The sequence below is a fragment of the Phascolarctos cinereus genome, unplaced genomic scaffold (genome assembly GCF_003287225.1).
Source record: "Phascolarctos cinereus isolate Bilbo 61053 unplaced genomic scaffold, phaCin_HiC Scaffold_3;HRSCAF=262, whole genome shotgun sequence".
In the NCBI taxonomy this organism is placed as follows: domain Eukaryota; kingdom Metazoa; phylum Chordata; class Mammalia; order Diprotodontia; family Phascolarctidae; genus Phascolarctos; species Phascolarctos cinereus.
Window position 1 is genome coordinate 79,294,833 of NW_027555736.1, and position 72,089 is coordinate 79,366,921.

Below are 72,089 nucleotides of genomic sequence, written 5' to 3' on the forward strand. Positions count from 1 at the left end.
TAGCAAAGGTGTTACTAAGATCATCATTGAGTTCCTATTCCCCTTTAGGATCTGAGTCTTATTAGCCAAAGCTAATTAATTAAGGAACATGTTTGGTTCAAATCCTAATTCTGCTGATTCCTACTTGCATGAGATAGGCAAACCACTTGAAACCTATCTGAGCTAGTTTTCTCATCTTACATATGAGGATGTTTGGACATAATGATCTCTAAAGTACCTACCAGCTCTACACTCTCTGATCCTCCCTTCAGATAAATCAGATATTCTTCTCCCAAGATCAGTAATTCTTTCCCTTCTGCTCCTCCAATGGTAGAACACATAAGCAAAGGGCTGGAAGGAGGAAGAGACAATGTCAATGCTAAAGAAATTGTAGCTATATTTTCTTTTTCTTTCTGGGAAGGTATAGTATATGCATCCTAAATTCTCTTGGTTCTGTGCTATATGGTTGTAGCTTCTGTTGTTCTAATGGATTTAGTTTAATGTTGATGGCATCCATTTGGCTAATGTTAGGTGCATAAGGTATATGCATTCATTTTAAAATTGGTATGTGGCTGTGCTAAGTCCTCTTAAGCTGACAAAGTTTCACATATGGGCCTGTGATGGACCGTATATTTATTGTCTGATAATCATGTGGGATAAGTTCAGAGAGGATCATCACCTTGTCTCAAAGACTGTTTAATAAATTGCAAACTGATTGTAATCTATGATCAAAAATTCACAGATCTTTGAAGCAAATGGAATTGACCTTGGTCTCCAAATTGATTGGTCTCCCTTAGCATTCACAAAGGATGTTCTCTATAAGGTACTATATAAAAGAATTTTGTACTAATGGAATCTCAAGAATTGTTATGGGGCACTTAAAATGAAGGAGGAAGCTACTCTCTTTTCCCCAATTTCCATCAATATTACTGTTGGGCTGAATTGTCATTTAGCATTAGCCTAGTCTTTAATGGCATACAGAAAAACCCTTTCCCCTGCAACTCTACCACTTCTACCCATCAAGGTTTGGGCAGTGATTTTATCTTTTCTGCATGTGAACTAGAAACAGGAATGTGGATCAGGGAAAGAAGCCAATAGCTCTGCCACCTGTGCCAAACCTTTCATTATTGCCTCTTGGTTGATTTATATGTTAAACAGAGAATATCATTGTGGTTGAGGTATCCTGGTCCCCACACAGGTCCAATGGGTTTTTTTAAGTGGTAGAGTCCCCAAAATTGATTTATGGAATGTAAGTGACAATCATTAATTTAGTAGGAATAAAAAGAATTTTCTTTTTTAAAAACTTTATTTATTTATTAATTTTTAGTTTTCAACATTCCCTTTTATAGGATTTTGAGTTCCAAAATTTTCTCCCTTCCTCCTCTCCCCCCTCCCCAAAATGGCATGCAATCTGATGTAGGCTATACATCTATGATCATATTAAACATATTTCCACATTAATCATGTTGTGAAAGAAGAATCAGGACAAAAGGGAAAAACCGCGAGAAAGAAAAAATGAACAAACAAGAAAATAGTTTGCTTTGATCTGCTTTCAGAGTCCATAGTTCTTCCTCTGGATGTGGATAGCATTTTCCATCATGAGTCTTTTCGAATTCTCTTAGGTCATTGAATTGCTGAGAAGAGGTAAGTCTATCTAAGTTGGTCATCACACAAAATTGCTGTTATGGTGTACAATGTTTTTCTGGTTCTGCTCTTTTCACTCAGCATCAGTTCACACAAGTCTTTCCAGTTTTTTCTGAAATTTCTTATCATTTCTTATAGCACAATAGTATGCTATTACATTCATATAACACAACTTGTTCAGCTATTCCCCAGTTGATAGGCATCCCCTCAATTTCCAATTCTTTGCCACCACAAAAAGAGCTGCTATAAATATGTTTGTACATGTGGGTCCTTTTCCCTTTTTTATGATCTCTTTTAGATACAGACCTAGTAGTGGTATTGCTGGATCAAAGGGTATGCACAGTTTTATAGTCCTTTGGGCATAGTTCTAAATTGCTCTCCAGAATGATTGGATCAGTTCACAACTCCATCAACAATGCATTAGTGTTACAATTTTCCCACACTTTCTCCAATATTTATCATTTTTTTGGTTAGCCAGTCTGATAGGTGTGATGTGGTACCTCAGAGTTATTTTAATTTGCATTTCTCTAATCAATTGTGATTTAGATCATTTTTTTCATATGACTATAGATAGCTTTAATTTCATCTGAAAACTGCCTGTTCATCTCCTTTGACTATTTATCAGTTGGGAAATGACTTGTATTCTTAAAAAGAATTTTCTAATTCCAAGTCAGAACACTGCCTGGAGCCAGGAACTTCATTGGGAAAAGAAACTATCTCATATAGTTCACATTTTTCCATGGTTTTCTAACCTCTCATAACAATGTTTGGTACAAGCAGAAAGGCAGTCAAAAAATAGGCTTAATATTAGCTTCAGCAGAGTGTGCTATATAGTTCTAATAGGCCTCCAGTCTATACTAATGAGATCCCCTGGACAGGCACAAAACATTAAGAGGAAAGAAGATCTCCTGTTCACCACCTGGAGAATCCTCAACTCTACCTTGAGAAGTACTTGTCCATTTGGATGACTCTCCAACTTTTTACTGTCTCCCATAGTTCACATGTCTCCAAGGTCAATAACTTCTCATAATGAGACTTGGCACTAATATAATCAAGAAAAACTTAATCTGATCCTGGTGGCTTCTGTTGGCTTTTGCTTATTGCCTGGCTAACAACAGCCCTAGACTATACAATTAAAAAAAAACAACTTTAGCCAGCCTTTATCAAAGAAAGGCTTCCCAGCCATTGCATCCCAGCAAACGGTAGCAGAGAGTAGCTCATCAGTTATGATACCAGTGGAGGCATTCAACAGACATTTCAGCAGAAAGCAATGTGATGACATTTCCTGAAGACTTTAGAAATTCTGAAGCTTCATGGGTATGGGTTGAGCCAGCCATACATGTATACCTGTATGCATACACTGCATGCTTGTGTCCTAGCCACACAGATTACAGAAATAAATATCCTACAAAAGCTCCCTGACTACACATGTTCTCTATGTGTGTGTCTTCCAGGAATAGACCATGCTCTCTATGAGTATGCCCTCTACCTATGCAAAAGTGTATCTCATGTGTGCTTGCAAGGATCTTTTCTCCTTGCTCAATTTGCTATGATATTTGATTAAAAACATTTTGCTTGTAAATACTGTGTTCCTTAGTTGACTGGTAAAAATAAAATACAGTAGGGGGAACTCTATGTTCCTCTAGGAACATAAGAACCATAGGAAAACCTAGGGTTTTAAGTGAGTTCTGAACTAGAGAGTGGTTTGAGCCTGGCGTAGCTTTCTGGGGACTCATGTGTGAAAGGGATCCCAAGTGCTACAATTGATAGCCTTCACTCAATAACCTAATGTTAACTGATATCTCAGTCTGCCAGTGACAGGGAATATAGGAAGCCTGAAGGGAGCTGCATGGATACTTTCTCTCCTCTGCTGATTCAACAGAAAAAGGAAGTCTCTGTTATAGTTTGAGGACACAAAGGATATCCTACTTTGTCCTGTCCACAAAGAGTGAACTACTACTCTAGAAATACCAAAGCAACAGCAGACACATCAGAATCCTAAGCCTGCTGCTTATTGTCTCTCTTTTACCACCTCAAAAGTGATAGGGGATGAAGATGGTCTGCTTGGGGCCTGGGCATGCCCAAATGGAGCAGCACTCCTATAGACCTCAGTCTGTCTAAAGTCTTAGTTCTAAAGTTCCCCTTGAGAAAGAAAAGTCTCACTGTTGCTATACTGTACCATGATAATAATAAAGGGGACTTTTCCACACACAGAGGAAAAAACTCTCAGAAGTACAGACATGTGTTTCTGCCCATGCTAACCAAGTATTGGAGACCTCAGGGCCCTACTTGAGTCTTCTGTTGGGTAAGGGTCTCAGTCTCACGAAGACAGTACTGTTGAGTCCTTCACTTGAAAGCTGATCCAGCCTGAGACCAATTCTTTGCAGCTTCTGAAATCCCTTGTCAAGAGCCACAGGGCCATGGTGATGCAGGAGCAGCTTGGTGCTTCCCCAGAATTCCATTGGGCTACATTGTGGCTCTCCTTCCAGAATACCTTGCCTTCCTTACTTTCGTTGCTACCACTCCAAGATTTCATATGAGACCTCTATTTTAAGCAAGAGCCTTGAGACTGAAATTCTTGGCCCTTGGTTCTCTTTTATCTGCTGATTCAGTAGTGAATCATCCCCAAGAGCAGACTCAGGCCAACTACTTAGAATGCAAGAAACCTTTTCATCCCTGCCTGGGGTGTGGGGTAGGGTGTCCAAACTGCACATAGATAGGCAAATTATAGATAGTAGCATTGTAGCAGAGTCCAGAGTTAACTGGCTTACGAGAAAATTTTATTCAAGGATTTACTTGCTTCTGTTCTTTATCAATAAGCTCTGCTTTTCTTATCCCAGGTCTTTCTCTGGCTACCCTGAGGAATCTGGCTATGTGGGAGTTCTTAAGCTGTCAGACATTTAAGCTAACATATTTGTGTCTTGTATCTATATAACCCTGGTCTACTCTTAATCTATTTACATATGTCCTTTTGTCCCAAAGATATAGTATCTTCTAGGTGGTTCTTCCAGTATGAACCTAGGGCTCAGGCCAGGCTCCTCCCTAACTTCCTGGTTATTCTTTCCTTGGTCCCCACACAGAGAAAACCCCTCCTTTTATTTTCCAACTGTTCTCCTCTTAACCATTTATTCTTCTTTAGCCCAAAAGTAGGCTTTCAATAAATGCTTTTTAGCTGACTGATGGAACAGAGAGTCTAGACTTTATTCACTCTCCTACAAACCATTAAGAAGGATATCACCAACTCCCTGTTCTATCTCTTACCTCAAGAGATGCTGAGCTCTGTCTATACATAGCAAGTCAACCATAAACACAGCTGTAAATTCTGGTCAGCTCAACTCATCAGGCTACAGAAGCTGAGAGTTCAGAATTTCTTGGTTCTGCCACATGGATCCATTGGTAAAATAGAACACGCTTCACTGGCCCAGAGATCTTTTATAGCACCAACCTTATTCTCCCATCACTTTTTGAAATGGTCTCTTCCCCTCTAGATCTTTTGGCTTGCTTGGTAGGAGATTTAAATTATTTAAGTCCTCCGTCAAAAGGTACTGAATACGGAGACAGAGGACCTGGATTTGAATCCATACTCTGCCATGTAGAACCACGGGCAAGACATTTCCTATCTTGGGTCCTCAGTTTCCTTATATGTAAAATTGAGGGGTAGAAAAGAGAATCGCTTCTAATGTTCCTTCTAGTTCCAAATCTGTGATCTTACGATCCCTGAAGATCCATCTCTTAACAAATGAAAATTCATAAATACTTGCAGTAAAAAATGTATCTCCTTACCCAAATGTGAATCCCCAAATCCTTCAGTTTAGATCTTTATGACATGGCTCTTAATCAACAAGAACCCAGTTTAGGAATGCCAAATAATGGAATCCTTTGATATTACATAAAATTCTACGACCTGATCCCGAAGAGTCTACCCAGTACAAGATGAAGGTCACCTAAGAAATTGGACTTGTGTTTGTTTTTTTTTTAACCTCAGTTAAACTACTTGGCTAACGGATACCCAACCAAATATTTGGGGTTCTTGGTTTTCAGAGTGGTTTTGCTTCTATTTTTTTAAAGCTTTGCTTTATTTATTTGGTGGATAACAAATAGCTAGAAATTCAAAAATACATGTCTTTTTTCTTTCCTCCATCTGAACCTCAGCCTTCATCTCCAGAAGTACGACATGGCTGGATGAAGATGATATTTCTCTGATAACACGTATTCTAACTTTCACAAAGATATGAAGTCATGACCCTTTTGTTTTGATATCCTGCCTGTTCCAGCCAGGCAGAAAAGCCACCCCTAACTCCAGGAGGTATACAAGACTTCACAATTTATTAAGAAGATTAGCCAGGGCTTAGTTTTCTCTCTCTAATGGCTAGTCCCTTGAATGTGTGCTCATTGGAGAGCCCCAGAGGTCAGGTGGAGGAAGGAAGATGGGGTTCAATTTTGTTTGGCCTCTTCTTTTGATATGTTAATGTGTTTTTTAAAAAAAAATTAAAGGAAGCTTTCCATACACGTGTTTTGCACTAGGCTATATACAAACTGTGACAAGCCCACCTTAAATATTGCATGTTTTTCCACTTTGAGCTATTTTTGCAGAGCTGCCTGCTGGGCGATGACAAAGTTCATGGTTCAGCTGAACTTTTGAACTCGGGTGGGTATTTGACACAGCAAAACAATCCAAATGAACTTAGCCCAGAGTTTTCATAGTTTAACTGGCTCTCAGGCCTTTGTCTAGGGCAATAGGGTAGGAAGGTTTCTTTATTGATGTTGTAAAAACTACCAGTTTAATAACAGGCCAAGGGAATGGGAAGGAGATCAGTGGACGGGAGCACCTTCCTTTGGGTTGGTAAAACCAACACTGCTTTGCTAGTTCAATGAACTTTACATGACCTCTGAAGGATGACTGTCCCCAGGACTCCACCACAGCATTTGTGACTGGCCCATTCTGCTTTCAAAATGCTTTCTCCTACCTGGGGGCTCCCAGGAAGGGATTTCTCTAATACTGCACATGTGAACTTAGAGTCCCCCTATAGGATATTGGTGTATTTTCTTGGAGGGATATAGGGGGAGAGTAGTTAGAATGTTTATAGAGTATGTTGGATCCTGAATTTTGTTGTATGTGAGGGTTTTGGGGATGCTTGTTTACAAAACTGAAATGCCTACCCTAATCCCTGAAACTGTGTTATAAGCACAACTCAGAACTATCAACAGCTAATGTCTGTCCCTTCTCTCATTGGCGATTTGTTTAAGAGTTGACTGTGTGAGCAAAGGCCCAGTATAGGAGTATTCTAGTCACCTGTCAAGAGAAAATATAGCTCTTTCAAAAAGGATAAGGACCATTGCCTGTTGTTATGTTAGGAAGGGAGATCTTTGAAAGGCCTAGTGGACTCATACATACTCTGCTGCCCCGTGTGAAAAGAGGATATCTCAAGAATTAGATTTTATGAATATTTATGAAGCAACTACTGTGTGCAAGTACCATGCTAGTCTCTGGGAGAGAATCAAAGAGTCCTCACCTACAACAGCTTAGCATCAAGTCTCCCCAAATTTAAAAAAATCTCAGAGTTAGAAGGGACCTCAGAGGAGATAACAATTTCCTCTATGTCATCTCCCCAAATTATGGTGGGGTGAAGAACACTGAAGAACTCCAGTGAGGGCGAGTTTACTATCTTGTAAGGCAGCCCACTTCTACCCTGGATAACCCCAATTGCTAGGACATTCCTTTCCACACTGAGCTCAGACCTGCCTCTTTGTAACCTGTGACACGATGCCCATCTCTCTCCTTTGGGGCCAACTAGAAAACAATCCAATCCAGAAGAACTCTAGAAAAGGGAGAGTTAGAGCCACTATTTGGCAATACATCTTTAGTCTCTCAAGGAAAAGGGGAAACCAAAGGATGTTAGAGTTAAACCTAGGAGAGACATTAAAAGTCATATTGTCTGACCCCCTCAATTTCAAGAGGACCTAGTGTCCCCCAAGGTGACACTGATAATATGAAGCAGAGATGGGATCTGAACTCAGGTCTTCTGATTCCATAGCTAATACTTTTTGCATGGAATCTGGGGACTCCTCAACTGTAAGACGAGCATTCCAGGCTGGGTGGGGTAGGGTACAACTCTCTAAAATAATGAATTTGTCATCACTTTACTATGAAAATGAACAAGTATTTATTTCCTTTTATGTTTCTACCCCTTCCCTGAAGTATAAAATTCAAATAATCTTCATTGCACAAGAAAGCTACAAGGGCTGGCAAAAGAATTAGAGGCATGAGGTCTAGGGTCAACTTTTACCAGGAATGTTAGTGCCACATAAATGGATTCCTGCATGATAAAGATGTGGCTGGGGGTTATTTAAGTCTGGGTTCAGCTGGACCGTGAAGATGAGTTCCTTTGGTAGCAGACCTAAAGGACACAGGTGTTTTCCCTTCAGCTTGACCTGCTGGCAAGCATCCTGCTCAGAGCATGGGAATTCTAAAGATATTTCACATTTGTCCTCGTATTTTCTGTCTTTTTTTTTGTGGCTGCAGAAATTATCTCATTAAGTACTACATTCAGGTTACTGAGGAGAGTAGTCAATGGACTTCACCATCTTCCTCTTTAGGAACATGGCAGGGCACCAGGGCCTTGAGAAGGAGATGTTACTGGGTCCTGCCACTCCTCACTAGGCCTGTATCTCAGGCCTTGAAAGCTCTGGGGCAGGGATAAACTTCCAGATACCTCCCATAGTGTCCAATGAAGGGAGGTGAATTGTAAGTGAATTTGAAGTCCCAAACTCTTAAATCTATATTTTCAAATATTGTGGAGAAAACAGGACTTCCATTTCTCTTCTCCAGGCTAAGTATCCCTAGCTCCTTAACCTTATCTCTCAAATAATATGACTCAGACCCTTCACTGTTCCTGCAGTCTTCCTGTTAAAGTCAATCAACAAATATTTATTAAGCAACTGCTATGTGCCAGTCACTATGTATGTTTTATGGAGTAGGGTATACAAAAGAAAATGCAACAGGGTCCTGGATTGATAGATTCAACGTACTCACAGTCTAACAAGGAAGACAACATGCAAACAGGATATAGACAGGATAAATTGGAGGCAATCATCAGAGTAGGCACTAATATTAAGGGAGATCCAAAAAGGTTTCCGATAGAAGGTGGGACTTTATCTGGGACTTGAAGGAAGCCTGTGAAGCTAGAAGGTAGAGATGAGGAAGGAGAGTATTCCTAGCACAGGGGATAGCCAGAGAAAAAAACCTGGAGTGTGGAGCTGGAACATCTTGTACGAAGAACAGCAAGAAAGCCAGTTCTTCTGGATCACAGAATACATGTAGGTAGATAAGTCATGAGAAGATGGGAAAGGAGCATAGGTGGGCTCAGGACATACTCAATTTGTCAGCATCCTTCCTAAATTGTGACATACAGAAGTGAACGTGCCAAAACCCACATCTAACCAACCAATACAGAGAGAGCAGTGGGAACAATGTCTCCCATGACACTCCTTTCTACTAATATGGCCTAAAACTGCATTGATATTATTTGGCCCATCACTAAACTGGCTCAGACCAAGCTTATGATCAACTAAAATCTTCAAATCTTTTTCACAAAAACTACTACCTAGTCAGATAGCCTTCATCCTGTCTTTATAGAAATGATTTTTTTGGCCTGACTGCCAAACTTTACATTTATCCCATTTAAAATTCATTTTGTAGATTTTGTCCCAGAATTCTACCATTTTGGCCTCAGGGACCATTTCCCGGCTAATAATGCTGCTCCTAAACTAGTGTCCCTCCTTTCAGGGAGTATAGAGGATAGTGTAGGGCTGCCCTGGGGCTCTGAGGGTACTTTATATTTGGTGAAAATAAGACCAGGGTAGTCCCAAGCTTTCCAGGTCAGTCTTTCCCAATCACAACCATTTCAGGACAAATGTTTACTGTTCCAGAAAATGTTTACTACTCAAGGTCCTTACTTCTTAAAACCTATAAACTTAAAAAAAAAACCCACCTGGAATCCTCCCACCCTGGCTCCTACCTCCTTCCCTGCTCTAGCCTGCCCTCAAGGCTTTGACACTCCGGAGGACCCCTGTGAGTCATAGTTTGGGTTGAGAAATTCTGCTTTTTCCATTCACACAAAACCCTCCCATCACCCTAACACCCTCTCACCCCACCCCACCTCCGTCCCAAGCTGACTTTGCCTTCACCTTTCTGGGCCTTACCTCTTTGTTTGTAAAGTGAGTATGTTGGACTGCATGATCTCTGAGGTCCCTTCCAGCTGTGAAATTCTGTGATTGTGTGACAGGCTCATGGGATCACAGAGCTAGATCTGGAAAAGACCTCTGGGGTCATCATTCATGAGGAAACTGAAGCCCAGGAAGAGTAGATGTGAGAGCAGAGACGGCTTTTTGCTTTTGTTTGCATACCCAACATTAAGTACAGTGCTGGGTACATAAGTGCTTAATAAATATTTGTTGACTGACTGACTGACAGATCATGTCAGACATGGAACTTGAACCTAGGAGATGTATTATTCATTGCTTCATTGAATTGATTCTCTCTCTCTCTCTCTCTCTCTCTCCCTCTCTCTCTCTCTCTCTCTTTCTTTCTCTTTTTCTCTCCCTTTCTCTTTTTCTGTCTTTTCCTTTCTTTCCCTTCCTCCTTCCCTCTTTCCCTTCTCTCTTTTGCTCCCTCTCTCTTTCTCTTTCCCTCCTTCCCTCTTCTCTCTCTGTTTCTCCCTTCCTCTCTCTTTTTTTCTCTCTCTTCGTTTATTTCCCTTTCTCCTTCTCTCTTTCCCTTCTCTCTTTCCCTTCCTCCCTCTTTCCCTGTCTTTCTCTCCCTTCTTTGTTCTCTCTCTCCCCTCCCTCTCTTTTTCTCTATCTACCCTCCCACACCCCCAGCTCCCTATTTTGTTGATCTAATCAGGGATCTGTTTCCTTTACTTCATTTTCTTGTTAATATTCCATCCCCTTTGCCTCTGACCCATGTAAACCTTGTCTGCCGTATGAGTACAAGCTCTGTCACTGCCTTTGGGTCTCACAGGGTGTTTGTTTTCCATCTGTGTATTCTGTCTAAATCCTACTTGGTCCCTACTGTATGTGCAGTGATTACTCCGATCTCACTCTTCAGAGGGAGGAAGGCTACATCTCTCTCCTTCATGGTTCTTTGGGTCCCCCTGAGTGGTTGGGGGGTAGCCCCAGGGCAGTCCCACAGTATCCTCTATACTCCCTGAAAGGATGGACAGAGTTTAGGAGCATCATTATTAGCTGGAAAATGGTCCCTAAGCCCAAAATGGTGGAATCCTGGGACAAAATCTATAAAATGAATTTTACCTCTTCTCTAACGCTATTGGTTTAAGCCCCAATTCCAGTGTGTTCTTCCTACTGGTAGTTGCCACCTATTAATACCCCAAATCCATTTAACCAAAGAATATTAGCAAGCTTTTACCAACGGATTGCAATCAATCAATAAACATTTATTAAGCACCTGCTTTGTGCCAGACTCTAAGCACTAAGATACAAAAAAAGGCAAAAGACAATCCCTGCCCTCAAGAAGCTTACAAGCTAGTGCAGGAGACAAGATGAAAACGAATATAAACAAAGCAAAGTTATATACAGGATAAATAAGAAATAATTAATAAAGGAAAGGTGCTAGAATTAGAATATTTCTAGGAGATTTCAAAGATATAGCAAGAACAAGAATACAAATATTTCTCTGTCAACACTTCAGTCATACGTTATCTCCTGTGGCCCCCCCACCCCACCAGATACAATGCAGTTTCTACATAGCATTGATTCTACCAAGTTCAAATGCAACATCTCTGCTGGATCTCTGTCCCTATCTCTGCTTGCTTCTTGGGCAATTTTTCTTTTTTTCTGGACTGGTTACAAAATCAATGCAGAATCCACTCCCAGTCCTCTTCATGGTTCACTTCACTGGCCTTTCAAAATTCACAAGGTTGTGGCCTCTAATCTCCTTTACCTAAAATGAAAGAAGAAATGGCAAAGCATAGAACTGAAGCCTGTATTCAATGGCCACATGGTAGCCTCAGTTGGGAGGGACTAAGGCAGGGGTGGGGAACCTGCAGCCAGCCTCAAGGCCACATGCGACCCTCTAGGTCCTCAAGTGCAGCCCTTTGACTGAATCCAAACCTCACAGAACAAATCCACCCCAGGACAAAGGCCTCTCCTCTTACAGTATTGTCTTTCCCTCACTGGAATGCTACAAGGCAGGTCAAACCAAGAGAAGGAAGAGTTTTTGGTGGAGGAGTCATCTTTTGAATGCATCCTCAGTTCCAGCTATGAATGGATATAGTCCATGCTTCAGCATGTAGCAAACAAATAGGAACCAGTTACAGAAAATTGACATGGGATTGGATCAGCCATGGACTTTGGTCAGGTTCATAAGGATTGGGCTTATTGGCCAGTCTTCTGTTACCTAGGGAAACAGTTTCCCTCTTGCTGATGCATTCTATGAGTCTTCTATACACGAAAGGGAAAGGGTTTCCCTATCCTTGGCATGTGGTTGAATAAATAATTTCTAACTGAACTTCAAAAAAGATGCCAAAAATGAGATGAATAATAAGTTTTAGTTAAATGGTTCCTTAAAATTTGAAAATATCTTTACATAAATTGTCTCATTTGATCCCCATGAAACCCTGTGAGAGAGGCATAATTATCCCCATTTTGATTTATAGGAAACTGAGATACATAGTGGTAAATTGACTTACTCGAAGTAACACAGGTAGTAGCAGAGATTAGATTTGATCTTGTGTGTTCCTTACTCCAAGTCCAACATTGTTTGTCAGAGCAGAACCTTTACCAAGTATACCAAGTACATATAAGTATATACCAAGTATATAACAAGCCAAGTATGCCCTCACCATTTGGCTCCATGGCAGTACATGTCCTTCTTAGCATCCCTAGAATCTTCACATTGGGCGTTTTGAAGTTTAATACTTAAGCCAAAGCCAAACTGGATCCATCCTTCATGCTTGGACCACCAGAGGGTCTTAGCATCCCTAAAGGCTCCTGGAATTGACCCATATTTCTGTCTTCTCCAGACTACCCTAGATCTAGAGAGAAGAGAAATGAGTCTAAGGCCTATTTAGTTACTGATATGAGCCTACAAAAGGAATGTTGAAACTGTTGGCATGGTTTAGGATAGAGCTAGGAATTTTTAGCAGTCATTCCTCAATCCCTATACACAAACTGATCACAGAGAGATGGCTTGTGGCCAAACTTCCCACTTTTCCCAATCCATATAGATAGGAGAAAGGGCAAAGGACTTGTGTGGTGGTGAAAACCCAGAAACCAAATTGGTGTCTGATATTAGCACCCGTAGCAAAGTAAGATCTCAAGCATAGATGAAGTCATCAATAAATATATTGGCCACAGATGTTGGGGCCCACACTGCTCCTGCTACTGAGTACTTTTGCCTCAGTCCTTTGGTTTGTCCTTCTTCTGCTACTGCAAATACATACACACACACACACACACACACACACACACACACACACACACACACGTATGTATGTACCCTAGAGCATAAAGGTTGAGGGGGATGCACCTTCTCCTTCTGTTTCTCTCTTCTAAATAGTAATTGCTAAAAGTCAGACCAGCTCAGATATATCTGAGATATCTATCTGCTCAGTATGTGCCTTGTGAACACTTAGTTATTTCCATCTTGTCCTCCCCATTGCAATGTAAACTATTTAGGGGCGGGGACTACTTTTGCCCTTTTTTGTATGTGTGGCACTTAGCACACTGTATGGTTTATGGAGAGCTCTTCAAAATGCTTATTGAATGACTGATGGTCTGGGACAACTAAGGACCTTCTATATGTATAGCCACATTGATGACTTTTTTCTTTTCTTTTTTTTTGGGGGGGGACGTCCAGAGAATGAGGGAAGCAATGTGCCTAGCACAGAGAGTGTTTAATTTTTAGACAGAGAACCTGGTTTTGCTACTTACTGCCTATGCAGCCTCAGCCAAGTCACCATTCTGGGCCTTAGTTTCCCCATCTGTAAAATGAAAGAATTTGATTAGATCAATGCTAAGGTACTTTCAATCTCTGAATCTATGAGTCTTCAATCAAACATAATGAAGTTGAAAGAAATTGATAATATCTTCATCTGTGACCCACTTGGGACGCTTTTCAGAATTCTGGTCTGGAGTTGGACCTCTCACAGCAGGCACAGCTTCCCCCATCCTCACATCTTCCCCCTAATATAGTTTCATACTTCCCCTGGGGGAAAAAAAATGAATGAATGACTGAGTGGATAGATAGATGGATGAATCATTTATTAAGCACTTGTTATGTGCTAAGCACTATGCTAAGGGCTAAGGATACAGATACAAACAGCTAAAAGGCAGAAGCTAGAGAGCACAGGTAATTCAATATATTATAAAAAAATAAAACTTTCCTAGTGGCTGAATAACATTTGAAGATAACTAGATGGCTCAGTGGATAAAACACTAGGCCTGGGGTCAGGAAGAGTTGAGTTCAAATCTGGCCTCAGATACTCACTAGCTGTATGGTCCTGGGCAAGTCACTTAACCTCTGTTTGCCTTAATCCATTGGAGAAAGAAATGGCTAACCCCCCCAGTATCTTTGCCAAGGAAAGCCCATGTGGGGTCATGAGGAGTTAGACAAGACTAAACAACAAGCCGGAATTAGTTCAGTGAGGAACCTCTCAAGTGCTGCAAGGGATGTGGCTGAATTCAGAATAAGTTCAAAAGAAGGAAGAAAGCAAATTGAGCAGAAAATGCTACCTCAATTTGTGTTCAGGGTGACTAATACTTCCTAGGATAATCTAGGTGTATGATGGAAAAAACACTGATTGGACTTGAAATCACAAGACCAGGGTTCAAGTCCAATGCACTCCTAAACTAAGCTTCAGTTTTCCTATCTGTAAAATGGAGGAAATAATAACAAAAATAACCTCCCAGGATCATTGAGAGGATCAAATAAGAGGATGCCTATGCTTTGTAAACTCTAGAGCATCTTAAAAAAATGGGGCATTATTATTCATGTTCACAGTTCACTTGTGATTACAGTTATCTCTATACTTGCTTTTCTCCCCATTAGCAAGATCTGAGGGCAGGAATATATCTTACTGCTCTTCATATCTCCCCCATAGTAGTACAACACAAAAGGGCTACTTGGTGTAGGTGCTCTGTAAATGTCTGCTGAGTGAATGCTACCCAGACTGAGCTACATAGACATATCCCCAGCCAGCGGAGGATATCCAAGGCAAGAGGCTTCTAAAAATTGGTTTCACTTGTGTATTTCTTCATATTGTCTTGAGAACGTTCTTGAAACTCTTTCCCAGGCCTCCTCTAGAAAACCAAACTAGGAAAATGTAGCCTGGAGATGCACTCAGAATGAAAGAATGCTACAACTGGAGTAAGAGGAAGAAAGGAAGGGTGGGAGAGGAAGGAAAGAAGGAAGGAAAGAAGAAAGGAAGGAAGGGAGAGAGGGAGGGAGGAAAGGAGAAAGGAAAAGAAGGAAGGAAAGAAGGAAGGAAGGAAGGAAGGAAGGAAGGAAGGAAGGAAGGAAGGAAGGAAGGAAGGAAGGAAAGGAGGAGCACACACACACACACACACACACATGTATATATCCTAGAGCACAAAGGCCAAAGGGGATGCTCCTTCTTCTGTTTCTCTCTTCTCCATAGTAATTGCTTAAAGTCAGATCAGCCCAAATATATCTGAGACATCCATCTACTTAGTATGTACCTTGTGGACACTTGGTTATTTCCATCTTGTCTCCCCCACTGGAATGTGCTGAGGGCCTAGACTGGGGAGAGGGCAGCTTCAGAGGAAAGAAAGGGGTATATATGAGAGATGTTATGAAGGTTGAAACAATAGGACTTAGCAACAGAGTGAACAGTGGAAAGAGAAATGGAGGAGTCAAGAAAAAATATCTAGGCACAAAAATAGCCTAGATCACTGTGATGATGGTAGCACCTTGATAAGAACATAGAAGTTAGGAAAAAGGAAAGGTTTTTTAGAGGAAGATAATGAGTCTAGGTTTAGATAGGTTAAGTTTAAGATATCTATAGGATATCCAGTTTGAGATGTTCAATAAGCAGTTGGAGATGTGAAACTGGAGGTCAGGAGAAAGAGTAGGACCAGATAAATAGATCTGCATGGAGAAGAAAATTGAATTAATAAAACTTTATGAAGTCACCAAATGAAATAGTATGGAAGGAGAAGAAAAGAGGACTTAGGACAGAGCACTGGGGAATGAATACCCATGGCATCTAGATTAGCAGGTATTACCTGGAGATCCAACAAAGGAAACTGAGAAGGAGCAGTTAGGCAAATAAAAGGAGAGCAAGACAGAAAAGTGTTATATAAACTTAGAGAGAAGAAAGTATCAAGGCAAAAACAGTGATTGATACTGTCAGACTCTGCGGAAAGGTCAAGAAGGATAAGGATTGAAAATAAGTCCTTAGATTTGACACTTAAGAGATCATTGGTACTTTGAGATGAGAGATTGCAGTTGAACAATGAAGTTGGAAGCCAGGCTGTACCTGTAAGAAAGAGAGAGGAAAGGAAGTAGAGGCATCAATTGTAGACAGCCTTTTCAAGGAATTTTGCCATGAAAGGGCTAAACCAAGGGAGGTGAAATATAGAATAACCAGCAGGAGTGGATAAAGTGAGGAGTTTTGCAGATGAAAGAGAGAGAGACCTAGACATGTTTGTAGGCAGTAAGGAAGTATCTAGTAGATAGGGAGAGACTGAAGATAAGAGAGAGAGTGGGGATGATAGAGAGGGCAATCTCTTGGAGGAGACAGGAAGGAATGACTTCACTTGTGCATGAAGAGGGATTTGCCTTGGCAAGGAGAAGCGTCACTTCTTCATGGGAGATAGAAATAAAGGAGATAATAATGGAAGATGTCTGAGTGATGTGGGATGGGGAACAGGAGAGAAGAGGGTGAATGAGTGAATGGCCTCAGTTTTTCTGTGAAATACAAGTCAAAATCTTTGTTTAAAATGGAACATAAGCTTTAAGCTGTCATTTTTTGTGAAATAACAAATATTCAGTACTTTACTTGGGGAAAAGATGCAAAACTTTTTTCTGTATAGCATAATTCATTTTTACACAGCATACATTCAAAACCTTTAGGAGTACACTCTGATAGCATTGGAAATTCTTCCAAATTTTACACCATCCCTCTACCTGTCCTAGTGTGTACACATTGCTTATGTATTGGCCTATGTATACTGACATCAGTAAATTAAATAAACTAGTGTTTTTCGAAGGAGAGAGAGAGAGAGAGGGGGAGAGAGAGAGAGAGAGAGAGAGAGAGAGAGAGAGAGAGAGAGAGAGAGAGAGAGAGGAGAAGAAGAAGAAGAAGAAGAAGAAGAAGAAGAAGAAGAAGAAGAAGAAGAAGAAGAAGGAAGGAAGGAAGGAAGGAAGGAAGGAAGGAAGGAAGGAAGGAAGGAAGATAAGTCAAGATTCTCAACTGAAAAGGTAGAAGGTTTGAGAAAGGAAGACAAAGTTCAAAAAAGCTACTGTAAGGAATGGGATAGTAAGTCAATTAAGGAGGTGTAAAAGAATCACCTTACCACAGTAAGGGCCCTGTCGACATGGTTTTCTGATTTTCTTCAGCTTTGTTCAGCAGCAAGTGAGTAGGAACAAAGGCAATGAATGATGGGCATAATTCAAGGCTGAAGGATGGCAGAGCAAGATGACAGACAGGATAAGGGGGCAAGGGACTTGGACTTTGAAAAAGAAGATATCATAGAGTTGGGCTGGTTCACCAAAGGGTCAAGATGGAGAGAGAGAGAGGAGTGTTTTACCAGTACAAGGGTAATGGCCTGTTATAGAACTGGGAGGTGAAAGGATCGGAGGTCACAGTGAGAATGAAGAATAGGGTTGGGGGATATAAGTTAGAAGGAGAGATGGAATGACAATGGATTATGATCTGATAAAGGAATTTCAGAGTTCATGAACGTGCAAGTGGAACACTTATGGATGATACAGAGTCAACTACCTCTGGTTAGCTGAAGTGACATGGAGGAATAAATCATGGGAAATTAGTATATTGACTAATTGGGAAGTTAGGGTGTTTGAAGGAGTATCAATATGTATGCTAAAGTCTCCTAATGTGAAGGTAGGAGTTAAGAAGGAGAAAAAGATTGTGAGCCAGGTCCTGAACTCATTGAGGGATAAAAGAAAGTGTCATGGAGGTCAGAAGAAAACATCTGCCAGAATCTCTATTGGCTGATAAATGTGTATTGTATAAATCTCAGAAGAGGAGAAATTACTGAGTGATGGTGGTAGAGATAGCCTGGAAATGGCAATGGAGAGAAAGAAATATTCCACCTCCCCTACCACAACCAGTGAGTAGGGGAAATAAATAAAAGCCTAATTGGCACTGGAAAGGATGACCAGGGAAGTCAGGAGGGAGCAAGGTCTACATGAGTACAAGAAGATGGAGGAAGTGAAAAAAGAAAAGGTTTAAGCTGAAAACTAGTTTGTTATCTATGGAGCAGGCATTCCATAGAGGACAGTAGAAGGAGTGGAACATTGGAAGGTTGAGGTGAGAGTGGAAAAAATAAGGGCATAGTCAGTGGGGGAAAGAGAATGAAGTTTGAGCAATGGCACCTGAGAATTCTGAATCACTGGGATGGGGAAGATATGATGTGGCAGGAGTATACTAATCACTGAGGAATGAATTCAGGTAGGTTATCAAAATCCATAGGAATTCAGTCTCAGGGTGGATTTGACCCAGGATGTCAAGGAACTGTGTATTGTTGGAAAGGAGGGTGGGAGATTGTAGGAGATCATGGAAATGGCTACGAAGTTATAGAAGGCCTAAAAAAGTGTCTGGAGATTGATGGAATGACTGCTCAGGCAGGCTAGAAAGTTCCCCTCTTCCAGCCTGCTACAGGTGAGGCAATGATTGTAAAGGAGTAGGAAGCCACAAAGGGTTCTTGGGTGATATTCTTCTGATCCTTTCCCACAGAGTCATCCCTTATAAGGGGAAGGGAATAAGCATTTATATATCACCTATAATGTTCCAAGGACTGTGCTAAACACTTTTCATAAATATTGTATTTGATCCTCACAACAACTCTGCTATTAATACCCTCATTTTATAGTTGAGGAAACTAAGGCAAATGGATATTAATTAACTTCCCAGGGTAACATAGCTAATAAGTGTCTGAAGCCAGACTTAAACTCAGGTCATCCTGACTGTAGGTCCAAACTCTATCCACTGTGCAACCAGCTGCCTCTGGTGCCTTTTAATAGAGAAGAAAGAAGAAGAAGAAGAAGAAAAACAACTCTGCAAAACTAAAACCATTATATGCAATATCCCCCATCCATGGATCCTCTACATGAGGTGAAGGAAGAGGTATCTTTTCATGTCTCTTCTTTGAGGCCAAGCTTGGTCATTTATAATTTCATAGCAGTTTTAACTCTTTAACTGTTTTGTTCATTCAACTGATATCATTGTAATTATCACATTCTATTATTTTATATCATATCATTTACATCATATTATTTATATTATTTAGATAATATTTTTGTACACCACATTATTTTCCTGGTTTACTTCTTCACTTCACATCAGTTCATATAAGTTTTTCTGTGTTTCTTTATATTCACAATGTTCACTATTTCTCATAGCACAACAATATTTCATTACATTCATGTATCACAATTTGTTTAGTCATTCTTTGCTTAATGGACATTAACTTTGTTTCCATTCTTTGCTACCACAAAAAGTGTTGCTATAAGTATTTTGGTGTATGTTTTGTTATTGACCTCTTTGGGAGTATATTCCTAATAGTGGAATTCTAGATCAAAGGGTATAGACATTTTGCGTAACTAATTACTTTCCAAAATAGTGGGAACCAATTCATAACTCCATCCACAATGCATTAGCTTGCCTGTCTTTCCGCAGCCTCTCTAACCTTAACTATTTCCATCTTTGCTATCTTTGCCAGTTTGTTGAGCAAACCTTAAGGTTGTTTTGATTTGCATTTTTCTTATTCCTAGTGATTTGGAGCAGTCTTTGGAATGGTTGTTAATAGTTCGCAATTCTTCTTTAAAGAATTATTTAACATATAATTTGACAACATTATAAAGGAATGGATTTTGGTCATATGTTTCTGTAAGTTGTCATAGATCTTGGAAATCAGATGCTTATCAAAGATGTCTATGCAAAGATTTTTCCCCCAGTTGACCTTATCTTCTTATTCTTCTTATTCAAGTCACCATTTATGCAAAAGCTTTTCAATTCCATGAAGCAAAATTATCTATTTGTCTTTTGCAATTGCTTCAATCACTTGTTTGGTTAAGAATTCATCACCTAGATGAGAGAGGGGCTGATAGAAGGAAGAACACAAGAGGTAAAACACTTTTGAGAAGCAAAACACTTTTGAGAATAGACACATTGAAAGGAGAGAGTAGGATAAACATAGGAAAAATAAGATGGATGGAAATACAGAGTAATCATTACTGTGAAAAAAATTACAGCAAATTTCTCTGATAAAGTCCTTCTGAACAGACAGTTTTCAGATGAAATAATCAAAGCTAGCTATAATCATATGAAAAAATGCTCTAAATCACTATTGATTAGAGGGATGTAAGTTAAAACAACTCTGAGCTACCACCTATCAAACTGGCTAAAATGACAGAAAGAGAAAATGACAAATGATGGAGGGGATGTGGGAAAATTAAGACATTAATGTACTGTTGATGAAGTTGTATACCGATTCATCCATTCTGGAGAGCAATTTGGAACTATGCCCAAAGTGCTATAAAACTTGCACATATCCTTTGACCAAGAAATACCACTACTAGATCTGTATCCCAAAGAAATAAAAAAGAAAAAGAAGGGCTTATATGTACCAAAAAAAAATATATATATATATATATATATCTTTTAGTGGTGGCAAAGAATTGGAAATTGAGGGGATGTCCATCAATTGGGGAATGGCTGAACAAATTGTTGTATATGATTATGATGAAATTCTATTGTGCTATAAAAAATGATGAGCAGGATGCTTTCAGAAAAAAACCTAGAAAGACTTACATGGACTGATGCAAAGTGAAGTGAGCAGAACCAGGAGAACATTGTTTATACAGTAACAGCAATACCAAATGATAATTAACTGTGAATAACTTAGCTATTCTCAGCAATACAATGATCCAAGACAGTTCTGAAGGACTTAGGATGAAAAATGTTAACCGTCTCCAGAACTGATGGAGTCTGAATGTAGATCGAAGCATACTTTTTCTTTACTTTCTTTATTTTTCTTGGGTTTTTTGGTCTGTTTTCTTTCACAGCATGACTTACATAGAAATATGTTTTACTTGACTACACATGTATAACCCATGTCAAATTGCTTGCCTTCCCAATGAGGGATGAAGGGGAGGGAGGGAGAGAATTTAGAAATCAAAATTTGAAAATAAAAAGAACGTTGAAATTGTTTTTACATGTAATTGAGGGAAAAATAAAATATTAAATTATAAAAATAATTCATCCCCTAGTCATAGCTGTGAAACTTTTGTGATTGGTTTTCCTTCTACTTATTTTTAGTGATATTACCTTTAACATTCAGGTCATGTATCCATTTTTAATTTATTGTGAAATATGGCATAAGATATTCATGTAAACCTGATTTTTGCTGGATTGTTTTCCAGCTGCTCCCTAGGTAATTTGTGTTTTGGGGTTTAGCTCACCCTGGGTTATTGAGTTCAGATCCTGGGTTCTCTAAAGCCATGCTAATTTAGTACAAGTTCTAGCTTGTTTGTGGACTCTTACATCATATGCCAAATTTGTCCATCTACTGTGCTGGAAAAACTTTGATTACAGTCCTAGACACTGAATCTGACCAACTGTGCTTTCTGAGGTCCAGCCTGGTTAAAGGCAGAGAAGCTCATGAGTTGGCCACTTGTGATGAATTCTTTGGCCATGGCAACCCATGAAACAAAGAAAAATACAAAATGGCCTCCAATCCTGTTTAGTCCCCTTCTGCCTCTGCAGAAATAAAAGGGAGTGGAGGGCTCAAAGAATCACACAGTTTTTAGACTGTCTATAAACTTAAATTTACATTGCCATTTGAACTGCACCAATAAGTTGGCATCACAAGATCATTTAAGATCAATCATATCAACTTGACATGCTTACTATAAACAACCCCTCCCCCAAAATAGGAAGCTGTAGCTAAAAGAAAAGCTTGTCCGTAGATCCTCCTTGGAGAGGTAAATAAAGGAGTTGGTGGAGTGGTTTTATAGTGTACCCCAAAGTGACAAGCAACCTCATTTCATGATATATTTTGCCATCATGTAGAAATACTTACGATGAATATTTGCAAAAAGAAGACTGCGGAAATAATTGCAACTTATGCAGCATTGGTAGCACAGAATGAAGAATTATAGAAATTGTAGAATCTAAGATTAACTTGAAAAGTTCCTCCAAATTAAATTAACGTATTTCTGAAACTGAACGACTTCAATGCAAATGTGGGAATAGGTGGAGATCATGAGAGATGTTCTGGAAAATATTATTTAGAAATAAGAAATACATGAGGCCCCAAACTGGTAAGCTACAAAGAAGCTTTGTGCTCATATATCACACCTAGGTTCTTTGAGAAAAAGAAAAATCTGTATGCACTGAACATGGTTAGTACTCAGTAACATCACAAGAAATGAAATGGATTATATTGTTAAATGCAGAAAACAGTATGTTACTGATGGGGGAGGCATTTTTGAACCAGCTGACTGTGTATAGTCAGACCACTGACTCATTAGAGCAAAAATAAAACTTAGTAAAAGTTAGAAACAAGAATCAAAATGACAAAATGATTTGCCTTGAAATTAAAGCAATTCAATCCTTACTTATTCAAGCAAGTTGTTAATGTTAAAAATGAGAAATGTATGGAAGAAAAGACATAGACACAGAATATAATGATTTTATACAGAGATATTTCTACCTATATAACAAATATGAATAAATAGTCATAACAAAGAGACCAAAAGAGCTTGGAAAGCATTTTAGTCACCAAACACTTGATCTATTTATAAAGCAGAAAGATAAACCAGCAGCAGGCAGCACCAGATCAGCCTGTAAACTCATTTGTAAAATCTTACAGAGAAAGATAATGACTATTACCTTTTAAAATAGAAGCAATGGAGGGTTAAATCAGTTTAAAGAAAGCTTGCTAAGAGACCCAACTAAGCAATCATCCTGAGAGTACTTGAGGATAAAAATGAGAGAAAAGCAAACAGAAGAAAAATAGAAAATATTTGCACAGATTTTTTTAAAAATAAACTTTTTTTTTCCATCAAGGTCAGCAGAACCACCTCCACTTAGGTGGGGGTTTGGGATTGGGGGTGGGTACCAAACATTATAATGCCAAGGTGGCTTATAAGAGAAGGTAGAAATGAAACTAAGTCAAACAAAAACAGGAAAAGCAACTGGACTATACCAAGTATATACACACACACACACACACACACACACACACACACATACACACACATATATATAGATATAGATATATACATATATGTAATGTGTGTATGTATGTATATGTACGTATGTACTACAAAAGACAAAATTGTGATAGCATTAAAGGATCATAGATTTAAAGTTGAAAGTGAGAAGTCATAAAGTTTACCCTCTTATTTTACAGATGAGGAAAATGAGACCCAGAGAGATTAAGATGTTCTCACAGGATCATATAGCTAGTAAGTCTTAGAGGCAGGACTTGAACCTAGGTCTTGACTCTAAATCTAGTATTTGTCCACTACATAACATTGCCTCCCACAAAGGAGAATAAGATACCAAAAGCACAGAAGAATTTCAAGCTTTAGTGGGAAAAAAGGCAACAAAAGAAAGTCAATAACTATCAACTTACATGTCTACTGCATATAAATTTGTATAACAGTCATTTATATACATATTGAGCAAATCCTTGCAGAAGAAATTCATAAGGAGCAGATAATTTTTCACAAGGGATATTCCTCAATAGGTCACATTTGTACCATCACATAGCTGACTGAAAGAGGTACAGAATACATGATCTTACCATGCTTATTACTGATTATGTATCTATTTTTTAAAAAGCACTGCATTTGGTAGTGCAAAACACGACCTTAAAGGCTTTTTCCCCAAAAAGTGTCTTTCATTCATACCTATATCAAACTTATTTAATATTCCTTGGAAAAATATATAGACAGAGATAATCTTGTTCTATAGTCTTCTGATCTAAGAAGGAAAGAAGGAAGAAAGGAGGGTGGTAGCTCCAGAAGACATGAGGGGTCAAGTGAAAGTTTTTTCAAGGTAAAACAGACTTCTGCATGATTAAAAGAAGGTGGGGGAGGACGCAGAGCAACCACTGGAGATGAAGAAAGCTCAGGTAATGGAGGGGACAAAGAAGGGTAGGGGGATTCCATTGATAGAATTAAAATTCTGGATGTAGAGTCAGAAAAACCTGGATTGGACTTCTGCTTCCAGAAGCCAAGATGGCAGAGTGAAAAGGTAGTTGCTCTCACTCTCCCCTATTAACCTCTGAAAACCCAGAAAATATCAACCCAGAAAAAAACCCTGGAACAGCTAAACTAGAAGAAAGATGGGGAGGAGCAATGCAGCAGCCCAGCAAATGGGTCTCCCAATACCTCAGCAAAAATAAGGGAGGCAGAACCACAAGGGGCCCCAGGCAAATAAGTACTCTGCGGCATTCATCTGAAAGGAGATGAAGAAAGCAACCTAAAGGTTTCCTAAAGCCCCAGCCTTGCTGGTTCCAGCCCAACACCAGGTGAGCTGTTGGAGCCATGCACCCTCCAATTCTGAAGAAATCCTGAAGCCCAGGTGGTAGAACAGGCAAACACCAACACCTGGACCTCCAAGTGCCTCAGTGAAGGCCAGGGGGGAGTGCCTTGGCACTGTACCACGAAGGAATCTCTCAGTGCATTAGCAGAAACGAGGGAGACAATACTGCAGGGGGCCCCTGGCAGATAAATACCCTGCAGCACCCATCTAAAAGGAGCTGAAGAAAGCTAAAAAAGCAGGCAACCTAGAATTGCCTGAAAGTTCCAGCCTTGCTGATTCCAGCCCAACACGAGGTAAACTGCCAGAAACCTACACCCTCCAATTGCCAACATGAGAGGCCCCAGCACAAAAAGCCAGTGACCAAGACCTAGGCTCCCAACACAAGAAGCTTGGGGCAGTGCCCTCTGTTCCCCAGCAGGAGAGCTCAATCTCTTTAAAGGCCAGGGAATAAAGAAACACCATGAGTAAAAAGAAACATACCATAGATTCATATTATGAGAAGAGTGAAGATCAAGACATAAATTCTGAAGAGGACAACATTGTCAACAAACCCACATCTGCAACAACAAAAGGGAATATGAACTGGTCTGAAGCCCAAAAAGCCTTCTTAGAAGAGCTCAAGAAGGATTTTAATAGTCAAATGAGAGAGGTAGAAGAGTCCTTCAAAAATACAATTGGCCAATTGGAAAAAAAATACACTGAAGAAAACAAGTCCCTAAAAAACACAATTGGCCAATTGAAGAAGGAAGGACAAAAACTAACAGAAGAGTACACTGAAGAAAACAAGTCCCTAAAAAACACAATTGGCCATTGAAGAAGGAAGTACAAAAACTAACAGAAGAAAACAATCTGTTAAAAACTAGAATTGGACAAATGGAAACTAATGTCTCTAGGAGAGAGCAAGAATCAGTCAAATAGAAACAAAAAAATGAAAAAATAGATGAAAATGTAAAATACCTCATCAGTAAAACAACCGACCTGGAAAATCGACTCAGGAGAGACAATTTAAAAATTATTGGACTACCTGAAAATCATGAAAAAAAAGAGCCTGGACAGTATCTTTCAGGAAATCATAAAGGAAAACTGCCCGAAGTCCTAGAACCAGAAGGGAAAATAACCATAGAAAGAATCCACCAGTCACCACCTGAAAGAGATCCCAAATTGACAACACCAAGGAATATAATAGCAAAATTCCAAAATTACCAGATGAAAGAGAAGGTGCTGCAAGCAACCAGAAAGAAATATTTTAAATATCATGAAACCACAGTCAGGATTACACAGGACCTTGCAGCTTCTACATTAAAAGACCACAGGGCATGGAACATGATATTCCATAAGGCAAAGGAGCTTGGAATGCAGCCAAGGATCAATTACCCAGCAAAAATGAGCATCATTTTTCAAGGGAGGAGTGGATATTCAATGAAATAGGAGACTTCCAAACTTTCCTGATAAAAAGACCAGAGCTCAACAAAAAATTTGATCTTCAAGTACAGGACTCAAGAAGGACTTAAAAAGGTAAATGGGACAGAAGATACAATATGTTGTTAATAAGGGGGGGCTGTTTAAACCCCTACAAGGGAATATGAGACTTGCAACCCTTGAGAACTGTATTGTTATTACACCTTGTTAAAGGAGTATACAAAGAGGGTGGATATTAGTTGACTTTGATGTAATGAAAAAAAATCTAATCAAGTGGGTTAAATGGATCCAAATAAGTGGATCAATCTGATCTTAGAAAATGTACTGAGAAAGGAGGAGGCAGACAAGGGTAAATTACATTACAGGAAAAGACACAAAATCCTATTACAGCAGAGGGAAAGAAGGGGGGGGAGCATTGTTTGAACCTTACTCTCATCAGATTTGGCTCAAGAAGGGCATATAATCAGTTAGGTATAGAAATCTAACTTGCCCTATAGGCAGTAGGAGGGAAAAGGGAAAGAAAAGGGAGGGGGGAAAGAAGGGAAGAAGCAGTAAGATAAAGGGGAAGAAAAGGGAAAGGGATAATAAAAGGGGGAGGGACTGAAGGAGGCGGTGGTCAAAAGCAAAACACTAGTGAAGGGGAGAAAGGAAAAAGGGAAAGAAAAGCATAAATGGGGGAAAAGGATGGAGAAAAAGACACAGATAGTAATCATAACTGTGAATGTGAATGGGATGAACTCTCCAAAACGGAAAGATTGCAGAATGGATTAAAAACCATAATCCTACAATATGTTGTTTACAGGAAACACATTTGAAAAAGAGTGACACATACAGGGTAAAGGTAAAAGGCTGGAGCAGAATATATTATGTCAGCTGAAGTAAAAAAAGCAGGGGTAGCAATCCTGATCTCAGACAAAGCAAAAGCAAAAATAGATCTAATCAAAAGAGATAAGGAAGGAAAGTACATCCTGCTAAAAGGCACCATAGACAACGAAGAAATATCATTACTAAACATATATGAACCAAATGGTATAGCATCCAAATTCTTAGAGGAGAAGTTCAGGGAGTTACAGGAAGAAATAGACAGCAAAACTATACTAGTGGGGGACCTGAACCTCCCCTCTCTGCACTAGATAAGTCTAACCACAAAATAAACAAGAAAGAAGTTAAGGAGGTGAATAGAACATTAGAAAAGTTAGGTATGATAGACCTCTGGAGAAAACTGAATGGGGATAGAAAGGAATATACTTTTTTCTCGCAGTACATGGCACATACACAAAAATTGACCATGTACTAGGGCATAAAAACCTCACAATCCAATGCAGAAAGGCAGAAATATTAAATGCATCCTTTTCAGATCATGATGCAATAAAAATTATATGTAATAAAGGGCCATGGAAAGATAGACTAAAAATAATTGGAAACTAAATAATCTAATCCTAAAAAATGATTGGGTCAAACAACAAATCATAGAAACAATCAATAATTTCATTCAAGAGAATGACAATAATGAGACAACATACCAAAACCTATGGGATGCAGCGAAAGCAGTTCTTAGGGGAAGTTTTATATCTCTAAATGCTTACATAAATAAAATAGAAAAAGAGGAGATTAATGAATTGGGCATACAACTAAAAAAACTAGAAAAAGAACAATTAAAAATCCTCAACTAAAACCAAATTAGAAATATTGAAAACCAAAGGAAAAATTAATAAAATTGAAATTAAGAAAACTATTGAACTAATAAATAAAACTAAGAGCTGGTTTTATGAAAAAACAATAAAATAGATAAGCCTTTGGTTAATTTAATTAAAAAAAAAGAAGAAAACCAAATTACTAGTATCAAGAATGAAAAGGGCGAAGCTACCACCAAGGAAGAGGAAATTAAAACAATAATTAGGAATTATTTTGCCCAACTATATGCCAACAAATTTGACAATCTTAGTGAAATGGATACATATTTACAAAAATATAAATTGCCCAGATTAAAAGAGGAAGTAAAATACTTAAATAACCCCATCTCAGAAAAAGAAATTGAACAAGCCATTGATGAACTCCCTAGGAAAAAATCTCCAGGGCCAGATGGATTTACATGGAATTCTATCAAACATTTAAAGAACAATTAATTCCAATACTATATAGACTATTTGGGAAAATAGGTGAAGAAGGAGTCTTACCAAATTTTTTTATGATACAAATATGGTGTTGATACCTAAACCAGGAAGAGTCAAATAGAGAAAGAAATTATAGACCAATTTCTCTAATGAATATAGATGCAAAATTTTAAACAAATACTAGCAATAGATTGCAGCAACTTATCACAATAATACACTATGACCAGGTAGGATTTATACCAGGAATGCAGGGTTGGTTCAATATTAGGAAAACTATCAGCATCATTGAGCATATCAACACAAAACCAACAGAAACCACATGATCATCTCAATAGATGCAGAAAAAGCTTTTGATAAAATACAACACCCATTCCTATTAAAAACACTAGAAAGCATAGGTATAAATGGAGTCTTCCTTAAAAAATAAATAGCATATCTAAAACCTTCAGCAAGCATTATATGTAATGGGGACAGGCTAGAAGCATTTCCAATAAGATCGGGGTGAAACAAGGATGTCCATTATCACCACTGTTATTCAATATTGTACTGGAAACCTTAGCTTTAGCAATAAGAGAAGAAAAAGAAATTGAAGGCATTAGAATAGGCAAAGAAGAAACAAAGCTATCACTCTTTGCAGATGACATGATGATATACTTAGAGAATCCTAGAGAATCAAGTAAAAAACTACTTGAAATAATAAACAACTTTAGCAAAGTTGCAGGCTATAAAATAAACCCACATAAATCATCAGCATTTCTATATATTACCAACAAAGCCCAACAGCAAGAGATAGAAAGAGAAATCCCATTTAAACTTACTGTAGACATTATAAAATATTTAGGAGTCTACCTCCGAAACAAACCCAGGAACTCTATGAACACAATTACAAAACACTTTTCACACAAATAAAATCAGATCTAAATAATTGGAAAAACATCAGTTGCTCATGGGTAGGGAGCTAATATAATAAAAATGACAATCCTACCTAAGCTAATTTACTTATTCAGTGCCATACCAATCAAACTACCAAAAATTATTTTATAGAGTTAGAAAAAATAATAACAAGATTCATTTGGAAAAACAAAAGGTCCAGAATATCAAAGGAACTAATGAAAAGAAATGCAGGGGAAGGTGGCCTAGCAATTCCAGATCTTAAATTGTATTATAAAGCAGCAATCATCAAAACTGCTTGGTACTGGCTAAGAAATAGGGAGGTGGATCAGTGGAATAGGTTAAATATGCAAGACACAGTAGTCAATGACTATAGTAATCTATTATTTGATAAACCCAAAGACCCCAGCTTCTGGGATAAGAACCCACTCTTTGAAAAAAACTGCTGGGAAAACTGGAAAAGAGTATGGCAGAAACTAGGCATAGACCCAAATCTCACACCATATACCAAAATAAAGTCAAAATGGGTTCATGACTTAGATATAAAGGCTGATACCATAAGTAAACTGGGAGAACAAGGAATAGTTTACCTATCAGATCTATGGAGAACAGAAGAATTCATGACCAAACAGGAGATAGAGAACATTATGAAAAGCAAAATGGATAATTTTGATTACATTAAATTGAAAAGTTTTTGCACAAACAAAGCCAATGCAACTAAGATTAGAAGGAAGGTAGAAAATTGGGAAAGAATTTTTACAACCAGTCTCTCTGATAAAGGCCTCATTTCTAAAATATATAGAGAATTAAGACAAATTTATAAGAACACAAGCCATTCCCCAATTGATAAATGGTCAAAGGATATGAACAGACAGTTCTCAGATGAAGAAATTAAAGCCATCTATAGTCATATGAAAAAATGCTCTAAATCATTATTGATTAGAGAAATGCAAATCAAAACAACTCTGAGGTACCACATCACACCTATCAGATTGGCCAACATGACAAAACAGGAAAATGATAAATGTTGGAGAAGATGTGGGAAAATTGGAACACTAATACATTGTTGGTGGAGTTGTGAAATGATCCAACCATTTTGGAGAACAATTTGGAACTATGCCCAAAGGGCTACAAAAATGTGCATACCCTTTGATCCAGCAATAGCACTTCTAGGGCTATATCCCAAAGAGATCAAACAAATGGGAAAAGGACCCACATGTACAAAAATATTCATAGCAGCTTTTTGTGGTGGCAAAGAATTGGAAATTGAGAGGATGCCCATCAATTGGGGAATGGCTGAGCAAGTTGTGGTATATGAATGTAATGGAATACTATTGTGCTATAAGAAATGGTGAACAGGCTGACTTCAGAAAAACCTGGAAATACTTGTATCATCTGATGCTGAGTGAAGTGAGCAGAACCAAGAGGACTTTGTACACAATAACAGCCATGTTATGCGATGACTAATATTGTTAAAGTCAACCCTTTTCAGCATTACAAGAATCTAAGACATCTCCAGAGGCCTCGTGATGGAAGGTGCTGTCCACATCCAAAGAAAGAACTATGGAAGTTGAATCGCTATCACTTATTTTTACCTTCAGTTGAGTTTTGTTTCATCTTTCTGATGGTTCCTCCTATTGGCTTTATTTTTTACTTACAACTTCACTAATGTGAAAATATGTTTAATAGGAATGTAAATGTAAAGCCTATATCAGATTGTGGACCATCTTGGGGAGGGTGTAGGGGAAGAAGGAGGAGAAAAAATTTCAACTCAAAAGCATATGGAAGTGATTGTTGATAAATCAAAATAAATTAATAAAATTTTAAAAAAAGAAAGAAAGACCTGGATTCAAGTTCTGCTCAGGTGTTTTCTGGTTTTTTGACCCTCAGAAAGTAATATAACTTCTCTGTGCAATAGTTTCCTCTTCTTTTAGCCCTAATGGCCTCTAAGGTCCCTTTCAGCTTTAAATCTATGTACCTATTAAGTCCAAGGGAGTTGGACTTAGTAGCCTCTAAGGTCCTGTTCATTTCTCAATCAGTGATGCTATAAAATATTATACAAGGTAAATTCTTCTATTCCAAATTTGTGGTGCATCACTTAGAAAGTAGAAGTAGCAAAGGTAGGCTAGGACCAATCATACCCAATGTGAACCAATTTGCCCATCAATGGTGTTGTTTTTGTTTTTGTTTTTGTTTTTCCAATATCTTCCATTTAGAAAGGAAAAATTTAATTTTATCCAAATGGCTATTTGATGACTGCAATTAAATGTATATGGTGGAGACAGCTTATATGGGAGACACCAGCCTCATCTTCATTCTTATAAAATAAGATACTGGCTAAATATTGACTCCAAGGCAACTCTGTTGCTCAGAGCAGGTCAAGAAGAGGTGACAAGTCCTCAAACAATGACAAAGGATAGACTATTTTCCAACAGAAGGTCCCCACTACTGAAAAAAAAAACCCTAGAGATTAACCACCAGCAAAGGAAAGAACAGTCACCAGAACAATGGGTGCAAATGAGATTAGAGAACACTATCTGGACACTAATACAATGGATTAGTTCCCTAAAAACAATCTCACACTAAGCACTTTAATGCAGTGGAAAGGCAATCTACTATGGCTCTTTAGAGGGGATGTTACTTTAGTATTGTGGAGTGATGATATGGAAACTTGAAATCCCTTATCTTACAGCATCCCAAGAGCAAATACATTGACCTAGAAAACAAATAAGAATTAATCACCAGGTCAAGGGCTGAGATGAGGGCTGAATGGAGATTGCCTTGCCATAGGCCATGTTGAAGAAGCACCCATCTTCAGCTATTAGCCCTTCTTCTCTAACCTAGAAGCTACTGTTTTGATTAGCATCAGGATCTAGAATAGAACTTGTGTATCACTTAAATGAGATTCAAACATGGTATGATGATATGAAATAACTACACTAAGATAAATGAAAGGATGGCTAAAAGGAAGCTGAACCAGGAATAGTTCAAATCATGATTCTCCAGATGACGAAACATATCTCCTCTTGGCAGAGAGGTAAGGGACTATTATGTCACAATGCTACACACATACTTAGTTTTGGTCATTTTGTCAATTCTTTTGCTTAGTTGTTTTTCATTGTTACAAGGGAAGATGCCATGCTAGGGAAAGGAGTGAAATGACAGATATCAAAACAGCAGGCATCTGACTAAATTTCCTTTATTTTCTATTCTTGCTGACATAATAGGTGAGACAATTACACCTGATACACCTTTCTACTTAGGATTTTTGGTACTTACAGTTTCTGCAGATCCTGCAGATAGGTTAGGTCTATCTGTGGTTTATCCCCAAGCCTATTGCAGTTCCAATTCTATGTCTCTCAAGCTGGCAATAACAAGGGCTAAGATTTTTTTCTAAGTGTTTGGTATATTCCCCTTTCAGATATGTAAGAACTGATTCCCTCAGTGCCTACAAAATAGTATTCCCTCAAGCACTCACCTACTCTGTAGGTAATTAACCTAATTAAGCTGCTTTTCCTATCTATGTTTTCTTTGGTGCCCACTGTGCTTCCTTATAGGATACATCAGCATCTGTGATGTTAGAGTCCAAATGTCATTGATAGAAAAAGCCATTTGTTTTCTTTCTTCCACTTCCCTCCTTAAATACTTTTAGGATTTCTGGCTTAACTGAATTTTTCAGCAACTTTTTTTTTATTTTAAAAAATTTTCCTTTATTGCTTCTCACCACTTTTACAATGCAACATCACTCATGATCTTCTGCCATCATTCTCCATAACATTTTACAAATGAGTTTAAATTATAAATTGGTGTTAGTCTTGGATGTCCTAGCTCTTTTCTTGGCAAAGAGATTGAGTGCTGGCTATTGTGTTTGGATTTCCTCTTTGTAGTAATTGATTTAAAGTGGTTTAACTTCCTTACAAAATAGTGATGATATCTGTTCTTTTATCCATTTCCAGTTTTTCAATATCAGCAGTTTATTTCAATAGGTCAGATTGTAGTTACTTCAATCACATATTATATCTTTTCATTTTTATTCTTTCCTCTAGTTTTGTACTGTATTGACCCAAGTTAAAATACTGCCTCATAAACTTATTAACTGTATGACTCTCAGTCATCAGATTAAGAATTTGCTACAAAGTCCTTAGATATAAAATGGTGCTGTGAATAAAGCATGCAGCACCTTGGTTTTGTTTCCATTTGGATATGATTATTTTCAGAAAAATTTTGGTTGCACTACTCAGGTTACAAATGAATGGATTATATCCCAGTAGCTTGTTTACTGTTTATTTGTTGGAATTCAGGAAATGCTGACTCATAGAAATTACAGTTAGTTTCTTTGTCTGGTTCACACATACCTATCAGTTATCATATAATGAAACCATAATATTAATAGTGGTGATAGAAGCTAGCCAAGTCACATAGCCCAGGTAAGTCACATAGCCTCTCTCAGCCTCACTTTTCTTATCTGTGTGGATAATAATAGCACCTACCTCACAGGGTTGCTGTGAGGATCAGATGCGATAATATATTCAAGTAGAATATATTCACTTCTTAGAAATGAATGTGCTATACAATTCTAGCTATTGTTGTTGGTGGTGGTGGTGGTGGTTTTGATCATGGAGATGATAAATCAGTGGTCTGTCTGTGTACAGCTCTTTCAGAACTGACTCCCACATTGGTAAAAGTGGGTTGTTTCTAGTCTCCTAAAATAAAATCAGTTTCACATTTTGTGTATATTATTTGGTGTTCACCACATCCAGAGTCTACCAACTTTCTTCTTAAAGAACTTACTTGTGATATATAGGCATGATGCTTCCATATAATTCGAATTCCTTTCATCTTTCTAATTTCTTACTCCTGAATAATTTTTCATAACATATTTTTCCCTATCTATGCCTACCTTTACATTGAAGTGACCAAGAATTAAAGTTACATGTTGATTTCTAATTTCTCCAACTTCTTATCTTCTGTAACTGATGTTGATACATGAGCTGTTACAACATTCATCCTGGTTCTTTTGTAAAAGAACACTTTAATATAAGATGACCAAATGTCCTATGAACTTGATGTTTCATGTTGTATTTAGAAATACAATTTAACCAATTCCATCATCTCTTTTATTTACCTTTCCAAAGAAAACATGTGAACTATTCCTCCACTTAGCTTTAATTTCCTTTTGTCTTCTGTTTTCATTTATAGCAAGAATTTCAAGATTGACCTGATTCAGTTTTTCCAATTATATGTTTAATTATTGGTCACTGGACAAGGTTCTCATATTTGGAGTACCACCAGCTAAGTTAATGTTTATAGATGGTCTAAAAACTCTGACTCTTCATACCCTTTGCCCCACTTTACACTACTGTGCTATCATCACTGCAGAGGCAAAAGGGACAAGGAACCCTTTGGCATTTTCTTTCCTTATGGGCTGCTATGACCAAAGAATTCATCAACATTTAGCCAATATAGGTGATGGTCAATAAGTTTCAACACTTAGCTAGGCTGGTCCTCAATAAGATGACTGTCTACAGTATTTCAGAAATGTACTAGGGAAGCCAGGGTCTCTCTCAGGCCCTGATGAGCCATCAGAGTAAGAACCTGATAAGTCCTTAAATACAAAATGGTGCTTTGAATCAAGACAATTTACCCTTCCATGCAGCACCTTAGTTTTATTTCCATTTGAACAGTGTTATTTTCAGAAAAGTTTAGTTTGCACTACTCAGTTTAAAAATGGATGGGTTATGTTCCAGTAGTTTGTTCATGATGGTTGGTTGAAAGTTAGGAAACACTGACTCATAGAAATTACAATTAGCTTCTTAGTCTGGCTTACACAAATCCAGCAGCTATAATATAATGGAACTATAATAGTAATAGTGATAATAGAAGTTGTTGTTGAGTCATTTCAGTCTGGTCTGACCCTTCCTGACCCCATTTGAGCTTTTCTTGGCAAAGATACTGAAGTGGTTTGCTATTTCCTTCTCCAGCTCATTTTACAGGTGAGGAAACTGAGGCAAACAGGGTTAAGTGACTTGCTCAGAGTCACACAGCTAATAAATGTCTGAGGTCAGATTTGAACTCAAGAAGAGGAATATTCCTGACTTCAGGCTGGGGACTCTATCCATGGTACAACCTAGCTGTCCTAGTAGAAGCTAGCCACTATCAACTGGGCCTACAGTAAGGGCTTTAAGCAGATATAGTATGGTGGACTCTGGCCAAATACCAGTAATTAGAAGTCAGATATTTTTTAAATTAAGGATTATGAATAATCTAATGTCAGGGACCACACAGTTTGTGAAAAGGATATTGCACCTGGAATCAGGAGACATAAGGTCAAATTCCAGCTCCAAGACTTATTAGCTATGTGACCGTGGACAAGTCTTTTGAGCTCTCTAGCATCAATTTATTCATCTATCCAGTGGAGAAAATGATACTAAAACTATTTACCTTTCAGTGCATTTTCAAGGAAAGTACCTTTTTTGTGTTTATCTTTCTCTCCCTTTATTCTTTTTTCCCACTTAATAGTATTTTTTTTCTAATTACATGTAAAGATAGTTTTCAACATTCACTTTCTTAAGATTTTGAGTTCCAAATATTTCTCCCTCTTTACCTCCCTCCCTCCCCCATCCCCTCCCTCCTCCACAAAACAGCAAGCAATCTGATATAGGTTATATATGTGCAATCATGTTAAACATATTTCCATGTTAGTCATGATGTGAAAGAATCAGGACAAAAAAGGGGAAAACCATGAGAAAGAAAGAAACAAAAAAACAACAAAAAAGTGAAAATAGTATGTTTTAAATCTACGTTCAGACTCCATAGTTCTTTCTCTGGATATGGATAGCATTCTTTATAGTGAGTCTTTTGGAATTGTCTTGGGCCATTGTATTTCTGAGAAGAGCTAAGTCTATCATAGTTGATCATCACACAATGTTGATGTTACTGTGTACAATGTTCTCCTGGTTCTCACTTCACTCAGCATCAGTTCATGTAAATCTTTCCATGTTCTTTCTGAAATCTGCCTGCTCATCATTTCTTACAGTATAATACTATTCCATTACATTCACATGCCACAACTTGTGGTATATTGATTGGGTATCCCCTCAATTTCCAATTCTTTGCCACCACAAAAAAAAGCTGCTATAAATATTTTTGTACACGTGGGTCTTTTCCTCCTTTTTATGATCTGTGGGATACAGACCTGGTAGTGGTATTGCTGGATCAAAGAATATGCATAGTTTTATAGCCCTTTGGGCATGGTTCTAAATTGCTCTCCAGAATGGTTGGATCAGTTCACAACTCCACCAACAATGTATTAGTGGAAGGAAAGTACTTTTAAATTGTAAAGCACTGTATAAATGTGAGTTTTTATTGATGCGGTGTTATGGGAACTCCAAAAATGGCTTCCCAACTTGTTCTCTGTGAATGGGAAAAATGCCCCTCGGGACTGGTTGTAGAGATGCTCCCTCCTTTTCACAGGTTCCAGGATGGTGATTAGTGGAGAACAAGATGTTCTCTGCTATATTTGCTTCCAGAGCTATACTTTGGGGAACTTTGAGAGCAGTAATTGGTTGAGAGGAATGTAGAGTCAAATCTCCTCATTTCCAATCTACTGGCTGCTTCCCTACTGCTTATAAGCATGCCTACATATCCTCCATCCTCAAAAATCCCTGAGTTGATGTATCCTTCCCTACTAGCTATCATCCTATATCTTTCCTCCCATTCATGGCTAAATTCCTTGGGAAGACTGTCCATGCACTTACTTTCCTCTCACTCTCTTCTTATCTCTTTTCATTTGGGCTTTCAACTTCATCATTCAGATGAAACTACTTTCTCCAAAGTTACTAATGATATCTTTTATTTTTTTTAAATAAGGGGTTTTTGATGTCTTCTTTTTTTTACATCATCAAAGTTATCCCCTGTATCCCTCCCTTCCTCCCTCCTAAAGAAATAAATTGCATTTTCCAAAAAAAAAAGCATGCATTCATTCATTCATTTAATCAATCAATCAGTATTTATTAAGCGCCTGCTATATACAGCTAGACACTATGCTAAGCACTGGGGATACAAAAAGAGGCAAAAGACAGCCCCTGCCTTCAAAGAGACAACAAAGAAAGAAATATATGCAAAAATGTTATATACAGATTAAATTAGATAATTAACAGAAGGCACTAGATTAGATAATTAACAGAGAGAAGGCACTAGAATTAAGAGGAATCAGGAAAGGTTTCCCACACAAGATGAGATTCTAGTTGGGACTAAAAGGGAGCCAGGAAAGACAGTAAGTACCTTCAGAAAATCTTCATTGCCCCAGATTTTTATACCCCCACCTCATTACAGCGGTTTGGCTGCTTCATCTTGGACTCTATCTCCTACACCTCTTCATACTGTTCTTTTAGTTCTTCCAATTTGCTCTTCTGGCCCTGCACCCACTCCAACAACCGTTCATAGTTTTTCCTACTCAGGGCAGGGTCAGGTTCTCCCGTGTGTGAAACACTGCCTCATTTCCTTCTTCTGGGCCTTGTTGCCTGACCGCTGCTCACCTTCAACTTAGCAAACCAAAAATCCTGGAGGGGACCATGACCTCTTGGTGTTCTAGAGCCCACATTTGCAGCCAGTGCAGCATCAATGCTCCCAAGAAGCAAGGAGTGATCTCCTTATGGACTAAGGACAATAGAAGCTAAGAATCATCCTTTACCCCTGCTGCATGTGGACATGAACTTGGCGAGACTAGTGCAATGCAGGAACTGAGCTAAGTTTTGAGTTTACTTACTCCTCCCAAAGACTGAAGTGGTATAGGGGAGAATTTGTACCTGAGGTGTTAGGGCGAAATGTTTGTACATTTGCTTTTGCTATATCTTTGAAATAAATATCCCTTCATAAGAAGCTAATTGACATTAAGTGGTTAAATGGAATAGGAGCTCTAGTGATTGTCATCTACAGTTGTTACTCATAGAGAAGAGACACCTTGTACCTAAGGGGAGATGCAGTCAGCCTGGCTGTGGGAGAGTCAGGGCAAACTAGGCTATACATGACTCTTCTACCAACCACAAAGGATTATCATGAAGAAAATGATCTGTATACCTTAAAGGAAATTCTTGACCCAATTACCTATCAAACATTTAATCTCTCTGACCCTCAGTGTCTTCATCTGTAAAATGAGGAGGTGGGAGATGATTCCCAGGGATCAAAGGTTTAGAGCTGGAAGAAAGCATAGAGATCATCACAGAGATGAGAGAATTGAGGCTCTAAGAAGTAAGTGATTTTCCTAAGGTCACAAAGTAAGCCAGTGAGAGAGCCAGAACTAGGTCCCATGTATCTTTATTCCTAGTTCAATGTTCTTGACCAGAATAGCAGAAGAACTTGAAATCATGCCTGAAAAAGAGTTGAAGGGAAAATATGTAAGGATGGAAGTGAGGGGGCCAATTAAGAAAACACTTAGGGGAAACATGATAATTATCTTTAAATATTTGAAGGATTGTTAAGTGGAAACAGCATTTCACTTGTTCTGTGTAGTTTTAGAGGGCAAAACTGAAAAAAGAAAGTGGAGGGTAGAAGGTCTATGGAAGGAAATTTTTAGCTCCACTTAAGGAAGAATTTCCTAACAAAAAGAGCTGTCCATTGATAAGATGGTGTCCCCACCATCCCCAAAGTGGTGAGTTCCTTTGTCATTGAAATTGGTCAGAGGATGTCAGGGAAAATGCAAAAGGGATTCTTCCATTGACTGCAAAGTCAGAACACAAATGACATCTACAGTCTTTTCCATCTCAAAGACTTTATGATTTTGTGAGGAGAAAAAAATAAATCTGGGCACACAAAGGAGGAGATGGGGAAGAGAAATGGAAAAAGAATCAGGGAATTTTAGAGTTGGAAGAAACCTAAGTACGCTCAGGTCAGACCTATAACCAAAAAGGAACCCTTACTTTAACATATATCTGACAAGTGGTCTTCCAGAAACTGTTTGAAGACCTCCAATGAGGGGCAACCCCACCACCTCCTGAGGCAGCCCACTCCACTCTTGGACTACTAGAATTATAAAATGGAAAGGAGACAAAGAGGAAAAGAAAGACATGAGTAATTAAGGAGAAGGCTCTGTCCAACCATTCTAGAAAGCATTTTAGAATTAAACAAAGAGAGTGACAAAATGCCCACATTATTTGATCCAGAAATTCTACTACTAGGCATACACTTGAAGGAGATCAATGACAAAAAGAAAGACCCATAGATACCAAAATACTTGTAACAACAATATATTTTTTAATATTGAAGAATTGTAAACAAATTAGATACCTATTAATTGAGGAGTGGCTAAAGAAATTATGATATGTGAATTTAATATGACTATGCTGTAAGAAATTAATATGATGAATACAGAGAAGCATGGAAGATTTATATGAACTGATGCAAAGTGAAGTAAGATACAGGAAAATGAAAGAGCAACAACAAAAACCATCAAAGCTGAATGCCGTGAAATTACAATGACCAAGCTTGACCCCACAGAAGAAATATATGAAAGCACTTTCCCCCTGCCAATTTCTTTGCAGAACTTTGAGTATGGAACATTGCATATGATGTCAGACTTGTTCAATGTGTTGGTTGGTTCTGCTGAACTTTACTCCCTCTTTTTTATTCTTTATTTTAAGGGATGGCTCCCTGAGAGATGGGAAGAGATACACTGGGAAAAGTGATATTAAAACAAAAGATATCAATAAATTGTGTTTACGAAAAATAAAGCATCTCCAAAATTCTGAGAGGGGAAATGAGAAACCTGCTATTCTTGCCACTCTTGCTATTTGTTTGCTGTGGGTACTAGAATAAGTTATCACCTGTTTTCAGTTATAATTGTCCTTTGAAATGTTGATTAGCTGATGAATGTCTGGCACTGTTCACAGCTCAGAAGCTGTTCTCTGATGGAATGCCAAAGCAATCTAACCTGGAATCCCCTCTACAATTCTCAGAATAAGTGTTCATTCACCCTCTGCTTAAACACTACTAGGGGTGGGGCCTCACTAACTTATTTTGGGTTGGCTCATTCTCTGGACTTTGGTGGCTGTGCATATTACTTCAGGCAGCAGGATGGAGAAAATCAAGCCAAGAGCTGGATATGGAGAAGCGTGGTGGTGTTAGAGAATGGAAGGGGGAGGGTAAAGAAGGGATGAAAGAAGAATATTCTCCTTCCCCACTATAGATTGATGCTTATAAAATGCAACAATTAATCCATAAGTTACTTTCATGTTTATTTTGACCACATCTCATGAAAAAATGCATGTATTTTCTCCTCTGTGTCCTTCTGGTCCCTGGACAGGCTGCTGGACCAGGCCTCATTTGGAGGGCTTCTCTTTCCTTTTCTGGAAAAAGATACTTAATAAAAACTAAACCACAGTTGTGGAGTGCCTTGCTTTCAGGGAAGAGGCAGTATGGGTGGTTTCATGGCTGACACATTTGAAAGGAATTTGGAAGAAACTTGATTCTCAAATTAGACTTTGGGTAACTTTTGAGGCAGCATGGAGTAACAGAAAGACCACTGGAATAGGAGTCAGAAGACCTGGGTTCAAATCCTGGCTCTGCTATCTATTGCCTTCGTGTCTCTGAACTTTAGTTCCCTCATCAGTGAAATGCATGGAGATTGAACTGAACCTCTATGACTTTTCCAACTTTAAATCTATAATATTGAAAACTTATCTCTGACTACCTAAGATCCTCCAGATTCTCCATTAGAATGTGAATTCCTTGAGAGTAGTGATGGTATTTTTGCCTTTCCTCACATCCCTAGCACCTAGCAGAGTGCTTGGAATATTGTTGTTCCATCATTTCAGTTGTGTCCAATTCTTTGTGACCCCATTTGGGGTTTTCTTGACAAATATACTGGGATGGCTTGCCATTTCCTTCTCCAGCTCACTTCACAGATGAAGAAACTGAGGTAAACAGGATTATATGACTTGCCCAGGGTCACACAGCTAATAAGTGTCTGAGGTCAGATTTGAACTCAGGTCTTCCTGACTCCAGGACCAGTGCTCTGTCCACTGTGCCACTTAGTTGCCCTGGCATATAATAAGTGCTTAATAAATGTTTGCTGACTGACTTTGAAACCCAAAATTCTTAGTTATTCCACTCACTTCCCATCTTCTTAGGACCATTCCAGACTTTTCACTTCCTATTGAATTTAGTCATTTTCTTATGAAAAATTCCCTCTTCCCAATGGTAAAAATTATCTGAAATTCAGTTTAAATATACATTTGAAGATACTACAATTATAAAAATAGAACATGACAAGTGCAAAATTGCTTACTGTGGACACTCAGAGAAATGAATGGAGTTGTTATTATTAACCTGAACTCAGAGATATGGACATGACAGGTTTCCTTGGGTAAAAGAAAGAAGAGCTGTAGGGTGAGCTTTCTTTGGTCTCCTGAGCAAGACTTTGACGTGAGTTAAAATAAAACCCACCTTGAAGGCCATTGGAGCCTTGCTCTTCTCCTGGTGGATAACTAGAGAAGATAGCTTATAGGAGAAGTCAAGGTAGGCTGAATAACCAAAGAGGAGCAAAATAAGGCCTTTGACTGCATGGATATTCCAAAGTCCAGGCTTGGGTGCTAGTTTACAATGCCAGTGGAGGGAGACGGACCTTAACTGCAAAGTAGGACTAATCAAGAGGATTAACAATAATAGACATTCTATATTATCTATTCTGTGTGGTATGAAACACTGAATATGATGTTAGATGTGGTTGATATATTAACCACAATCAATTCAGTTTGGCTGGGCCGCTTTTTTTCCTTTCTGTTTTATTCTTTGTTGTAAGGGTTGGCTTCTGTTTGTGGAAGGGAGGAGGAATATATTGGGAAACAAAGATGATGGAAAAATATAAGACATTAATAAAAACTATACAGTAGAAAGAATAGGATTCCTACCAGTGCCAAGCAATAACTATACCTGCAAAAGGTACAAGTTAGTCTCCTTTCTCCAATGACCTCTGAAGAACTAAAGATGAGTATCATACAAGAATCAGTGGAGCAGGGCATGGTGGGCTGTGAGCAGCCTGTAATATAAACCAACAAGGAATTTCACAGGATAATAGAAGTAAAGGATATCATCAAGGAATTGTAAAATAAGAAAAGATTGGCCATGACATCTGCAAGCCAAGGCAACACAAGCTGTAACACATTCAAAAGGTATAAGAATGGAGAGAAGAATAATTTGTAGCACTTATTAGCCACTTAAAATTTGAGCCCATTCTCTGCAGGGACTGAATTGGCAAAGGATGATGTGTCCCAGTTCAGAGGGATATTTTTGTACTCTGGTTCTTGCTATATTCTTTCAATAAATATATCTTTTCAAGAGCTAATTAATATTAATTTGTTATCAGTGATATTGAGGTGCTATCAACTGGTCAAAATTACATTGGGACACTTAACCTTGGTTACATGATGTCAGAAAGATATTAAATGAAATATTCAATTAAATAAATAATAAAGTAAATAATAGATTGATTAAATTAAAATAATTAAGTAAAAAATTTAAAAGATATTAAATTAAATAAAATTGATGGAGAGAAACACACTAGATGGGGGTTCATGAGCTATGGTATTAGATAGATAACACCAACCTTTTAGGGTTATCCCTAAAACTCTGAGGAGAGATGCAGCCTTTTTCTGGGGACTTGGCCCATCATTCAAGTGTGGGTTGGGAAGACTAAGTCCAAAACCTATATGATGATTGACTGATTGATTAATATGGCATAGTCTCCAATTCTTTTACTAACCTAGCTGTCATCCTCTGGACACACTCCACTTTCTCGGTGCTCTTTCTAAAATGTGGTGTCCAGAACTGAATATAATATTCCAGATGTAGTCTGACCAGGACAGAGAGCAGTAGGACTATGATCTCCTTTGGTGTAGACACGATGGCTCTCTCAATTAAGCAGCCCAAGATAACATTAGCTTTCTTTGTTTCTTCCTGTTATTTTCTCTTCCTTCCTTCCTTCCTTCCTTCCTTTCTTCCTTTCTTCTTTCCTCCCTTCCTCCTTCATTTTTTCCTTCTTTCCTTTCTTCCTAAAGAAAGTCTTTTTCTTCCTTCCTTCCTAAGAAATCTTTCCTTCTTTGTCTCCTTTCTTCCTTCTTTTCTTTCTTTCATTCTTTCTTCCTTCCTTCCTTTCTCCCTTTCTCTAATATATCACACCATCAACTCTTATTGAACTTATACTCCATAGAGCCACAGATTTTTTTTTCCACAAAAACTGTTATCTAGCAGTACTTTCCTCATCCTGCACTTCTGAAATTGTTTTTTGGACCTAAGTGTATGACTTCACATAGATTCCAGGAATAATGCTGGTGTGTTGTTTATTATCTTTGAAAATGCATTTGGTTCTATAGAGTAAAATACATCTCTCTTCCAATAAAGTATCTTCTATGCATTTTTTAAGATCATGTAAGATTTCTTGTAATAGCTACAGACATTACTTTAACAATTGGTCAACATTAGGAATCAACATCATGCAAGGCATAAAGCATGTCAACTTGTCAACTGTTGTTGTTCAGTTATGTCCAACTCCTCATGACCCCATGGACCATACTGTCTAGGGGTTTTCTTGGCAAATATACTGGAGTGGTTTGCCATTTCCTTCTCTAGTAGATTAAAGCAAACAGAGGTTGTTAGATGACTTGCCCAGGATCACACAGCTAGTGTCTGAGGTCAGATTTAAACTCATTTCTTCTTGACTCCAGGTCCAATGCTCTGTCCACTGAGCAGTCTAGTTGTCATGTTTGTCGATAGTATTTGCCAGCACCATAAAATGTTCTCAGGCTGTCCAGAGCTAAAAACCTAGGACCAATCTAGGGAGTGTGAGGCTGGATTTTAACACAGGTCTTCCTGACTCTAGGCTCAGCTGATTTTGAAGACAAGATGCAAAGAGGTAATCTAAAGATTATAGTTTTTCCAGAAAAACATAAAGAAATAAAAAGTCTTAGTGCTATGCTTTGAGAAACTATACAAGAAAATTTCCCAGAAATAGCAAACAAATATAGCTTCAAAGACTCTATGGATTACTGACAGAGAGAAACCCCAAGTTCATCTCATGGGAAATAAATGTCATTGTCAAATTTTAAAGCATCACATTTATGAAAAAGCAAAGCAAAGTGTAATATAATTTCCCAAAAAGGAAAGGATATTGGCTCACACCTTAAAATGGCTTCCTGATAAACAGTTCAATCATAAATGAAAAAAATACAGACTTTGATCAAAAGGAAGAAATCTGAATCATTCCTTGAGAAAAAATAGAGGTAAGTAGGGAATTTAATATACAAATTTATGAAACATAAGATAAGTAAACAAGTGCACTTAGCAAGAAAAAACTAAGCAATGAAATCAATATGTTATAAAGGCTAACAAGGCTTAAACTTTCACATTCTTTAAGAGCCACAGTAAAAATACAGATGGGTAAACTTCAAGGGTGGGTGGGTCAAAACAATTGGAAAGAAGGAATAGGAAGAATTAAATGAATATCTCTTGGACTAAGGAATCAATATTCTGAGGACAGGAAAGCATGACAAAATAGGGAGAAGGAAAGAGAGAGGAGGGGATATGCGTGCATTTCTAGCCTAACATTGAAAAGAAAGAGAGCTTTGGGATGGGGAGGTGCTGGCTTCTTGACCCACATCGGGGGCTTTAGAAGAGCAGCAAAAGAGCATTGAGGGACAGGACCCACAATAAGCTTTGCATGAATCTAAATTAAAAAGAGAATATCATTTAAAAATTAAAAGAGAAAAATACGTCTTTCATTTCTGCAGTTAAAGGGAGAATTCATAAGCAGAAAAAGGGTGAAGATGATCACATGAGACTATTTCAAGTTTATGAAACTTAAAGGCTTCTACATAAACGAAATAAATGCAGCTAGAAAAAAGAAATTACAGATTATGGAAAAAAAACTTTTGCACAAAACAATTCTGATAAAAGCTGAACATTGAAGATCTGTAACCAATTGGCAAAAGAAAAATCTATTAGACAATAAGCAATCTCCCCATAGATTAGCGATCAATGAATATGATTCCAAATTTTCAATAATTATATGAAAATGCTCAATCACTAATAATAAGATAAACACAAATGAAAACTAAAGACTTCATACCCATCAGATTGGCAGATAAGGTATTTAAAAAAAGCAATATATGTTGGAGGGGTTGTGCAAAGACAGGCACACTAATTCACTCTTAAAGGGGCTATACCTGGTTCAAGTACTTAGGAAAACAATTTTGAATTTTGCAGTAAAAGTTACTACACTGTTTGCATCCTTTGTACCAATGATTCCCTCTATTGGGTATACACACACCAATGAAGTTTTAAAAATTAACTAAAAGTCTAATACATGTAAAATTATTCTCAGTAGTACTTGACGTATTAGCAAAAAAAACCCTAGAAACAAAGAAGGTATCCATCAATTAGATATAGGAAGAATAAATTGTGATATATGACTCATAGAATATTATTTTGTAGTAAAAAATAATAAATATAAGGAATTCAGAAAAACATGACAAGACTTGTATGAACTTATGAAGAGTGTAGTAAAAAGCAAGAGAACGTGAACAATGATTATAATAATACAAATGAGTATAACAGCAAAGGATAATGCAATTCAGATCAAATACAATGGCCACTATTGATTTCTAAGTATCGAAGCTAGAGCATATTTCTTTTCTCTTAGTAGAGAAGTAGGAATATTACATATATTCTATTAAAGTTGTTGTATTGAACAGTTTTGTTTACTTGTGTGATTGCTTTTTTATAAGGGAGAATACTATTGGAGGGTGTGGAAGACTGGAAAGTGTTGTTTTCTTTTTTTAAAAAAAGACATTAATAATACTATATATTGCATTTGTACACAAGTGTCATTGTTCCCACTAGCACTGGGGAAAATGGTAAAAATGGACAGTGAATCACAGCAATTAGTTGGTATAATCAATAGAATGCCGTATCTGGGGTTAGGAAGACATGAGTTCAAATCCAGCTTCAGATATTTACCAGCAGCGTCTGGACAAGTCACAACCTCTGCCTCAGCTTCCTCATCTGTAAAACGGAGATGATAACAGCACTTGCCTCCCAGAGTTATCATTAGGAAAAAATGAAATAATGTTTGTAAAAATGCTTGACAAACTTTAAAGCACTATTTAAATGCTAGCTATGATGATGATGGTGGTGGTGGTGAAGATGACCAATCAGTGGTGCTCAATAGATGTTTAATAAATGCTTCTGAATTAATGGTTTCATTGATTGTATAAAATTATGAATTCTCTTCTTCCTTGGAGCTATAACAATATTTCAAAGCCTTAAAAATGGTGATGCTTTTCTTTCTTTGAATCAAACAACATTTATTAAGTATTTATAAGATAAAACATAATGCAAGGTATTTTTGTAGAAATAGATGCTGCATAAATATTCCTACTGTTTTAATGATTTTTTAAATTCCTTTTTAAACCATTTTTTAAGCTTTAGCCTCAGAAAACCTTTAGAGAGGCAGTGTTGCATAGTAGAGAGTGTATAGGACCTAGAATAAGGAAGACACAAGTTCAGAACCTGCCTCAGATACTTCCTAGTTGGGTGACCCTAGGCAAGTCATTCAACCTCTGTATGACTCAGTTTCCTCACCTGTAGTATAAGAGGATTGACTAGGTTGCCTCTACAATCCCTTTCAGCTCTAAATCTATCATCCCATGAGAAAATGTGGTACTCAGTTTGGAGCCAGAGAGTTCTGAGCTCAATTCTTTCCTTTGACATTTGTTACCTAGGTTACCCTGAGAAAGTCACTTAACCTCTATATGCTTCAAGAAACTCGCTAGGAATTATCTACCAAGTCCTAGATAGGTTGTGATCTGCATCAATGAAGGGCATTCACCACAGTGATATAATCATAAATACTCCCCATAGCAATAGTTTTAACCACAATTTTTAAATTTACTATTTATTTATGAACATTATTTTCTTTTTAAACTGAGTTCCAAATTTTCTCCCTCCTTTCCAACTCTCCCTCGCCCACTGAGGAGACAAGCAAAATTTTATCAATTATACATGTGAAATAATGAAAAATATATTTCTATATTCACCATATTGCAAAAGGAAAATTAAGAAAGCAAGACAATTATTCTTCAGTTGGCACTCAGAGTTCTTAGTTCTCTCTCTGGAAGAGGATAACATTTTTCATCATTAGTCCTTTGGAATTGTCTTGTATTAATCAGAGTAGTCAAGTCTTCCACAGTTGATCATTGTTACAACATCATCACAGCAGCAGTGATCTCCTGGTTCTTTTATTTTTTTTATTTGTATTCATTCATTCATTCATTCATTCATTCATCCATTCATTCATTCATTCATTCACTTATTTATTTATTTATTTATTTGTTTGTTTGTTTGTTTGTTTGTTTGTTTGTTTTTTGGTGAGGCAATTGGGGTTAAGTGACTTGCCCAAGGTCACACAGCTAGTAAGTGTTAAGTGTCAGAGGCTGGATTTGAACTCAGGTCCTTCTGACTCCAAGGCCAGAGCTCTATTCACTGTGTGACCTAGCTGCCCCGATCTGCTGGTTCTTTTTACACCACTTTGCATCAACTCATATAAGTCTTGCTATGTTGTGTTTTTTTTCCTGAAACCATCCTGCCCATCATTTCTTCTAGCACAATAATATTCCATCACAATCCTATGCCACAACTTGTTCAGCCATTCCCCAACTAAATGGCATTCCCTCAATTTCCAATTCTTTCCCAGCATAAAAAGAGCTGCTACAAATATCTTTGTACATATAACTCTTTTTCCCTTTTCCTTTGATCTCTTTGGGGTACAAACCTGGGAGTGTTATTGCTGGATCAAAGGGTAAGCACAGTTTTATAGCCCTCTGGGCATAAGTCCATATTATTCTTAGAATAATTCACAACTCCACCAACAGTTTACTAGTGTACCTATTTTCCCTCATCTCCTCTAACATTTATCATTTCTATAGGTATGAGGTAGTATCTCAGAGCTGTTTTAATTTGCATTTCTCTAATCAATAGTAATTTGGGGCATGTTTCCATCTGACTATAGATATTTTTAATTTCTTCTTTTAAAAACTGCCTGTTCATATCCTTTGATCATTTATCAATTGGGGAATGGCTCTTATTTTTATAAATTTTACTCAGTTCCCTATATATTTGAGAAACGAGTTTTATCAGAGAAACTTGCTATTTTTTAAAAACATTATTTCATTTGTCTGTGCTACCTTTTAGTAAAATGTAGTTTCCCTGTTTATCTCTTTTAATTAGGTTTATTTTTACTTTTCTTTTGTTTTAACCTCAATTCTTAATAAATTAAAGGTGGTACCAATATGCTACCTTTCGAATATGAAAATAATACTATTTCAAAAATAATACTCTTCCAAGAGCTGGATATGTGACTTCTGAAGAAACGTTTCAGTGCTGGGTATTTGTGTATGTGTCCTTACTGTACAAACCTATTCCTTTCTGTAATCAGAGGCACCCATTTTGGGGTTAGCTAGCAGGGACTACAAATGTAAGCTGGGATCCTAAAACAGAGGGGGTAAAGCTGTGTGACCCTTCTAGGCCTCTTTAGATTGACCCCAGGTTCTTGACAATATTTACATCATGTTTTGACCAACTGTGGTAACCAACCAGACACATTGGCTTTCAGGTCAAGATAGCAAATTTTGTGACCTAATACAGATGGAGAAATCATTGATTTCTTGGCTTATAACCTACAGTCTCACAGGGCTGCTTAAGGAACAGAGATTAACTAGTTTGCCCATAATTACTTAGCTAGGTAGTACCAAAAGGAGATTTGAACCCAGGCCTGTTTCTTTTCCCATTAATGCCACGTGCAATGTACCTTTTTTTCCCCTCTACAAAGCCTTTGGGACTGTCAAATGATTTGACTTCAGAAACTACTAAGATTTTATTGTGGAAATGTCATTAAAGAAGAAGCATTAAAATCTGTCTTGCCTCTTCATCCTAATGACCATGGGACTTTCCATATGACTCCTAGCTGAAAGCTTTCGTATGTACTGTCTCTCTCATTAGAAGGTTAGTACTTTGAGAGCAGAGACAGTTTTATTTTTCGTTTGTATCCCTAGCATTTAGCACAGTGCTTTGTATGAAGTAAGCATTTAATAAATGCTTTATCATACATTTCTGCACAGTAAAGAGTTCCATGAGGGTTAGAAAGGGTATCAGCCTGGCACTTAAAAATTCACCATAGATAACCCAGAATTATTATAACTGAGAGTCAATTACATAATGCAAAATAACCTATCCCAGCTTATTTCTAATAAGGTATCTGATTATCTATAAATACATTTCAATCAATACAATACAATTCAATCAACTAAAATACAATTCAATTAATTCACTTAAATGTTTTTGGAAAATAGGCAACATGCAGTAGGCAAAACTGCAATTAATAAAGCAATCTTCTTTGCATGACAGAGCAAAAGAGCGAAGAGGGGAGAGAGTGGAGGAAGAAGAGAAAGGAGGGAGGGAATGAGAGAAAGGGGAAGGAAAGAATAAAAAGAGGGAGAAAGGGGGAGGAAAAAGGAGGGGAAAAAAGGAGAGGGCAAATGAGAGACAGAAAGAGAGAGGGAAACTGGAGGGATGAGAATCAAATTTTCCAGTCTGCAAATTGCCTGCTAGATTTTTATGGGTTAGAAAATCCTATTAATGGATGAAGTGATCAATAGTCTTATAAATTGTGCAAAGTGATTCCCTCACCAAGACTACTTACTGGGAGTGTCTGTAATGAGCAGCCTGCAGAGTAAATATAATAAAAGGGCATTAACAATGTCTTCTCCCAAGTGGTAACTAGGAGTATCATTTTCACCTTCTGTTCAGTCTTTTATATTTACCTATTCCATACATATATACATATACATATATATCATATATATGTATCTCAGAGGGTTTTTAAAAGATTTTCAAGTTATATTTCACCAATGACATTTTTAATCTGCCCCTAAATGTATATATAGATGAATATAAGGGTATTCCACAGACATACTGCCGAAGGCAACTGTCAGATAGAAAATTCAGTGGAAAGTTTAGCCTGTCTCCAGTCTAACTGAGTTGAGGAATGCTACAAAAACAGGTGTTGTCTGACATAAGCAATAATTATCCTTCACCTTGATGGATGGCAGTTTAATCTGTTCCTTACGTGGGAGCTGGATCCCAGCTGACTGAATGAAAGCCCCAAATGCAGATGAAATGTTGAGAGAGGTTTATATGTGATGCTCTCTACAAGGCCAGATCTGTGAGGAAATTGGCTGCCTCTCGCATGGAAGGTGTAATGATTGCCCCTGTCCACCAATCTCTGAAAATCTAGATGGACTGTGCATTGCTCTACAACTGTCTCAACAGTTTCACAAACAGATTTTTTTAATGCATTGCTGGCTTTTTTCAAAATAAAATTATTCTATTTAATTGGGATTAACAGAAAGGGAAATGAATAAATAGGATATTCTGATCAAACTTGGGTGGATACATTGGGCAATAAGACAAATTACTTAGACAGGGTGATTTGGGCAAGAATCAAACCACCCTCTTGCAAAGGTAGATTAGAGTGTAAACTCCTTGAGGGCAGGGATTCTTGTCTCTTTTTATAACCCCAGCATTTAGAACAGTGCCTGGCTCATAATAGGTTCTTAATAAATATTTATCGGGGCAGCTAGGTGGCGCAGTGGATAGAGCACCGGCCCTGAAGTCAGGAGTACCTGAGTTCAAATTTAGCCTCAGACCAAACAATTGACACTTACTAGCTTTGTGACCCCAGGCAAGTCACTTAACCCCAACTGCCAAAAAAAAAAAAATTTTTTTTAAATAAATAAATATTTATTGACTGCCTGACAGAGCTTTCCTAAGTGGAAGCCGCAAGGTTTATAATCCAAAATGTCACCAGAGTAGTCAACATTTCCCAATGATGACAGCTCCTCTGAAGGAACTTGATAGCAGTGTCCCCACTGGACAAGGCTTTCCCCCATGGCTTGAGGCAGCTTCTACTTGAGCATTTAGGACTTATTTTACTTACTGGGTCAGTAAGGCAAGATGACTGAGATCTTGGCAGTTTTTTTGGAGAAAATCTTTCCATTAAGGAATGTCAATCTCATCACAATGTCAGAGATGGATCTTGCTGACTATATTCACCAGAAGGAAGTATAATCAGGGCTTCTCTGGGCATGCCCAAATCTAACATGGACAAGCCCTTGAATGGTCTTTTGAGCATGCCCAGTTTGCCTAACGTGGACCACAGGGTAGGTAGCTTCCTCCAGTTGACTGCCTGAATCTTTACAACTGGCAAGACTGCCTGTCATTCTCTTTTCCACCATCTTTTTTGGCTACATCCTTTTTGGCAACTCAACTGGGCCCAGTGTGGGCACCATGAACTGAACCAGTAAGAGGGGAAAGACTTACTTCCCCTGCTCCCAATCTTTTACTCTGGCTCCAAAAAAAAAAATGGGCCTGGGGAATGTTTGTTTCTGTTCTATGTTGTTTGTCCTCAGTTTCAGGCATTGGAGCATGGGACCCAGGAGCATGCTGACTCCAATCTTGGAGCCAGGCTTGCAGGAAGAGTGATCTGTATTACATTTAACAAACGAAAAGTTTGCAAAATTATATCTTTAACAGTAAAGCAATAACCATTGTGATACTTACCACTTGAAGGCCAGATGTATTAGATTTGACTATGTCCACCATGGTTCTCTGGGACCCTTAAGGAGAATTGGGGGAGAGGTGTCTAGGCTTTCCATAAATTGCTCCAGCTTTCACCAAGTGTGTTCCTTCTGATTGTAGGAGGTGATCTCCTGTAGCCCAGTTACATAAGCCGCTAACAGTTAGCTTAGCTTTTGTACAGAAATATTTACTTCATATAGAAACTTACTCCCCCAATACATAGGAAGTTTAATGCCATTCTGCCCAGGAAATTAGGTTCATAGCTTAGCACAGTCCCAGTTCCAAATCTGAACCCCTTTCACTTTAATCCTAGGCACTCTGGCTTCTCATGGCTTCCATGCTGGGCTGGCTTGCTGCAACTACCCTGACTACAATCCTAGCTCCAAGGTTGGAGTCAGTTCCTGGGTCCTGTGCTCCAGCATCTGAAACTGAGGAGGACAAACAACGCAGAACAGAAACAAATATCCCCAGGCCCATTTCTTGGAGAATTGGGTTAAAAAGAAAGGGAGCAGGGGAAGTGAGTCCTTCCCCCACCCCCACCAGTTTGGTTCATGGTGTCCACACTGAGAGCAGCATATAAGTTACCAAAAAGAGCACAGACAAAAATGATGGTGGGAAAGAGAATGAAAGGCTCAGTCTTGCCAGTTTTAAAGATGCAGGCAACCGATTAAAGGAAGCTACCTCCACCTCCATAGTAGGAGATTCATCTGGGTCCATGTTTAGCAAACTGGGCATGCTCAAAAAGGCCCTTAAGGGCATCTCCATGTTAAATTGGGTATTCCCAGAGAAGCTTGGGTTACAGAAGGAAGTAAGAAGAAACCAACACTTTATTAAGCACCTGCTCTCTGCTAAGTGCTGAGGATACAAAGACAGGTAAAAAAGAAGACAATTCCTGCCTTCAAGGAACTTAGATTTGGGGAGGGGGGTTGCGGAGAGATTAACTTCAAACCAGAGTTAACCAGGCTAACTTAAAAGCAGAGTAATGAGGATCCTGAACCCAGGAATTTTAATGAAACTCTGATTATTCCGAAGCCAAACCAGAAGACTTTAGCAGATTCCAGCCTGTTCAGGGAGGTTAACCAATCTCCATGCTCTGACAGCAGACTGGCAGGGTGCAAAGTGATTGACAGTTTTTTTACCCTCTAAGTTTTGTCTGGGTAGTTTCTATCCCCTTCTCCACCTTAGGGTTTTACTCATTGGTGTATCCAGGGCAGAGAATGGGTCTTACCTGATTTCCTCCTGTTATTTAAATCTTTAATGTATTCCATACATTCTTTTGCTACTGGGGGGAGGGAATGGAGCAGAGGTCAGACAGTTTCTATCATAAAATCAACAGGTTGCACCGTGAGGTAGATCTCCCCACTTACATGGAACCTCGAGATGTTGCTTATGGGAAACATTTTGCAACTCCTCTTAATTCTAGTGCCTTCCCTCTTTTAATTATTTCCTCTTCATCCTACATACAGCTTGCTTTTACATATTTGTTTGCTTGTTGTTTCCCTGACTTAGTCTGTGAGCTCCTTGGGGATTATCTTTTGCCTCTTTTTGTATCCCCAGGGCTTAGCACAGTGCCTGGTACATAGTAGATGTTTAATAAATGTTTGCTGACTGACTGATTGACTGTTTCAGTCTGGACAACATTCCTTCCTATTTTCTGAAGACTAACTTAAACCCCAGACCTAGAACTCGATGACTATATACTTCCAAGTTAACTGATTGTCTTCATACTTGCAGGTCATACTCTTTGCCATGCCCCCACCTCATGGCCTCTACTACTCCTCTGCCACACACATCCTGGGCTTGACCAGGAGAGGAACATCTGTTCTAAATATTCTGAATATTTTCTCCCTCCCAACTTTCACATAGGTTCCTAATCTTGAAAAAGTCTGTACTTGACCCTTTCAACCCCTTCAAATACAACCTGGTTTTTATCCCCCACCTCTTCCCCACAGGAGGTTTGGACTCCACCCTCAGCTCTAAGAGTTTATTTTGCTCCAAAACCAAGCTTCCTCAGCTCACTTTTGAGGGGGATGTCACTCCACTCCTTTCTAGCTATCCTTTATGTTTGGTACTGCCCTACTGAGTGTAAGCTCTTTGAGGGTAGATTTGTTAGCTTATATTTCCATCCCCAACACGTAGCCCTGTGCTTGACCTAGTGGTGCTGTTGTTCAGCATTCAGTCATGCCCAACTCTTCATGACCCTGTGGACCATAGCATGCTAATACCGTCCAAGGTGTTTTCTTGGCAGAGGTGGTTTGCCATTTCCTTCTCCAGTGGATTAAGGCAAACAGAAATTAAGTAATGTGCCCAGGGTCAAACAGCTAGTAAGTGCTTGAGGCCAGATTTGAACACAGGTCTTCCTGACTCCAGATCCAGTGTCCTATCCACTGAGCCATCTAGCTGCTTCACTAGTAGTAAATGCTTAATAAAAATTTTTATCTATCTATCTATCTATCTATCTATCTATCTATCTATCTATCTATCATCTATCCATCTAGGATGGAGAACCTGCAGCCTGGAGACTACATGTGGCCCTCTAGGTCCTCAAGTGTGGCCCTTTGACTGAATTCAAACTTCACAGAACAAATCAAAGGGCAGCACTTGAGGACCTAGAGGGCCACAGATTCCCCACCCTTGATCTATCTAATCTTTTAACTGCCAAACTTCTTATAGGCATAATCAGCACCCATTTCTTTTACTGCCTCATGGTTCACTCCTTAGCTTCTTGCAGTCTGACTTCTTGCACTGCTCTACTGAACAGGTCCTCTGAACACCGAAGAGCCCCCTTCTCAACACAATTAAGAGCCTTCTCTCAAATCTCATTTTCCTTGACCTCTCAGCAGCATGGGATACCACTGGCCATCCACCCTCCTCTCTCACCTTACAAGCCAATGCATTCTATTTTTTTTTCTCCTTCTCTGATGACCACCTCACCCCACCCCAGTCTTATCTGCTGGCTCCATTCTGTCTGGCATGTATTGGTTTGTATTCTGTTGAATTCACATTCATCAAAGTAACTCTGGGGGGAAATAGGCAGATCCAAGTATTCACAACGGCATGGAAAATGTCTCAAACTCAACAGGCCTAAAGTCAACTGAAGAATGGTCTGAATTATGGAGAAGGGAATTTGGCCCAGTGGAGAGAGTACTGGATTTGGAAGAGCAGGGTCTGGCTTCATATCCTGGTTCTGTTACTACCTACAAGACCTTGGGAAGGTTATTTAACTTCTCTGGGCCCCAATTTCTCCTCATCTGTAAAATGAGAGAAGATTGGACGAAAGGACCTCCAAGATCCTTCCTACTTCTAAGTCTATGATTCTTTTCCTAATTCTGTATTATGGGCATTTTCCAGACTCAGCCCTGAGGCCTCAGCTCTCCAAACTCTCCCTTAAAGAAATCATCTCTCTTTGTGGTTTATTACATTGTATTAAATTTAATCTAACACACACACACACACACACACATACATTATGTATGTATGCATGCATGTATATTTCACCTCTTCTACACAAGGTACTAAAGATAAAAAGGTGAATAGAAACCAATCACAGGGTGAGGTGTGGGGGGTGGGAGTGGGGATGAGGATGGGGGAGGGCAGAATCCAACAGATATACAACTAAATATAAAGTGTCCTTGTAGTATAGCTTTAGTAAATTTAAACTGGAATCTATTATGTATCATAACTAGCTATTGTGTATCCTAAGAAGTGGAAGGGTAGTATTAGAGTATCAGTTCAATGATTAGCTCATAGTCCAGTTTTGCTAGAATACAGAGTAATGGGAAGTGAGGCTGGAAAGGTGGGTAGGAAACAGGCTGTGGAGAGCCTTACAGTCAAAGCAAATGAGTTTATATTGTATCCTAGAAGTCAATGAAGCCTTCTGAGACAGGGATAACATAGTTAGACCTGCCCCCAGGAGGATTATTTTGGCAGGTGTATGGAGGATGCATTGGAGAGTGGAGACTGGAGGCAGGGAGGACAATTGAGAAGTTAGTTACAGTAGTCCTGGCAAAAAGTGATGAGGGTCTGAACCAGCATAGCTGCTATGTGAATAGAAAGAAAGGGATGGATGTGAGAGATTTTGGAGAAAGAATTGACAAGACCCAGAAAAGACCAAGATATGTAGGAGAGGGAAGAGGCAAGGATGACTCCAAGATTTTGAGTCTGCTATCACAGGGGTTACCTGCCCATCAGTGGCATCTATTATGTACCTACTATGTGCCAAGCACTGTAATAGGGACTGGGGAAACAAAGAAAAAAGTGACATAGTCCCTGCCCTCGAGAAGCTTGCATTCTATAGGGAGAGACAATATACATATACACGGAGATAAAAAAAAATATGCAAAATAAATACATGGAGGGGCAGCTAGGTGGCACAGTGGATAGAGCATTGGCCCTGAAGTCAGGAGGACCTGAGTTCAAATCCAACCTCAGACACTTGACACTAGCTCTGTGACCCTGGGCAAGTTACTTAAACCCAATTGCCTCATGCCAAAAAAAATACATGGTAGTCTTTATACTGAAGCATTAGGAGCTGATGGAGGGAGGATGGGGAAAGGCTTCATGTAGAAACTGGGGTTTGACCTGGGTCATGAAAGAAACTAGAGATACCAAGAGGCAAAAAGAAGAGGGCGTGCATTCCAGACATGGCAGACAACCTTTGGAAAGGCACAGAGACACAGAAGATGGAGAGTCACCTCTGAAGAACAGTGAGAAGATCCGTTTGGCTAGACAGTAGAGTAAATGAAAGTGAGTAATTTGCAACAAAACTAGGTTGGGATCAGATTGTGAAGGACTTTAAATATCAAGCAGAAGAGCTTTTATTTGATCCCAGAGAGAATAAGAAGCCACTGGGGTTTATTGACATGGTCAGACCTACAGTTTGGAAAAACGGCTTTGGTAGCCACGGGGAGTAGGAAAAGACTTGAATCAGGGAGAACAATTCAGAGATGATTTTGATATTCCAAGTGGGAGCTGATGAGGACCTGAAATAGGATGGCAGTCATAGGAATAGAGAAAAGAGATATTGTGGAGGTAGAAACAAGATCTGGCAATTGATTGGGTATGTGGGGGGAATTAGAGTAAGGAGTTGATGATGACCTAGAGGTATCGAAACTGATCGATTGGAAGGATAGCAATGCACTCAACAATAATGGGGAAGATCCGAAGAGGAATAAGTCAAGATCATGAGTTTTGTGTTAGACATATTGAGTCTGAGACGCCTATGAAACAGCTAGTATAAAATGTCCGATAGGAAGTTAGTGATAAAGAATTGGAGTTGAGAGAAATTTGGGCTGGTTATATAGCTCCGAACTCCACTTGTACGTCACACTATCAAATCAAACTCAACATGAGATATACATAATTTATTCTCTTCTCAAACTGACTTCCCCTTTTTATTTTCCATTATTCTCCTGCCACTAAGCTTCTCACAAAGTCAACATTCATACTTTCTTTTCTTCAAAATCACATTTAGTCAGTCACCAAAAACCTGGATTCTTCCTTGATGTTGTTTGTAACCAATCTTCCTTTCCATTCCTATCATCAATTCAGTTCACATCTTCAATTCTCCATGTCCAGATTAATGTAATAGATGAACTTGTCCCCTTACTTCCAGTTTCTCCTTGCTGTAATCCATTCGCCATGCAACTACAAAAGAAATCTTTCTAAACCCCTTTTATTATATCACTCCTCTCCTCTAGAACCCATTATGGCTCCCCACTGCCGACAGAGCAAATTCTGAATTTTTTCTTCATTCCCTTCAAGTCATTTTACAATCTACTCCAACCTATTTATCCAACTTTCTCTTCTAGCAGAACTGGACCTATAATCAAACTATCTTTCTTGAGGCCCAGCTACACCATTCTCTCTGTCCCTTCCTCTACCCTAAATGAATTTTCTCTAGTTATCTGGATTCCTAGGTTGGCTAGGTTTCCTATAATTAATTAATGATGTGATTACAAAACAATTTTGATCAGTGTGCAATGGGATGTAAGCATATTTTTAGTCCACTCACAGTGGACTATAATCAGCTGATTGAGCAGAGAGCATGGCTTTCACACAAAAAAACCTCCATCTCTTTTGGGAGAGAAGAGACATCATTCACAGATGACTTGTGCTGTTCCTTCCCCCATATTTTCACCTGACTCTCCTCTTCCTCCTCCCCAGCCTTGGAAATTATTCCACTTGCCCAGGGTTACCAGCTTCCAGCTCCTAAGGCACCCCAGTGAAGACTTTGGCTTAACCCCAGCACATTATCTTTACCCTTTTAGATCATGACTTCTACCTTGTTAATTACCCCTGATCCCCAATGCCCCTATCTCTGTAGGAGACAGGAACCCAACATTTATACAAGTACACAAAGATGTGTCCGCTGGCATGTGTTTTCTCTTTGCATATTTCCTATTATATTGTAGACTCCCTAATAGTAGAGACTCACTCTACCATTCTCTTTGTGATTCCCCAAGGCACTTGGTACAGTACTCAAACTATGTGAAATAAAATTATTATAATGAACCATACCTATGAAAGGCTTCCCACTCCATGGAGAAAATGATACTCTCATCTCATAAATATACAACATGAAATAAACTTAGGGAGCAAATGATAGTCACATAACTATACAAGAGGAAGGGAATAAGCATTTATATAGCACCTGCTATGTGCCAGGTACCACGCTAAGTGATTTTTGCAAATTTTATCTTAATTGGTCCTCACAATTTCCTGTAAAATAAGTACTGTTACTATCTTCATTTTCCAGTTGAGGAAACTGAGGCAAACAGAGGTTAAGTGAATTGCCCAAGATTACATAACTAGTAAGTGTCTGAGGCAGATATGTGCAGGCCTTCAATAAAAGTGCTGCTGAATGGTTTGTTGAACTGAATGCAAATAAAAGCACAGAGCTACAAAAGGAGAAAGAAGCCATCTAGGAAGAGAAATAAAAAAGACAGGCAGTGGGTGAGTCAGCATTTCCCTGAAGATTCCAATTTGTCAAGCAAAGAAAAGTTAGAAAAGAAGGGAAATGAAAACTATAGAAATGCAGACATAATCTCTGAGTGGTTTTCATCATTCTGAATAATGGTGAACCTGCTTCCATTTCTCAGACTGAGTCAATTTGATTTTAATGCAACAATATTCAGCTTCCAAAAGTTCATGTCACCGGGGAATAATAAATATGAATAGTCTAGTTGTTTTAGCAATCAAAACAACTGAAGCGTTTTGCAACTGGTCCAGTCTTTCCCAGTCCCGCTTATTTCTAGTGCCTTCCCTCTTTTGATTATCCTCAGTTTATCTTGCATATAACTCAATATTTAGCACAGTTCCTAGCGCATAGTAGGTGTTTATCATTTATTGATTGATTGATCATGCATAGTTGTTTGCATGTTATCTCCCCCATTAGACTATGAGTTCTTTGAGAGCAGAGACTGCCATGTACCTTGCCTGGCACATAGTAGGGACTCATTAATTTTTATTAACTGTGTGACAGTCAATTGTTCAACATTCCCTTTCAGTGAATTTGCCAATAAATACATATTTATTGAATCCTTCTATGGTCAAAGCATGGTGCCAGGTACTGGGGAGAGCTGGAAGGCAGAGAAGGAAGACAGAAAACTCATCATCAAAGAATTTACAATCTCTTCAGGAAGACATAGCACAAACTCACAGAAAGTGAGATTAAGATGAGTGAAATGATAGCAAGAATCTGCCCATTTAGCTCTCCCCATGGCTAGTACCAAATGAGACAAAACCTGCAATGAATGGGGAGAACTCCAAGAAAAGAGAGGTTACTGTAGTGTGCCTAAGGGTAGCGTAGTCCATTAGAATACAGGCTCCTTGAGGTCCGGGATTGTCTTTAATTATCTTTGTATACCCCAAGCTTAGCACAATGCCTGGCACATAGAAAGCCCATAATGGATGGAGTACTGGACTGAGAGATGACAAGACTAAAGGTCAAATCCTTCCTCAGACTCTTACCATGTCGACCCTAAGCAAGAAGATACTTAACGCCTTTAGCCTCAGTTTCCTTATCTGTAAAATGGAGATAATAACAGCATCTACCTTGCAAGGTCATGGTGAGGACCAAATGCAAAGCATTTTGTAAATCTTAAAACACTATATGAACGTCAGCTTTATTATTAATTAATACTTATTGTTGATTGATAGTTGAGTGGAAAGAACACTGGATTTGGAATCAGAGGACATGGGTTCAAATCCTACCTTTGACATTTACTACCTTTGGGACCTTGGGCTTAAACTCCCTGGGCCTCAGTTTCCTTATATGTAAAATGAAGGAGTTGAAGAAGATGACCTCTGAGATCCCTTCTTCCTCTAGCTCTATGATCTTACGATTAATAGTACAGTAGTAAGAACATTGGCTTTGGAGTAAGAAGACATGGGTTCAAATCCCAACTCTACCACCTACTACTGTGCAACCTTACACAAATCACTCCCCCCCGGCCTCAGTTTCCTCACCTGTAAAACAAGGTCATTGGACTAGATGATCTCACAAATCCTTTCCAGGGGTTGTTAATTCTCGAAGTACGACCTCAAAACTTCTTGAAAACGATAAAATTTTAACTAGGCTTTGAAGGACGGGAAAGATTTTCTTGGGTAGAGAAGAAAAGGGAGGGAATTCCAGGTGAGATGAATGATATAACCAAAAGAATACACAAGCCTGGTTCTAGGAACACTGAACTGACTGACATCTGGCTGCAATGGTGAGCTTTTACAGGCTATGAATAAGGGACAACTTTGGAAAAGTTTATTGGGTCACAATGTGGAGCCCCTCAATTGGCAGGCTAGAATCCAGGCTTTTTTTCCCCCTGCCTTCAGTGTGACACAGTCCCCATAATAATTCCAATCACAGCTCTCATCACAGTTGTTAAAGCAACATGAAAGCAGAGACCACCAGTGCTCCAGAACTGTTAGTTGTTCAAATTCCATTGCTATGTAAATGCCTTGGGCTTCCTGATTTCTTTGATTCAGAAGGGTTGGTTCTAAGAACCTTTTGTCCATGAAGCACATAGAAAGCCTTGTTATCAGGCAGCATGACTATGTGCCTTAGAATACACGCATCTTAGGGAGGCAACCTTGTGTTGGAAAGATCTGGATATCAATCTTGTCCCAGACACTTAGTATGCCACCATGAACAAGTTGCTTATTCTCCCTCAGTACCCTCTTTTACAAAACAGATTATTATGCTTGTAGTAGCTTAGTTCAAAGCAGCTAGGTGGTAGAGATGATAGAGTACCCAGCCTGAAGTCAGGAAGACTCATCTTGAGTTCAAATCAGGCCTCAGATACTTAACAGCTGTGTGACCCTGGGCAGGTCACTTAAACCTGTTTGACTCAGTTTCTCATCTGTAAAAGGAGCTGGAAAGGAAAATGGCAAACCACTCCAAGTACCAAGAATGGGGTCACAAATGAGGTCACAAAGAGTCAGACACTACTGAAGACTGAACTGATTGCCCAGCTGGCAGGGTTGTTGTGAAAATCAAATAAGATAACAGATGCAAAGCACTCTGGAAACTTTAAAGGACAAAAGAAATGTCAATTGCTGTGCTAGACCAGTCTGAGCCCATGCAAGAAAACTGACTGAATGAGATGATCTAATATAATCAAGCAGGCACTTCGGGGTAGTGGAAAGCTACTTGGGCCCTGGAATTAAAGGAACCTGTCTGTGTTTGAATCCTGATTTGGATACTTGTTACCTGTGTGATGCTGGACAAGCTGGTCCTCAGGTTTTTCACCTACAAAATAAAGAGATTAAATTGACCTCTAAGTTGCTTCTGGCTCTAAATCTATGATTCAATTCATGCTCCTGGAGCCAATTAGATGGCTGTTTGCAGAAATAGTTACCTTTTAAGAGAAACACCATAAGATTAAAAAAAAAACCACTCCACCCAGGAGAATGTTATAAGCATTCTTAGATTTCCTTAATGAAGATGAACGAGCCAACATCAACAAACATAACTGGGCAAAGGTTTAGAAGGATTTTCTGAATGCAAAGCATGGGATGCCCAGCTGGATTGTGAAAAAATAAGCCACCCTAGAAGTGGGTTTGACGCATAACAGAGCACAAAGGTTTCCCCTTCATCCTGCTATAGCTTACCAGATTGTTTGCAGTGCATAAGGCATGTGACAATGTGTTTTCTTTAGTTAATATTTAAATGTAAAATGTGCAGGATTCTACTCTTCAATTTACACTTCCTCCCAGACACATTTAGCTGGTTAAGTATAGGCCACAGTTAATTGGGAGCTGCTGCAGACTAGTTCATCTTTTTTCCTTTATAAGGGAGCCACCACCCCAACCCCCCCTTCCATCCCCAACTAGGAAGGCAGACTGGCGGTCCTCCGACCCTGGGAGTGATCATCAGCCTTTAATAACAGCTTGTCTGCCTTAGGAAAATCTGCAGGCCAGGGCAGGCCCGAGTTCTTCTGTGTTTGCTCATGACTTTCCTTCCCCTAACCAAACAGGCTTCATCTTATAACCCTCAGCGCTAGGCAAATAGCAGACACATGATGGTTTCCTTTTAATGAAACCAAGGGCAGCCTTCTCTCAGGTGCTGGAGCACATACATTTAAAGGTTTTTTTAAATGAATCTTTTTATTGATTATTTTGGTTTTATATCACTATTTCTGAATGGACCCCTCCCCTACCCAGTAAGCTACTCTTTGTAACAAATGTTTAAAAAGAAAGTGTTTAAAACGACAACAATTCTGCAAAACCAAACAGCACAGCACAGTATGTGCCATAATCCATACACATAGTCCCCCATCTCTGCAAAGAGAGGAGTGAAGTACATTTTCCCAATTCTTCTCTGGGATCAAGCAAGTTCCCTATAATTACACATCATTCAGGTTAGAGTTTTTGCTCTTTCAATTTATATTGTTGTAATCATTGTGCATATTGTTTTCCTGGTTCTACTTATATCATTCTGTATCAGTTAGAGTACATCTTCCCATACTTCTCTGAATTTCTCATAGTTGTGATTTTTTTATGGCATGGTGGATATTCCATTCCATTCACATACCTCTTGGCTTTGTTTAGCCATTCTCCAATCAGTGGACACGTATTTTATTTTAAGTTCTTTGCTATCACAAAAAGGGCTGTTATGAATATATTGAGATATATGTATATATACATATATGGGGTTTTTCTTCCTTCTGTTGGCCTCCTGACAGTGTATGTATAGCAAGAGTACATATATTTTTCCAAAGTATTTTTCCCTTTGCAGTAGAATTACTCAACCCATGCCAAGCTTTGCCTATAGCCCATGGTTCTCTCAAATCTCCATTCTTCAAATGCTCAGGTTCAGTACTGGTGCTTATTGACAGACATACCATGAGCTCCTGCTGAGACCAATGGGAGCTATTCCAGTCTATGGAAGAGAGATCAAGACCAGACTTTGAAGCCATTAAAAACAGCATACCACAAGTCTTGAAAGCAGCAGGGGTTGTCTTTATGTGAGATATGAGAGTTGAGCCTGACCATTTATTATACAAAGTGCTGCTGTTTTTTAGGACTGGAGGAGGGGGTTAGTTGTGGGTAAAGAATGCACACATGTCGTCAGTTGCATCCATAGAGGGTACTGTTTCATGATCAAAATTCTCATCTACTAGCAGGATTTATGATCACTGTATGTTAATCAAAGACGTAAGCCCTGAAGGGTCACCGACTAATAATTTTCTACATGAAGGCCCCCTAGTGGCAAGGCAAACCCAATCTACCTAGCTGCCGTACCTCATCTTCAAGGAGAGCAGCAATATGTTACACAGGCATACCTGGTTTTATTGTGCTCCACTTTATGGTGCTTCTCAGATATTGGGCGGGGGGTTCTTTACAAATTGAAGTTTGTGGCAACCCTGAAGCAGGCAAGTCTATTGGTACCATTTTTCCAACAGCATGCACTCACATCATGCCTCTGTGTCACATTTTGGTAATTTTTGCCATATTTCAAACCTTTTCATTGTTGTTATATCTGTGATGGCGAGCTGTGAGATCAGTGATCTTTGATGTAATAATTTTGGGGCACCATGAACTGTGCCCATGTAAGATGGTGGACTTCATCGACACATGTTGTATGTGTGCTGACTACCTCATGACCAGCCTTTCTCATCTCTTTCCTCCTCCCTATTCCCTGAGATACAACAATATTGAAATTAGGCCATTAAAAACCCTCCAATGGCCTCTAAGTGTTGAAGTGAAAGGAAGAGTCAATTGATGTGGCAAACTTCACTGTCGTCTAATTATTTTAAGAAATTGCCACATTCATCCCACCCTTCAGCAACCTGATCAGTCAGCAGCCATCAACATCAAGGCAAGACCCTCCATTTGCGGGGCGATTATTACTTGCTGAAGGCTTAGATGATGGTTAGCATTTTTTAAGCAATTTTTAAATGAAGTTATATACATTTTTTGAACATAATACTATTGCACATAACTTTCATATTCACTGGGAAACCAAAAAAATCACATAACTCACTTTATTACAGTATTTGTATTATTGCAATGGTCTGGAACCAAAATTGCAACATCTCCAACATATGCGTGCAGTGTCCTTGACCTTCCTCCACAGAGCCAGAGTAGGGCTTATATGAATCATCGGACAAGCTCCTACAGTCAAATTGGGCTTGCTCAAACCCAGATGAACACCCCCAAAGGAGTGAGATTGAATTTTTTTTTTTTGCATATGAGTTACATCCCACAGAAGAGTATAAACTTCTTGAGGAGAGGAACTGGGGTTTGGGGTGGAGGGTTGGCTCTGTTTGTGTTCCCCAAACTTAGCATATGTGGTACCTGCACATATCAGAGAGTTAATAAATGTTTGTTGAATTGAAGTAGGAATTACCTGTAACTTGCAACAGAATTTGGACAACTCTGTGGGCCATCTTGAAGCTATAAAAGTCATTTCAACAGATTTATACTGAAAAGGACCTTGGAGACCATCTGGCTTAATTCCTCTATTTTACAGGGGAAGAAACTGAGGCCCAGAGAAATGAAATTACTTGTAAGAGATCACTCTGGTGGGAAGTAGTATCAGGATTTGAATCCAGGTTTACTGATTCCAAATTTAGTGCTCTTTCTCTCTCTGTCTCTCCTCCCTTTCTCCCTGTCTCTGTCTCTGTGTCTCTCTCTCTGTCTCTCTCTGTCTCTCTCTGTCTCTGTCTCTGTCTCTGTCTCTTTCTCTCTAGCACCATGTTTCTGAGAAGCACTGAGGAAAACAGGCAGGTCTAAGTATCCTTGAAATTTTTTCCCTTGAAAAAGAGCTATATATATATTTTTTTTTTAAAAAAGAGCTATAGTTCCCTGAAACTCAGGGCAACCTCATTTTTGTGGGCAAAGTTTTAAGATGAAGTAGAAAGACAAAAACAGTAGATAATATTATGAATTGTTATTTTCAAGGATATGTTCTGTTTTCAGAAACTTTATTACTAGAGATAGAAATAATATGTGGGTTCTAGGTCCTGTATTCTCTCTGTTATGTTTCTGAAGAGCATTGCCTTCCTTCCCTCTCTTTGGTGACACCTTAGTCCAAGGGAAAGTAGCTCCCATCTCTCTCAGGCTAGTCCCTTGCCCAGTGATACATAGGCCAAAGATGCTCACATATGGCCTGAGGAGGTGGTCTTGTGCCTATTTCTTGGTGACCAGAGTAGCTTAATCATAGCCCTGGCTGGGCCTGGCTAGCACTTGAGAGGCCTGTAACTGAGACTACAACCAATCTCCTCCTCTTCCTCCTCCTCCTCAGCCTCAGCAATCTCCAGCCCTGGGAATACAGGAAGTTTATAAAATCCCCCCATTTGACAGATGAAAAAACTGAAGCCAAGCAAAGTCAAATGACCACCACAAGATCACAGAGATATAGTAAATGGTAGACTCAGAATTTGAATCCAGGTTCGTTGACTCCAAAATCCACTAGCATTTATTTCTGCTATCGGCACCATGTCTCTCAGAGGCGCTGGGGAAAAGAAGCAAGTCTAAGGATCCTCGCAGGTTCTTCTGAAAGGGAGCTATAGTCCCCTAGACATTGGGGCAAAGGCTTGAGATGAGGAACTCCTCCTCCAGCCCAACTTTGTTTTTTGTTAAACTCTACCCTGAGAAACATGAATATCTTTAAACCTGCTACAATGGTCAAAATAGCTAGGAAAGTGACAAACTTCCAGGTTGATAGGGCAACAGTTACAGAGGAATTCAGATGCCAGGGAAGCTGGAAAGGACCTCAGAGGCCATGGTCCAGCCCCCTTATTTTGTGGATGGGAAGACAGAGGCACAGAGATGTTCAGTGATTCACCGAAGGTCACATAGGTAGTCGAGAAGCATTTGTTAAGCACCTACTATGTGCCAGGCAGCATGCTAAGCACTGGGAATACAAGAGATAGTCTCTGCCCTCCAGGAGCTTACAAACGAATGGGGGAGACCACAAGCAAATGACTATGTCCAAACAAACTATAGATAAAATAAAAGGTGGGAAATATTTAATGGAGGGAAAGCACTAGAGTTAAGAGGGATTGGGAAAGGCTTCTTCTAGAAGGCAGGCTATTAGTTGGGACATGAAAGAAGCCAGGGAAGCCAGGAGGCAGAGGTGAGGAGGTAATTAATATCAGAATCAAGATTCCAACTGGACCTCTTCCACTCCAAATCTAGCATTCTTTCCCTGGGCCACATGCATTTTAAAAAAAGAAGAAGCTGGCACGGAGCCCTTCAAAGTTTGTAAAGCACATGATTTAAATTGCTGAATTTTCTTCTCCTCACACCACTTCACAAGCTAAGTGCTATTATTGTCCCCATTTCATAGACAAGTAAACTCAGGCTTCTAAGAAAGGATAAGTGATTTGCCCAGTCATGTAGCTAGAAGGCATCTGAGACAGGATTTGAACTCAGCTCTTCCAGACTCCAGGTCTAAGTCCTCCACCCTGCCCACTTTAGGTAGAGGTGCATGAAAATACTTCAGGATGGGAGTATGAGGTTCACGAAGGAATATTAGGCACAAGGTAGTGGAGGACAAGCAGATCAAAGGGCAGGCAGCATTAGCCTCAGCCAAGGAGGACTGAATCAGGCACTCTGCCTGCTTCACAGTTTTGCCTAAGGCCAGCCCTGCCCCCCGACTCCTCAGAAGGTTCAGTAAGGCTTGGGAGGCCAACAAAAGACATTTCCGGGAAGCCTGGGAGCTGAGACACCTCTGCTGCTCCTCCTTTATTGGCTGTTACATCTGCTGGCTTTGAAATTCCCCCTACTCTATGCTTTGGCTCCCAGAAGAATTTGCTTTTAACTGCAGTAGAATATTTCACTTCTGAGACTCCTTATTTCTCAAATGAATCCAAATGCATTGCTTTTTTTTTTCAAGGACAGGGCATAAAACATAAAAGGTGAGGCATTTTCCAAGGTGCTAGAGCATTACAAAAAGAACACACGTGTGTGAACTTTTCCCCTTGGCCAGCAAGCCAATCTATTCTGATGAGTCACTTTGACATCCCTGTGAAAGGTAGGGAACCGGCAGACCAAGGAAATTGCCTCTGAGGAAGAGGAAAAGGGAAAGGATGTAGAACACCTTTTTTCGGGAGCACCTCACACATGTTAATAGCAGTCATGAAAATGGCAAGGCCCCTGACTTTTCTCACTCAGGGGGAGAAGGGCCTTTTACCTCTCAGATCTGGGAAGAGAGGGGTAGCACAGAGGCAGGGGGGCTGTTTGGTGTAGGAGCTCCCAGGCTGTGAGGCAAGGCTGCTGAGATGCTTACAGCAAGAAGCCTCAACAGCTACAAAATAGACTTTGTCCCAGTGTCTAAATTTTTACTGAGGAAAGAAAAAGTGTCATTTGTCTATATTTTTCTGCTATCTAAACCGAAGGAAAACCACTAAAGGAAACTCCAGGGTTGGCTTTGGGACGGTAGCACAGATAAATCTCTCCCAGGAGTCCAAGATCTTGCTAAAGCTTGAGAAAATTCAGAAGGACTTTGGGGGGAGGGTGTTATTCTGCTTCTTCCACTGTAAAAATGTCACTGATATATTTGGAATCTTATAGCTTACAGGATTTCGACAGAAGCCAAGGAATTAGCAGTCCTAATACTAAGTACAGAAAGAGAAAATGTCAAAATCTAAATAAGGATTTGAATTCTAAATGCTGAACAGCTCTACTTCTACTATAAATATATATATATACATAGTATGTATATGTACATATATACAGTTATATATACATATATGTCTAAAATACACTTTTACTATAGATACTGTTTCTATTATATATACCATATACATACCATATTTATATAAATATATAAAATTACATATAAATATATACATTTATATCTAATATATTTATATATAATTTATATATAAATTTGTGTGAAAGTTATATCTGCCATATTATAGGCTAAGATCCTGATTTCACTGGCAAAACCAATATCCTCTTCTCATTTGGAGGACTGAAAAGAAAAAAAGGCCTTTCAAACCTGGAAACTGTCTTTCTTTCAGGTTTTATGAGCAGACTATGAAAAATCTGTATTTTCAAGAAAAAACGACCTGTTTCACACCTGAGGTTGTAGAATAGAATGAATGCCAGGAAGTAAAAGAAAATAACTGAGTGAAGTCCATCAGCCAGTCACTAACCTTAATTTAGTGTTGTCGTTGAGTTGTCTCTGACTCTTGGTGACCTCATTTTGGGGTTTTCTTGGCAGAGATACTGGAGTGGTTTGACAGTTTCTTCTCCAACTCATTTTTACCAATGAGGAAACTGAGGCAAACAGGGTAAGTGACTTGCCCAGAGTCACACATCTAGTAAGTGTCTGAGGTCAGATTTGAACTCAGGAAGATGATTCTTTCTGATTCTAAGCCCAGTGTTCTATCCACTGCACAACCTGACTCTGACCAAATTCAAGTATTTGGGTGTTTTAGGGGTACAGTCTTCATGAAACAGGCAAAAATTAAACAATTCAGACTAATAACTTGGCATTTTCATCTACTTAACACTGAACATGGGTGTAGCAGGGTGAGGGTGTTGCCAACAGTCTGAATAATCCTGATGAAAATAGGCAAATGTGAAAAATTCAACTTAACCATCAAGAATTTTTGCCTACAGGATACTAAACAAACTTTGTGAGTCTGTGTATATGCACTGAGTATGTGTGTTTTCACAGAACTGACATACTTCTATTGAACTCATTCACTATTTGTGCTGGTACCACGTCCTTGAAAATATGGTGTCTGTATGTGAACTAGATTATCTCTAAGATCCGTTCCAGCTGTCATATCCTTCATTATCTGTGGTATGATTCTAATACATATACTAATGTATACATATGTACTTATACACGTATGTACTTATAGATACATACATATATAACTGCCTATACAGAGACAGATTCACATATATGTGTGTAAATGTGTGTGTATATATGTGTGTATATGTCTGTGTGTATATATACACATATATATACATATATATAATTTTAAACCCTGCTAGATTTTTTGCTTGAGTTGAAATCACTACTTCAAGACTCAGTGATTTTCTTCTAGAAGAAAAGCAGTTCAAACAAAACACCTCAATGAAATACACCACAGACTGTCACAGCAAGTGTGCTGCTGGTAAAACAGTAATAATTTGTGATTATTACAATTACTTGTGAATCGGTTCCAATCTTTCCCCTCACCACCATCACCACCACCTTTTCTCCAAAGAGCACATATTTCCCACCCTTAGGTGAACCCAATCCATTTCAGAAACAGACTCAGACTACTGGTACAAAAAGCAAAGCTGTGCTCATATTCGGTAATTCTTATTCTCCCAACCCAAAAACATGAAATCAGGATTCATAAAAGCCTCTTCACTTTGACAACCTGGTTTGGGGTTTGGCTTTTTTTTTTCCTGGCTTGACCTTACTTCCTGTCGGTGGTGAGGATGAAGCCTTTTATTCACTCTAATAGCCATATAGTATAACCCTTGCTGGGAACAACTGCTACGTATGCTTCTCTTTGTAGACAGCTACAATCTTGGGAAGTCGTACGTCTGGTTTGAAAAGGGTCATTTACAACCTGTTGTTTGACCTAAGGGATGAAGGAGCCCATCCTTTTTGCCTTATATACTGTATTTCCTTCCTGGATTTTTCTCATGTTTAACACTGCACAGGTGGTTCTGGGTTCCAAAACCAGGTGTCTAAAGTTAGAGCTATTTGCTGAAATATTTACCTCCTTATGATTTTTGGTTTGGAATTCAATGCTCATAAACTACAGAGACAGCGTTGGTTTAACTTAATTTTTATTACATTTTTTTTTTACTATTCTTCTTTCCAATTTTCCCCCCTATGGTTTTATTTACTCCCTAAAAGTGCTGTAAAATCCCGACAGCTTCTCCACAAATAGTGCCTCAAAGAGGAGGGGTACCCAACACTAACATGTGGGCCGTTTTACAGTTGGTTGCATTTTTGTCTTCTTTTCAGCTACTCACAGCCCAATGGTGCTGATTTGGCTATTTCGTGGGCTCCAAGGTAATCAGACCACGTAGATTTCATCGGGGATTTGGCAACTGGCTGTTCCTACAGAAATCACAGGAAGTTCAATTTGGCCACTCAATTCAATTCAGCACATTTATATTAAGTTCCTATACATACGAGGCATGATGGGAGGCACTGGTCATGTTAAACAGATGCAGCAAAAATATCACTGCCCATCCCCACCAAACTATTTAGAGACTCCAAATAAAGACACGTGAGAAGAATCCAAAAAGAGGTCTTCAAATGAGACAACATCTATGTAAAATGACCCCTCTTCTTAGTGTTGTATATTCCTCCTCTTTGAGGCAGCGTTGGTGGACACGCTGTAGGGATTTTATAGCACTTTAGGGAGTAAATAAAACCATAGGGGGGAGAATTGGAAAGGAGAACAATAAAAAATGTAATAAAAATCAAGTCAAGAACCTTGCAAATAATTTAGTGCTAACAAATAAGCATTTTTAAGTTCTGCTCCTATATGTTAGATACTGAGGCTACAAAGACAAAATAAAACAAAGAACCAGTTCTTGTCCACAAGAAGCTTACCTTCTATTGAGGGGAAGATAATACAGGCTGTCAACTATGTGCCAGGCATAGATAGACAGAGGACAGACAGATAGATAAGCAAAGAGAGCAATAGATGAATGGATAAGTAAATAAATGTTTGTGTGTGTGTGTGTGTGTGTGTGTGTGTGTGTGTGTGTGTGTGTGTGTGTATAAAAGGCTTCCCCCAGGATATAGCATATGAGCTAAGTCTTGAAGAAAGTTAGAAAATGTTAGAAATAAAGGTGGGGAAGCCTTTAGAAAAACACACAGACAGGATATGGAAGGTTATAACCAAGGAACAGCAAGTAAACCATTTTGGCTCTACCATAGTGAGTAAGAGAGTACTGTCTAAAATCTGAATAGGCAGGCTGAAAGCAGATTTTAAAGGGTTTTAAATGCCAAGCAGATACGTTTGTATTTTTATCTTCAATTCCATAGGAAGCCCCTGATGTTTCTTGATCAAGGAAGCAACATAGTCAGACTTGGGCTTTAGGGATATTAGTTTGGAAGTTGGATGGAGGATAGTATAGACAGTGGAGAAACTAAGAGCTAAGTGGCCAGTTAGGAGGGTATTGCAAGAGTCCAGGTAGGAGGTCCCAGGCTAAGGTGGTGACTGACTGAATGAAGCAAAGGAGATAGCTGGGCAATATGTTATTCAGGATGAATGAGTGAGTGAATAAATTGATGAATTTTTAAACATATCAGTAAAATTCCAGTTTGGGTTATCTGGACAAATTTCTTACTAAAAGTTAGTGATCACTAACTAGCAATTTGTCTTTCGCTGCTAAGAAAGATTTTTGGTAGGAGAGTACAGAACAGATTGCTGTTTCCCCTAGAAAGTGCACTGATTCATTCAATTCAATTCAATGAAACATATAATACTATAAAAAATTAAAAGAGAAGTAGACCAAATACCTTTCACAGCTTTGGATAAGGGGTGAATAGTTAACTGAACAAGACATAGAAGAAATTACAAAAAAGATAAAATAGATAATCTGATTACCTGAAATTGAAAAACATACACAAAAAAATTAGTGTCAAATGGGAGAAAATTGTTTGTATCAAAGTCATTGATGAGAATTTGATACTCAAGATATATAGACAATTAACAGAAATGTAGAAGACCAAAAACCATTTCCCAGTAGAAAGACAGTCAAAACACATGAACGCTTCTCAAAAAAATTACAAATTATTGACAACCATATGAAAGAATGCTACAAAATTCTAATAATAAGAGAAATTCAATTAAACCATCATGAAATTTCATCTCACACCCATCATATTAGAAAAGATGAGAATAGTTAATGTTGGCTGGGGTTTTGGATAGACAGATACACTAATACATTATTGGTGTCATTATGAAGTGGTATTACCATTTTGGAAAATAATTTGGAATTACACTAATAAAATGACTAAAATATGTATACTCTTTGATCCAGAAATTTAACTGTTGGGTGTATACACCAAGAGGTCCATAGCAAAAAGAAAAGCCCCTTGTACACAAAAATTTTTATAGCAGCACATTTTGTGGTAGCAAAGAATTGGAATAAG